The sequence below is a fragment of the Tasmannia lanceolata genome, unplaced genomic scaffold (assembly GCF_043159265.1).
Source record: "Tasmannia lanceolata isolate RefF3 unplaced genomic scaffold, GAP_Taslan_0.1 ptg000037l, whole genome shotgun sequence".
Lineage (NCBI taxonomy): Eukaryota > Viridiplantae > Streptophyta > Magnoliopsida > Canellales > Winteraceae > Tasmannia > Tasmannia lanceolata.
Window position 1 is genome coordinate 1,628,019 of NW_027518714.1, and position 71,717 is coordinate 1,699,735.

General features: G+C 38.9%; 4 protein-coding genes across 6 annotated transcripts in view; all 4 read left to right on the top strand.

Annotated features, from left to right (window-relative positions):
• Window positions 1-115, top strand: part of LOC143860712 (Eukaryotic aspartyl protease family protein) — a 1,768-nt gene extending 1,653 nt beyond the window's left edge. Inside the window, exon 1 of the mRNA XM_077371506.1 lies at window positions 1-115. This exon is cut by the window's left edge and continues 1,653 nt beyond it. The gene's annotated coding sequence lies outside the window, so the exon portion shown is untranslated.
• Window positions 116-7,002: 6,887 nt separating this feature from the next.
• LOC143860250 (uncharacterized) lies at window positions 7,003-29,549 on the top strand. Its single transcript, XM_077370818.1, has 18 exons — window positions 7,003-7,263; window positions 13,258-15,056; window positions 16,352-16,409; window positions 16,520-17,275; window positions 18,115-18,176; window positions 18,362-18,462; window positions 18,818-18,901; window positions 19,126-19,172; window positions 19,577-19,651; window positions 19,741-19,818; window positions 24,370-24,426; window positions 25,681-25,751; window positions 25,846-25,945; window positions 26,070-26,174; window positions 26,394-26,456; window positions 26,604-26,726; window positions 27,361-27,519; window positions 29,159-29,549. Exons 1-18 carry the CDS (start codon window positions 7,081-7,083, stop codon window positions 29,228-29,230), a joined length of 3,993 nt encoding a protein of 1,330 aa, XP_077226933.1. The 5' UTR covers window positions 7,003-7,080; the 3' UTR covers window positions 29,231-29,549.
• Window positions 29,550-30,901: 1,352 nt separating this feature from the next.
• Window positions 30,902-42,925, top strand: LOC143860600 (E3 ubiquitin-protein ligase SINAT5-like). 2 transcript variants are annotated; one of them, XM_077371323.1, is made up of 4 exons: window positions 30,902-31,010; window positions 31,140-31,398; window positions 37,929-38,315; window positions 42,308-42,925. In XM_077371323.1, the coding sequence occupies exons 2-4, from the start codon at window positions 31,210-31,212 to the stop codon at window positions 42,668-42,670; spliced, it is 939 nt and encodes a 312-aa protein (XP_077227438.1). In that variant the 5' UTR covers window positions 30,902-31,010; window positions 31,140-31,209; the 3' UTR covers window positions 42,671-42,925. The 2 variants fall into 2 exon arrangements, with proteins under 2 accessions (XP_077227438.1, XP_077227437.1); XM_077371322.1 differs by having other exon boundaries at window positions 30,920-31,398.
• Window positions 42,926-43,751: 826 nt separating this feature from the next.
• On the top strand, window positions 43,752-50,202 carry EMB1703 (embryo defective 1703). 2 transcript variants are annotated; one of them, XR_013239814.1, is made up of 6 exons: window positions 43,752-46,418; window positions 46,657-47,303; window positions 47,438-47,647; window positions 48,103-48,320; window positions 48,575-48,667; window positions 49,910-50,202. XR_013239814.1 is itself a non-coding variant. In XM_077371623.1 (5 exons), the coding sequence occupies exons 1-5, from the start codon at window positions 43,925-43,927 to the stop codon at window positions 48,612-48,614; spliced, it is 3,609 nt and encodes a 1,202-aa protein (XP_077227738.1). In that variant the 5' UTR covers window positions 43,752-43,924; the 3' UTR covers window positions 48,615-48,805. The 2 variants fall into 2 exon arrangements, 1 of the variants encoding a protein (XP_077227738.1); XM_077371623.1 differs by lacking the exon at window positions 49,910-50,202 and having other exon boundaries at window positions 48,575-48,805.
• Window positions 50,203-71,717: the final 21,515 nt, after the last annotated feature.

The following is a 71,717-nucleotide window of genomic DNA, read 5'->3' on the forward strand; positions in this document are numbered from 1 at the left end:
AGAATTTGCACCTGTTTTTTCCCCTTCTACCGTGGTTTTAGTTGATGTGTTTTCTCTGTTTCATGTTGTTTGTTAATTAAATCATATGATACCGAGATCTGAATATGTTGTGCAAGAGGAATCGAACTGTGATCTTCTTTCTGTGCAAAAATCAACGGTTTAAAGACATCTTAAGGATGTTGATCAATGGTCTAGAATCATCGGATGAGTATAGGGTACTATTTGTAAGATATTTAATAGCTATAATGAAATTTAAGTTTGATCATAGGGTTGCCAATCGACCACTATGGTCTGAGAACATGTCCTTCGGATCCATCTTCAAAGGTCCGAAATTATATTACATTTTTATCTCTGTGTTCTATAGATCCATATCCTAAGCTTTGAAATTATTCCCTGAAAATCTGATAGAGGAATACAGGGTACCAAAATACCCTTCATATTTCTTTCATTGTGCACAATGTAAGTAGGACCTTTGGGTGTCAGCGGATCCACTTTGGATGTGATCCACCTAAGTCTTAGTCATGATCCATTCAATTTCTTTATCCGTCCGATTGGATTCAATTCGGATCCTACTTTCGTGTATAGGTCACAATCCATTTATATTTTACGAACTTAAGATTCGATTAGGAGGGCGAGCGTGAGCAGAAACGAGAGCAAGCAAGGGAGAGAGCCACAACAGTGACGATGCAGTGGGATTTTAACTTAGGGTTGATGATTAAAGAAGAAAGAGAAAAAGGTGGCTGAAGACATAAATAGAGAAAAAAGTGGGTCAAGAGTTCAGAGAGATGAACGACAAAATAGAGAAAAAAGTGGCTCAGGTGTTAAGAGAGATGAATGACAAAATAGTAAAAGTCGGACTAATTCGGAAAAAAATATATGACTAGTTTTACTAAAATACCCCTGAAATAATACTTAAAATTATAAAAACTTGGTGGGCATTTTCATCCTAGGGATTTGCTAGGGCAAAAGGCATTACGCGGATGGGATGGTTTGTTGCATGTGAGAGCAGCCACACGGCTCACTTTCCAGCAGATTTTGTCTTCATTCACGAGGTGGCTGCTCTCACGTGCAACAGACCATCCGCGAAATGTCTTTTGCGATGGATGCTAGTACAATAAAAATTGAATTTAGAAGTGTCCCACAAGTATCAGATTCAACGAGAGGGATCATGTCCATGGATCCTAGTAATTAGACCTGGCAAACGGGTGGGCCGGTCCGGGTCAAAATGGCATGGGAAAATTTACAGGTCACGAATCTTGGACCCACACCAGGCCCGTACAGGCAGGGTCAACCCGCAGGTCACCCGGTTTTTTGACATATTTTCTGTTATTTTTTCTCTGTTTTTATGCCCACGCAGCCACACTGTAATAGGATGATCCAAACCGTCCATGTGATGGGCAATAACATAAATAGGTTCAGCCCAAAAAATCATTTCCACCACAGAAACCCCCAACAAAAGAACCACAAAAACCTAGCCACCACAGAAACCAAACAAAAGAATCACAAAAATGCATCGTACAGAAATCACAGACACAAGAACAATAAAAAAATGTACTACAGAAACCCCAACAAACAAAAGAACCACAAAAACCCTATTTTGGGTTTTTAGAAACCCTATTTTCTGTGATTTAAGGAGATAAAAAAAGAAAAAAAACACCACTGAGAAGAAAGAAGAGAGAGAGATCCGTACCTACTAAGAAGCTTGGAGAGGGTGGAGATGACGAGGTTGCCTGGAGACGAAGCTTCCGGAGGTTGAAGACGAGCCCTCGATGAAGTCATGTCTTTTTTTTTTGTCACAACGAGAGTCCGGTAAAACTAACGACAAATTTCATCAGGTTATGGCCAAAAAAAAATCCCCGACTTCTGTATTTTTGTTAAGTTTTTACGGCACCCACGGGTCCACCGGGACCCGCCCAGTTTTGACCGGCCGGGTTGACCTGTGGGTCAACTTAGAGACGGGTCACAAAAGGTTGATCCGGACCCGGAAATTATGGGCGGGCCGGGTCGACCCGCGGGTCCAGGTCAATTCTTACCAGGTCTACTAGTAATGTGGCTAGATCCTATTTGTTTAGGTTCGGGTGTAGATGGTACATTGACACCCTTAGCAGGCCCTTTGACACTTTGACAGACTCATGAAAGGCAGTTCATAAAGGATCCGATTGACAAGTGATCTGAAAAGACGGATCCTGAGCAGTACATAGGTAGATCCTATCGGAATTGGATCCGTTAGACACTATTAGAATGCAGTTTTGGCCCTTGAAACATTTTGTCATGAAAAAGGGCTCACACAGTCACACATGAACTACAAACGAATTCTCCCATACTCCCACCAAATTACCTTTGCCAACTTATCTACCCCCATTTGTTCCTGTAGAAAGAAGAATTAGCCCTACGGTATTGGATCACAAAATTACCATTTAACCCTAAATTGCGCTCCCAACTTGGATGTTCTCTCCTCTGCATTATTTCACGTGCATAGCATTGTGAGCCACACCTTTGATCGATCCAAACCATTATAATCTGGCCCAAAAGTCAAGCCAATCATGCAATCGTAAGATCAAATAATGTGTATATTTTGTCATTGAATGTGAATCGTTGACTGTATTTAACTTCTAGTCATCTTCTGAAAAGAGGCATTATTAGATCCAAAACAAGGCCTATTAAGTGGGTAAGGTGAGACCTACTGTACATTGAGCCTTGGCTTTTTCACGTGGTTGAAAGACGTGTGTCATATTGGAGTTTTTATTTAAAATCAAGGTATGAATTTTTTAAGCCCCTACGTTGCTCCTTGTGTGACTTTCATTGCCGTCCGAGTCATATATTACAATGAGGCTCCACCTCGTCCCTACTTAAGCATTGCACTATATGCATAGATATCAAAGGAATGATCCCCAGAGGTACCACCTCTTTGCAATACAGTGAAGCTTACGTGTACCAAAATAGATTGACCATACCTCGATCGATCCAGACTGTTGGGACCCAAGTTGAACTCACCCTCAAAAGCTAGCGGTTAAGGGGAGGGTGCCCATTCCCTTATAAGCCCATCCACATCCCTCAATTTTTCCGAGTGGGATCTTGCTTTTGCGTGGAACCCCCAACAATCTATGATACGTATCTTATTTTTTAACTTATACTATCTTTTAACAAGATGGCTTATTTGGGATGTTGGTTAGTTTGAGTGAGTTAGGTGTCGTAGGAGATAAGTATTAGCAGGTTAGTCGAGGAGTCTAGGGATAAGTGTTAGTTGGTTAGATGGGTTTGAGTTAGAGTCCATGTTGGAAGTGAGTCTTATCTGTTAGGAATCCATGTTAGATGGGTTTCGTAAGAGTCTTGATCATATGTTATTTTCTTCTTCTTTTAAAAGCTTGTAACTAGACATTTTAGAGAATAATGAGAAAAAAGGTATTTGCGGTCGTCTTTCTTAGAAGATTAGGAGGCCGGTTCCCCCTCGAAGTGGACCATTAATCCATCTTTTGATTGTTAATGCTTGTTTTGAGTTTAGAACGTAACAATCTCCCCCTCTACATGCACAATCTCGCCTCTCCGCGCGGAGGCAACGTGGGAACTACAAGATCTTCTCCGAGGGGATTTCACCATCCTTAGAGGTACATCGGGTTACCAAGCCCCAACTTATATACCACTTGTTGGGACCCGGGTAGAACTCACCCTTAAAAGCTAGTCATTAGAGGGAGAGTGCCCATTCCCTTATAACCCATCCACATCCATTTCACTATTCCGATCTAGGATAAATGCTTTTGTGTGGAACCCCCAACAATCCCCCCCTCCATGTGGAAGCAAAGCGGACAATCTCTCCCCTCCACGTGGCGGCAACGTGGGAACCACGAGATACTAGACTTGGGTTTCTGAGATCTTCCCCGAGGGACATTTTTGCTCTCGGAGGCAAACTAGGATTACCACGCCCTGAGCTCTGGTACCATTTGTAGGGAATTTAACTGGGTAGAACTCACCCCTAAAGCTACCCTTTAAAGACAAGAGTGACCGGAAATCGTCACCTTTCTGATCTCATAAACTTTGTGTGAACAACTCTGAATAATCTTCTCTCAAGCAAGTAAAGTGAGCACATGCGATGCACGTGAAATAATGCAAAGGAGAAAGCATCCAAGTTGGGAGGGTAATTTAGGAGTAAATGGTAATTTTGAGATCCAAAATACCAAAATTCGTGAGTTTGTAGGTCAAACTCAAATTATCAAAATACTCATGCAAACTCAAATGATCCCAGGCTGAGGCACGCATCTTCTTTTGAACTGGGTTTTCTACCCTTTTGTTTAATTATTCTTTAGAGCTTCAATTGACCTGATCAGTCATTGTAAAACCATGAAACCCCACCAGATTTTGAACTTATGTAGTGCTGGAAAAATGTATGAAGTTTTGAAATCGAAATTTCTATGCTAGACTAATCCACCCATAACTTCAGTTCTAAAATGTATTAATCTTTCCTTTTTCTTTAGGGGGTGGACTAGTGAGGCTGCTCAACTTGAACGGACCTTTGTTGTTGGATAAAATATTAACAAAATTGGTGAACAACTACATGGTAATTTCAAGATAAATTTATCCAAGCAGGATAGCAAATCCAAGGAACAACTTATCCAAGGATTTTCTATCCCCGTGCCGAACAGCTGATCCCATAATTCCAGGTTGAGACTTTGCACTCACCATGTAAACACCATGAACTGCAGGAATCACTCAATAGCCAAAGAAACCCCAAAACAAGAAAGCCACGGTGGAAAGTAATCCTACAAACATATGCTCTCAAAGAAGGGCATCCTCCCTGATACACCTACATTGTTCATGATTCATGCCCCTGATTTTTATCCATATAAAACGATAATAGAAGAAAGTATAAGATAAAACTAAGATGTATAGATTGGCTGATCAAAAATCAATTAATACAGTTTGGCCTATATGGCATATATACGATACTAACTGTTAACCAAAACTGGCATCGCAAACACACAGTAGAAACTAGAAATATCCTATCAAAACATTTACCCTCTATACACAGTAAAAGAACAGGAGCCACCACGAACAGTTTTCACGAAGGACATGGTCCATATAGGTAGAAAGTCCCCACAACTTCTTCAGCCTCTAGACCAGCAAAGCTCACTGCAAAGAATTCAAGCTCAGCTAAGCAATGAAAAGATTAAACCACTACAAAAATATGTTAATGACGATTATTTCAGAAGTAATACCTAAAGTTATTTCGCAAAGAAAGAACATATTTGGCGATCAGGTGCCCCGTTAATGCGCCAAGCCTAAACATAAATCAACAGAGAAAAGTAGCAGACTACCAAATGAAAAACAATATCATGCTGGTTGTTAGATGTTTCATACAGCAGTGGCGTCATAATGTTTTTTTTTTTAATGGTAGTGGTGTCATAATGTTGATGAAGACATCAGGCACACCACACAGGCATGCACTGTGACACTGTGTGGTGAAATAAAACTACCAAATGAAAAAAAAAAAAAAACAATACGACGCTTTGCTTATTGACTAATTACTGAGAATATGAGCCTTATTTATTGGGAAAAAATGGATAAATATCCAGTGCACTAGTCATTCGGTTATTAAATGGTGAAATTGAAAATTGTTGATGAGCGTAATTTAGAACATGCTTAATTTTGGAAAATATGTGGAACAACTAATTCTCTAAAAAAAGGTTTGGTAAATAATAAAATATTAGAAATTCAGCAGTTAAAAAGACATGCACATAATCAGAAGCCAGAAAATTCTGAAAGAGTGGTGGCTAGTTTAGCACACATGTAGCTAAAAAAAGTTTCTTCCCCTAAGAATTTCAGGCGATTTAGAAGTAGTAATAGCAGAGAATTGTATCTGAAAGCCAAAGGGAACTTTAGAGCCATAGGAATAAATTAGGCTCTGTGAATCATGGTTTAAAATTTCGATTTCGGTACCGGTTTCGGACCCTGAAATTTTGAAATTTCGGTCGAAATCTGGTACAAAACCCAAATTCAATATTAAATTTCGGCTGAAATTACTGAAATTTCGGTCGAAATTTTGGTGAAATATTAAATTAATATTAAAAAAAAAACTGATTTTTTGGGTCAAATTTCGGAAAAACCGAAATTTCGGCCGAAATAAATGACCGTTTCCGTTTTGGGTGATTTCGGTGTCGGTATGTGAATAGAAGCATTGGGCAACCCACTTTAAAGTCCGGAGTGGACTGAACTGGTCAACCAACTTGTGATTTATGCATCAGTTTTTCTTTAACATGTATAGAATTTATGATATTTTTCAGTTGAGTTTTAAATAAGAAAATTCAATTGGATGTGATTATTTTTTTATTTTTTTTGGGATTGCTGGGGCAGACGGTCCTTACAGAAATTAATATATCGATGAAATGCACCAGATCATGAGTTTTAGATTTAATAAAAGAAGGGAAAGACACAATCGTTAGGCAGTGGCAAAGGTCTAATAAGTAGTAACACACACGATCATTGCAGATGTAATTTAATACATTTTACGAAATAAATGCCAAAAACAAAATTTTGTGGGCATTCAAACATGATTTCCATAAGTTGATCCTAGCCCTCTGATCTATATATAGAGGGTTAGGATCAATCCTCTAACATACAGATCGGAGGGTTAGGATCAACCCGTGGAAATGATTTTTGGGGCACAACGTACCTATTTAGGCTGTGGCCCATCTAATGGACGGTTTGGATCATCCTATGGTGCGAGCCATACCGTACTTTTAAGTTTGAATAAAGTAAGGAGTGCCCTCATCAAAAATCAAAACACAGTAGTGCTGATAACATTTCCCTTTATTTAATATCAAGGGATACGATGGTCCGATTAGTTTGAATTTTGCAGTTGGAGCTATCCACACCAGGGTTCTCTAGTGACCGCTTCCAATCTTGACTTGCATATAAATGGACGGTGTAGATATAGTTTCTCGGATGGACCCCCGGCTCGTCTCGTCACATCGCGTCTTAGTTCAGCTATTGTTTTTCTTCCTTTTAATTTTAGTTACAGAGAACAGTCAAACCATTCCAGAAAATTCGCCCCGGTTTCAGAATTTTGAAAGGGAAGAGAAAGGAAAGATGGAGAGAGATGGAGGAGGGGCGAAAGTTTGTTGGCTAATTGAAAAAGCCACAAATTCGACAGCACAGGAAGTGGACCCACGCCTTCTCAAAGCCATCAAATCCACCGTTCGATCGTCCGACGTTGAGATCCGTGTCGCCGTCCAAACCCTAATGGAGAAGATGAAAACAAACCACTCCCAGGTATTCATCTCATGTGAAGAATAGTTTTTTGTTTTTTGTTTTAGATTTCTCTTCTTTAATTGATGGCGGAATACCTTCCTGGTACTGTTTTTGAGGCTTAATTGTTTGTGGTGTTGTGAAACCTACAAAGGCCTGAGCCCATAATTTTCTGTTTCACACGTTGTTTTATTCTACCAAAACTTGATCCTTTATCCTATTTGGTTTAACATCCTCTTTTTCGTTGCCATCCCAACGATATAACAGTAACCTCTTGTGATTGCACTAGTCAAATCATGCCCAAATCTTGAAAAGCAATTGTTCGAGATTCGATACTACTCGCCTTTCAATTGTGTTGTGAGGACAATCCAAAGTCTTGGCAGATCTTCTTTTCAATTCAATAAGGTCATGTATAGATACCCACAAGATTTAGATTTGGATTTCTCGATTTGGAACTGGGATCCTTTGATTTCCAAATCAGCTACAACAGTGAAAAAAATAAAAATAAAAATAAATAAATCTGATTTTCAAATCTTTTCTGAGAGACATTATTTGGAAATCCATATTTGTGGCAGTTACCTTCACCCTCGCTGCTCCTCGACCTTGCTATAGCAACAGCAAGACGTCCCTCCCTCCCTCCCTCCCCCCATTTCTCGTACAACATGTGAGCATGAGGATGATTGATGTATTCTGTATGCAAAACTCAAATCCGAATACAAATACAAAAACATGAGGTATCCAAACGTGGCCTAATAGTAGTTCATATTTCTTAAAGGAACAATTACCAAGGGGGGACAAAAAATAGGCAGAATTGTCAACAAGGCCCATGCTTTTCAGAAATTATCAATGAGGGACAGAAGAGGTCTTGTCAGTAAAACTTGGACGAAAATGCCATTCGGCACTTACAACATGTTCTCATCTTGTTTTTTACTTCTTCCCTCCTTTTTTACTTTTCCATTTTTCCTTTTTGATTTTTGTACCCAACCAGTCATCTTCCTCCTTGCTCAGCCACCATTGTGGCTAGCAAGTCTTGAAAATTTGAATGTTGAGCTCTTACCATCTATCACTCTGTATCTAGGTTTTTTTTTCTTTTTTTAGGGTTTTGCACTATTTTTCATTCCTCTGTTTCTGATTTATCTTGTTTAGGGTTTTAGCGGTTTGTATTTTAGGGTGTGTTTTGGAGATAATGCATGGATGGCTTCACTCACTTTTTGGAAGACAAGTAGTTGTATAAGAAAATTTTGATGTAATACATGAATGGATGGCTACACATTTTTTGAAATACTTAATTTTTTTTTGTAGTACACAAATTGGGATGTAATACATGAAGCACATTTAATGAAAACGACATCAATTTCTTTTGTTATTTCTATTATGAGCAAAATTGTAATGCCATTAGAAGAGTTGCTATAGGCAAGGGGTTTTGTAGCAGAAGGGGTTTATCAACTCTCTGGAAGGGGGTTTATCAACTCTCAAAAGTAGGGTTACCAATTTCTGAATGGGCTTATCAAGTCCTTGAAAATTGGCCGAGGATAGCAGAGTTTTGAAAGGGGTTTTCAAGTCTCTGGGATTGGGGTTATTTAGTATAAAAAATGGGGTTACCAATTTCTGAATGGGGTTATCAAGTCCCTGAAAATTGGCCGAGGGTACTGGAGTTTTGGAAGGGGGTTTTCAAGTCTCTGGGATTAGGGTTATCTAGTATCAAAATGGGGTTACCAATTTTCGATTGGGCTTACCAAGTCCCTGAAAATTGGCGGAGGGTACTGGAGTTTTGGAAGGGGGTTTTCAAGTCTCTGGGATTGGGGTTATCTAGTATCAAAATGGGGTTACCAATTTCCGATTGGGCTTATCAAGTCCCTGAAAATTGGCCGAGGGCACTGGAGTTTTGGAAGGGGGTTTTCAAGTCTCTGGGATTGGGGTTATCTAGTATCAAAATGGGGTTACCAATTTCCGATTGGGCTTATCAAGTCCCTTAAAATTGGCCGAGGGTACTTGAGTTTTGGAAGGTTTTCAAATCTCTGGGATCGGGGTTATCTAGTATCAAAATGGGGTTACCAATATCCGAATGGGTTTATCAAGTCCCTGAAAATTGGCCGAGGGTATTGGAGTTTTGGAAGCGGGTTTTCAAGTCTTAGGGATTGGGGTTATCTAGTATCAAAATGGGGTTACCAATTTACGAATGGGCTTATCAAGTCCCTTAAATTGGCCGAGGGTACTGGAGTTTTGGAAGGGGGTTTTCAAGTCTCTGGGATTGGGGTTATCTAGTATCAAAATGGGGTTACCAATTTCCGAATGGGCTTATCAAGTCCCTTATGAACACGTTTTTACTTCCTGTTTTTTTCACTCGTTCATTTTCATCGTTTTTTTTTTCTACTCTACAATTCATCTTCCTCATCCGCCATTGAAAGGGAGGAGAAATGGAAAACCCTTAAACAAATGAAAAACAAAACCTAGATATAGAGAGATGGATGGGAATGAACTCACGTTTCAAGTTTTCGAGCTTTCTCGCCTCCAATGGTGGCTAAACGATGAAGAAGATGACTGGTAGAGTAAAACAAACAAAGTTGAAAATGAAAAAGTAAAAAAAAGAGGGAAAGAAGAGAGAAGATGGAAAAGTGGAAAAGCAAAACGTGTTGCTTAAGAAAAGGGCATATTCGTCCACCTTTTACTGACAAGACCTCTTTTGTCTCTCGTTGATAATTTCAGAAAAGCCTGAGTCCTGTCGATAATTTCGCCTAATTTTTGTCCCCCATTGGTAATTGTTCCTTTCTTAAACAACTTCTATTCCGTTCATGCCAAGATAGCCTTGCTCTCAGCAATTATTCGAATGAGGGGTATTTGGGGCTTGATCAGGTCAATTGGTCAAGTCATCCCATCTGATCTGGGAAAATTATGCTTGTTGTTCATAGTGATTTATGGTATTAGTTACCGAAAACATTCTAGTTGGGTGGGAAGCCAACTTTAGAAGCTAAATTCTTCTTGCTTCCCACATGCTCAATTAAGAGTACCTTCCTATTTGGGTGATTATTTTTTCTAAAAGGTTGTTTTCTCCTTTTGATAACTCTGAAGGGTCGGTCTTCTATTGCGCAGGGGTTAAGAAAATTTTTACATCGAGTTTAGTTCCCCTACCTTCTTTCTTACTTGCCCCCCCTGGCCTGGTTCCTTAACTAGCTCCTTCCTGTAACTAGATCGGCTTACCACAGGGAGATGAAGGATTGTGTTTAAACTTTCAAAACAATACATCTAAAACTTGAAAAATCATCTTAAGTTTCAAATAAAATTTATGTGGATCTTTTTTCCAAAAACATTACATTAAATCTACATGAATAAAACATGTAAAACTATAAATTCCTAAAACTTGTCTTTCTAATCACCTGCGAAGTCTTCTTTACTACTTGTAGCCTCTAATCTACATTAACTCCTCCCTAACCTATTATAACCCCCTTTTTCTCTAGATGCTTCATGTTTGCTTCTGGTGAGGCTTCTTACATGCTTCATGTTGACTTTCGATGATGCTTCAAATATGTTTCATCTGTACTTTCTTTGGAGGTTTTCACTTTGCGCATTTTCTCATTTCTAGACCCCTCACTTCCTGCTTGCATGTCCTGCTTCCCACTCTGGTAACTATGCTATGGAATCTTCTCGAATCTAAACCCTATAATAATAAGTTGTATTACTAATTAACTTGCATAGTTTGTCAACATTCCATTGCCACTCTAGTCAAAGTCAAAATTTAGTCTCTAACCTGGGGTCAATCATCATCACTAGATGCTTGCTCTACCACCATTGTTTTGTTGGCGAGTGTAGATGATCCTTCATGAGATACGAATATACAAGCACAATATGACAGTAAATGGGATTGTTTGAGCATGACTCCAAGGGGATTAAGTTGCTAACATAGTGTCAGAAGTAGATATTCAGGTAAGCATTTGGACACTTAGCAACTCCCAATCTCTCCCCCAAAAGTATCAGCATACCAAAAGTAGCAGCATATTCCGTTGTAGGGTGGCCAGATCGCAAAGAAAAAAGACTCATCGAGACAAGTAGAAGGTCGAAAAGCATGTATGTGAAGTTGCTTTAGCTTAAAGAAAACCCTGAAGGAGAACTGAGTACAAGGCATGTTGGAAGGAGTTATTTATCACCTTTAAAATGTGTTTGCATCTCAAACTGAATCATCTAAGTTCAGTTGCTAGGATTTTTCCATTATCTTTTTTTTTTTTAACCCACTCTCATAAGTGCAACAAACAAAATTGGGAAATGATATTTGCACCTTCAATATTGGACATGCCACCTGATTTTGTTTGTCTTTTATTTCTATGACTGGCTGAGCACCCGCAACCATTTCTTTCCCAAAAAGAAAAGGACAAAGTGTCCGATGCAAACCATTCCAAGGTCTGGGCAAGCGGAAGGGAAACCTAATCATCCTACACCATATATGTTGGCTCTCCTTTGGCGGCCAACCTATACACCATGACTATGACTGTGGTGGCCATTACTCGTACCAGTGGCTCTGCTTTGGCCCTCTTCCTCTCCAAGGTCTAAGCAAGCGTCTGGGAAGGAAAACCGATCTATCCTACACCATATAGGCTGGTTGGATCGTTAGACCGATCACCGAGTCTATCCATTGATAGTTCCAAGTCATCGATGCCGTCCACAACATCAAATAGCTTGAATATGGCATATCTGAGCGAATCCCGTGTAATGAAATGCCTAAGCAAGGCAATATTAAAGGAAAAACAATGTAGTAGCTGTTTCACCATGCAAGCCTCAGCCCAAACCCTCATCTAATCCGACCAAACCCCATCCTAATCTATAACATTTTCTAATGGTCATTATTGATTTCCACCCAGGTGTCTTATCCCATCAAATAAGATTAGCTGAAATACCAGAAAAGTAGAAAGAAGAGATTTTTGGAACCATAGATTGATGAAAGCAAAACCAGAAATGAAAGTGTCAGATGTTATAGTATGATGATTATCAAATATCACATATGGTTGTATTCAAACGTTTGAAGCTGAATGAGGCAACTTTTCTTATTTTGCTTTCCAACAGTGCTCACAGAATCTGTTTGGAGTTACAGAGGGAGTTGTTATAGCATCATGTTGGATGTGAATCTCCTGCCACCATCTGTGAAAGCTTGAGGACAAGCAAAGGATGGATTCGGTTGAGGGATGAACTGTTGGAGTTGCAGAGCTGCAGTATATTTTTTACTTTTTCGGGGAAATCTTTTGGACAAAAGGAGTTACTGGATGGCACACCTACTACGTGCTCTAGTCAATCCTTCAATGAAGAGGACAAAAAAAAAAAAATAGAAGGATGGGTGGCCAATGTAAGGGTGGAAATATCATGTTCTGAGTGATCTTAATATGTATTAGTCATCTCTAGGGGAATACAATTACATAAGATGTAGTTAATAACATTGCAGATTGATATTAGTTTTTTTCTGGGTTACAAAAATACTTTATTTTGTCTTTAGGACAGTTGCTTGTTTGGAATTTAGTTACTTATTTTAGGACTAAGTGTATAAAACAATGGTCTAGGGTAGAGCCGTTGGTTGTTGGAAGGGATGTCACAACAAAAAAATTAATGTAATATTTTTTAGCAGTACGCTTGAAGTGTAATGTATAGTACATGAAAAATTCTCAGCTCACGCATTAATGAATTTATTGTGCATGTTTCCAACAAGAACATGTCCTGTAAATATAATTTGCTATTCCATGCAACATACTATATTCTGCATGTGTAACAAAAAACATCACAATAAAAAAATACTCCATCCTATCAGGCCCTTAAGTCAGGAAAGATTTGTAATTTCTTTTGTTATTCAAGTTCCTATCAATTGATAATCATTTCTTCCATTTGTCTGAATTTTGTGTGCTGTTTCTTTTTCATTCTTTTTTTATAATTGAACCATACTCTTTTTGATAGACTTGATCCCCCTAATAGGTTAAATAACAGTTCTGGTTGTTAATTTGATGGGTTTTTTTAATATAAATCTTATCTTGGAATTCTTTGCAGGTACGGTACCTGACTCTTCTTATAATCGACGAATTATTCATGCGTTCCAAACTTTTTCGGTCCCTCCTTGTTGTTAATTTCGATCAATTTTTGAGTTTAAGCATTGGTTTCAGAAGAAATCTGCCTCTTCCCCCTCCTCCCACCATTGCATCTATTTTGCGTTCAAAAAGCATGGAGTTATTGGAGAAATGGAATGCTTCATTTGGCATTCATTACAAACAGCTTAGGTTAGGTTTTGATTACTTGAAGAATACCCTTAGATTCCAATTTCCTAATCTGTTAGAGAACACATCTCGACTACAACAAGAGAGAAGAGAGAGAGAAATGAGGTCAAATGAGATTTTACTGAGTAAGTTCGAAACTTTAAGGGAAGTTTTTTCTTCAATCAAAAGTGAAATACAGACGACGGTGGATGAAATAGGAGAATGCTTAGACATTGTTCGCGTTAAAGAAGACGGGTTAATGGAAACTGACACTATTGAAGATAAGGCTGAAGAATATAGTACTTCCGTCTTGCACCAGATCCGTCTTGCTTCACTGAAAGAGGGGGAAAATGTTTATGAAAACGGTGATAACAAAGCAGTTTTTGATGTATTAAGGGAATTGTATAAGCTTTTAGTATCAAAGCATTTGCCATCGGTACAAGAATGGGTATCGGTTCTGGTGAGGGTTGATCTGGCAGACAACACGTTTAGGGATTCTGTGTTAAAAGAGTTCATTGATATCCGCAATAATATTCTCTCAGTGAAGAAGGGTTGCGACCAATTGGGTTCTCTTCATACCACTGGAGAGGAGGATCTGTGGGAGGAGTGTAAGATAGAAGTGCGTGGCAATAACCACCATAGTGAAAACTTTGCCTCTACTTCAACCACTAACATGGACAAAGATGCAGCTCCTGACCACAGTAAAGAGTCAAAGGGCAAAGCATTGATTACTGAAGAAAACGGTTCAAATTCAATGTCTGAAAACAGTTCAAATTCAATGTCTCCAAGGAGACAGCTTTTGGCTGAAGCTCCAGTTATGACATGGGGCTCTTTCTTGGATAATTGGGGTTCAAGCCGCGATGTTTTGGCTAACCAAAGGGGATTGGAGCTTGAAGGTCATTGGGGTAGAGTGGACTATGATGCAGTTATTCCGGCAGAAAAAATTGCAGAGCTTAATGTTCAGGCAACTGTATATAAGGAACCACATATTGAGATCCAACCATGCCTTGCTCCTTTGAGCAAAGGTGGACTTTGTCAAAGAAGGGATATAAGAATATGCCCATTTCATGGCCCCATTGTACCTCGTGATGCGGGGGGAAATCCGATCAATCCAGTGTCATTACCAACTGATAAAGTTTCAGAAGAGTCATCATTTACTCAAAGAATGGATTTTGTTGATGGTGAGAAATCTCTTGATTTAGGGAATACAATAGCTGAGCACCTAGCAAAACAGGCAGTGAAGAATGTACAGGAGAGAGACAAAGAAGAAAAGAAGAAGAGACAAAATGAGAGGCAGATTTTGAAGCGTGCAAAGCTTGCGAAGGTTCGTGAGCACAATGAAGAAGTTCTGCGGGAAGCTGCACTCGCATCAACTTCGCAAACAGCCGCCATTGGAGAAGAAATAGCAATGAATGACCAAAACAGATCTGTAATTACAGGGAAGAAACAGACACTGGCGTCCATGCTGCGGAAGAAAGTGACAACAAAGGATAGGTTAGCACAAAGGCTTTTAAACACCCGTGTAACGGATGGTGCAACTAAACAGCTGAGACAAGGGGAGGAAGCGAATTACAGAGAAGCTTATCCTAATCAGTGGTAGATGATGGAGCTCGTAAAATTCAAATCGCTTGTGGAGGCTATCGTTGCATTAAGAAAGGAAGAGTTTGAAGTTCCAAACCTATTTAGAAGAAGGAAAGGCAGAAAACCGAATAATGTTATAGGCGGGTTTTCTTTCTTACAAAGCTGTACTGTACAATGTTGATTGAGCTACAATGTAGGCAATTTTGTTTTGCTGAACAGGATGAAGTTGGGATTTTCATCGTCTTGTCAGATTATATCTGAAGATCCATGATGCCTTGAGGAAGATTCATTCAACCTACATCACACTCTCTACCTCCTCTTGCCCAAGCACTTTCCTGAGTAAGATCTAAGGATCCATTTTTCTTGCAACTGTGTGCTTCATTTTAAACTTTAAAAATTCCTGAACAATTCAAGAATTCTCTTACTGTCTGAATTAAAACCCAAATTCGATGAACAACTCGTCAATTTCTCATATTTTATTTGTAAATCTCGTAAGAAATTCGATTTGTTTTTGACATTGTAGTGGAATCTGAGAATTCACATCCTAATCTATCAAACGCATTCACTTCAAGGTGTCGTATGAAGTCTTCAAAGTTCTAACCAGTAATAATCCAACGGCTGTAAAAAATGCCTGACTCCTAATCCATATGAAATGGCTGCATCATGGCTCTTCTCCCACCGTACATTGTCATTCGTGTTTGACAATTGAGATATTTGATCCGGTAGGCCACACAATGTGTACGACGTAGATAAGTTTAAGTTGTGGGCCCATTGAAACTCATCTGGGCAAGCATGGCCCACTGCCACCATTGATTTGGACACTGACTATGAGTCTAATAGCTCATCGAATGATCCTAACCCTTGATCCAAAGGCGTATGAACCCCTTGATAAGATCTCTATCTGTATTTTTTTTAAAAACAGTAGGGCCCACATTATTCGATGAACCCAAACAATTCATTTGTTGGACGTCATCTCCATTGGATGATCCTAACCCTCCGATATGTAAGTGGCCTATAATGTGCAATCCCTCTATAGAACGGAGGGTTAGGATCACCAAATGGAGATGAATTTTTGTGGTACATTGGAGCCCAATAATGTGGGCCATGTTGTATTTTTCCTTAAAATACATGCTTATATAAGAAGGTAAATGATATATTCGCCCCCATTTTCTTCATTGGACCACACCTCAGCGTAAAAGGCAGTCATAAATTAAATAAACTAGAGAGGGCTGGCCGAGGAAAGAAAAGGAGGCAAATCTAGCAAAAGTAAAAGAATCGTGTCTTGTTCTAATTTACCATTCTGCATACAGTGATACAGAAGACGTTTTCTCAACCCCCACATTCAGTCATTCACCCCTAATACCGCACGTAATGTGCAGACTCACAAGTTTATATTTTCGTAATTTCCGATAACATCTAGGGGATTATCGTCTTTTTCCGAATGTGTAAAAAATACGAAGCTCAATCCAAATCAGTAAAAACTTCTCTTATCTCTGTTTTTTCTCCTCTTCTCGTCTAATAACAATCCCCAATTCCACGCCTCTGATTCTTTAAAACCCACGATTTTTCTCAGTCAAATCGCCATACCCTTTTCATTTCACGGCTTCCATGCATCCAAATTAAGTGCTTTTTCTAAACTTTTTTCTCTCCTTTTCACGGCACAAAATAGAACCATGAGTGCTGCTCTGAGATCATCAAAATCAACTGCAAGAACACTTTATCAATCAGGGTATTGTGTCTTAAATCACATCCACGTAGGCAGAGTATCAGATATACATAGCAAATACAAAAGAAGATGGGATGATTTTTGTACCAGAACGCCTTATTATTCCACTCCCTACAAATTGATTTCTCTACAAGGGGATTTGGTGGATAAAAGTAGTGGGAATTCAGAGGATTTGAATAAGATTGAAAGGGTACCGAAAATTGATAAGGGGAGAGATAGGGTTTCTGGGTATTTTTTGGAGTATTTTAGGTCTTATGGAGATCCTCCTGAGGTATGGCAACAGCCAAGTGATGGAATTTCGATCCATTTGGCGACCGCGCCGAGCCCACCTTATCCTCCGGGCCTGAAATTGGTTCGCGGGGGCGGTGGGAGTTCGGGTTCTGGAGGTGGGTTTGGTTTGAAAGAGGGTTTTTGGGGAGGTTCTAATTTGGGTAGCAGTTTTCCTACCCCAAAGGAGATCTGCAAAGGGCTAGACAAGTTTGTAATTGGGCAGGAGCGCGCGAAGAAGGTAATATGGCGTTTTAAATTGCTATTGTTTTCTTGTTTTAATTGAATTCAGATTTAGTCATTTTGTTTGATTCATATCCAATCGTTTTGAACATAATTTCTTAGTTCTGCTTGTTATCTGTTATTGTTCTTTGATTAGAGGCCAATCATGTGGCCTATAATTGGTGAACCAAGGCTATGTAGGCACTTTACTTTCTTACCCAATTCCTTAATTTTTCCCTTATTATGAATTTTTGTTATTACTAAGATTTTTTTTTAAAAAGTAGATTTTTTATGTCACTTATTTGTTTTTGCTAGTTATTTCAACATGTAAGACTTATGGAAATGATCATATTTTTTCTTTGTCAATTGTTTGATGGTTATTGTTTAACTTGTCAATGTGATGATGTGTTGTAATTGTTTATTTGTCCTGTTCACTAACAAATATGCCCTACAATTCCAGCTTGTAGATGAAGTTAATTATGCCATTGTATGCTAAGAAGTTAGCCCTCACTTTCATCTCTGTTTACCTCGATTGAAATTTGGTTATATATCCTGGCAAAGTGGGAGTTGTTTGGATTAATGGTTTTTGTTTTCCTTTTTCTGGTAATCCGTAAGTGGCAAAATATAATAACCATACGAAGAATTGTTGCTGGTGACCAAGTTGTCCTCTTCTCTAGCTCCATAGTGGTTTACATGCATCAGCTGGTTTTCATGCCTTCTAGTTTCAGTTTCCATTTTTCTTTTAATATATGCTTCCTTAAACCAACTTATCGTATGTTCTTCTTGCTCAGGGTTCTTGACTTTATAATCCTATAAGTTGTTACTTAAAACTTATATAACCCCACTTCGTGCATCCAGGTGCTCTCTGTGGCAGTGTACAATCATTACAAAAGGATCTTTCACGAGTCTATACAAACAAGGTTCGGTTCATTGCTTCAGTTTTAATATTGTATTCTTTGGTTTAAGTCTGTTTTGCAGTTTCTTTTACCTGGGCCCCTTCAATTGTAGTGTTTGATGCTTTTTGTTTCCAACTAAAGGTCATAAAAGGCAACAATTATATTATGATATCTGTTCTTAACACTGGTATCCACAATGTGAATCCTAGGTCTGCAGAAGATTCTGGTGATGTTGAACCTGATACGACCGACAGTAATGAAGTGGAGCTTGAGAAAAGTAACGTTCTACTAATGGGCCCAACAGGCTCAGGTATTTGATTCCTCTGTTCTAATTTTGGAAGCTGATATCCCTAGCAAATCCCTATATCTATATCTATATATTTTATGGTTCTTGCTGTACAGGGCTGAACATGCACTCTATTTCCAGTCAGAGTGTGACCGTATTATGGAACTCATAATACGAAAAAAATTCACCTTGCTTGGAAAGATGATGTTTTCCAATTCTTGTTGTGCATAGAAGCACCTCCACATGTATTCTCATTAATAATAATATGCTTCATATGTCATTCTTAGACGTATAATGACATATATGCTTGTTGGTTTATGCTTGTGCTGTTTGGGTTACCGATCTCATTTATGCACTTGTAACATTGCTCCAAGGACAGGGAAGACATTACTTGCAAAAACCTTGGCACGGTTTGTGAATGTTCCATTTGTTATTGCAGATGCAACAACACTGACTCAGGCAAGTTCAGTTCTATTTAAATATTTTCGGAATTCTAAAGTTGAAGTTTAGAAGTTGTTCTCTTTGTATTTAAAATGATTTTTTCCGTTTAGGTTTCCCATACAAAGAAAAACTTTTTTTTTGTAATTTTAAGATATACCATACGCAAACATTACATTCCATTGCTTGTATTTGCTCCAAGTTCCTTGGCTTGCTGAACAATGAAAAAATATTGCCATGTGCAGGCAGGATATGTAGGGGAAGATGTGGAGTCCATATTATACAAGCTTCTTACGGTAATTTCAGGCCTATCTTTCATGGAATATATTATTTTCTGCCGCCTTCTTTCTTCTTTTGTTTACGGATACTTTTTCATTTACTATTTTGAGTATCCCCAATGAAAATAGTCAGAAGTTTCGCATAGAATTTTTTATTGCACATCCAAACTGGCCATTAGATTTATATATTTAGTTAATATTTGTGAGCCTGCTGTGGTTGGTGACATGCCAAACACCACTAGCAATGCCATGTAAAATGGCCAGTCTCCGTTTTACCTAGACTCAAGTTAATAGACCATCAAATATCATCTTGTGAGATGTATTTATACCTCTTGGTTTTACAAGCTAGAGTTCTGGACATGAAAACAATTTTGGAATTTAGATTAGCAGGGGCGTTGCTAATCCTGGTTTCTGCTTCTCAGGTTGCTGACTTTAACGTGGCTGCTGCCCAGCAGGGAATTGTATACATTGATGAAGTTGATAAGATTACTAAAAAGGTCTCTCAGAAACCTTCTGGTCAAGAAATAGTTGCTAATTTATGACGCTTCTTCTTTGTAATACTACATCCTTTTCTTTGTCTTTGCAGGCCGAGAGCCTTAACATCAGCAGAGATGTATCAGGGGAGGGTGTTCAACAGGCACTACTAAAAATGCTGGAAGGAACAGTGAGTGCATGCACACGGATTTCAGATTATTTATGTCATGCTTTCAAACTTTTGGCTCTATGCATTCTGATAGGTAGCTGTCGGGAAATAATATCCGCACTCCCTTGTTTTGATAATGGCAGTCTACATATTTTAACCACTTTTCTGATTGACTGTTCAGTGCATCTTGGATACTGTAATTTATAACAGCCTCTGAAAGCTAATAAGAAAAGTTTAAATTAAAGAGTGGAGTGTCATTATTGAGAGAAGGGACTGCTGATGCCAGTTCCTGTTGCTGTAACTCTTGTGTTTACCTGTCTACCTGAAGCCTTCTTTCTTACTGCTAGTGTTTATTGAATTACTAATGGATCTAGACCTCTAAAATGGAAATATTACAAATCACATGGCTATAGCTTCTTTTAAACAATTTTACAATGCTGTTGGAAATCTCGATTGGATTGGGTGATAACGAGGCTTTTGAATACTTGGTTGGATTGGGTAAAGTAGGAACATTGCAGTATGCAGTGATCTATATTGGCATTTCCTGCCTGGAAGAGACGGTATATGGTGATATTTGGTGCTTCTTGATCCAGTTTTGCGTAAGTTGGTGTTTTATGAGTTTTGTTCCTGATTCTAGATAGGCTAAACCTTTTAGACCAGCTCTTTTCATTGTGCATTTTGTAAATAAGAAAGTAATTATCATTTAAAATGAGTTTAACAGTTGGACCAGAAGAGGCATACCCTGGGTCACAGTGGCCATCCTGGATCAAAGTGAAACGTTTTCCCTTTATTGGAAGGGTGAAACAAAGACAAATACATAGGTCACTTTCTTTTCATAAGCCCAGCCAAATGCTGATGGTTGATCCTAACAAATTCTGAGATTTTCCAAATTCTTTTAGGGGCCGTTTGGATACGCAGATTTTAGAATCCATGCTTAAGTTTGAAAACAGTGTAAAATAGGGTTCACTATCAAGCTGTTGTATGCTGTCCTGAGTCCTGACAGAGTTTCTCATACCCAATAAATTGTAGAGATTCACTCTATCCTCAGGCCCAACTCAAGCAAAGAAAATGGAACTCTTAGATCTTGGATTTTAAGTAAGAAATCCAGGTTATAGAAATCTCTCCCCCTTCAGATTTCTAAAACCTGGAAACATGGAACGATCTCCTCCTCTCTTGCTGTCGGAAAGAAGGGCAAGAAATCAGAAAATGGCGGCTGGTCTCTTTCTTCTTTCATCTTCCATCTACAATTTTGAGGAAATCCAAGATTCTAAAACCAGTGTATCCAAACGGCCCTTTAGCGTTAGGAAATATCATCAGTAACAGAATTCAAAGTCCTAGTTGTCTTTGATTGCATGCCCATTCTGGTCATTATTTAGCAGTCTTATTTTCCTATATGCAAGTAAGAGATCCCATTTATTTTTTAGAGATAGCTTCTAATTCTTGGAAACACATTAGTGAGTATTCATTATCTGTTTGTGCACTCTGATAATGCAAACTGGACACTTAGCGGCATGGCCTGTGTTTATTTTCTTCAGCTTGCTCTTTCTATCAATTCTGAATCCCTCGAGCAGCTTTCGTCTTCTTATGGAAATTTCTCGTAATTTTTGTATATGCTTCTCGTATCCAAATTGGCCCCTTTTGATTTTAATTTCATTTATCCAAATAGCCATTACTTCCGTAAATAGAAAAAGTCCTCCCTGAATTTTTTTGGAAGCCTTTATTTCCATGGTGAGGGTCTATCTATCTGTCCATCATCAATCTTATGCTCAATAAAACTGTTTAATGGGTTTATCCTTCTGTATGTGGCCTTTCACAACCACAAGCACAATCCCCAAATATAGGCCAGAATTCCTTGCTACACAACTTCTCCAGTATGAACTCATTTTTTTATGTGAGTATTGTGATTTCTTATACAACCCCAAGCCATTTAGATTTAAGCTGAGTACCAGAGAACCATTTTTTGGAACACACAATTCTATTAGTTATATTTTCTCTATTGAGTCTCATTGTGATGTGAGGAATTTCAAGAACACAGTAGAAAATTGATACTCCATGCCAAAAACAGATCAAAGCAATAGAAGGGGCGAGGCGTACAAATAAGGCTGTATCGCATAACAAAGCCACGCTTTCAAAGACTCACAAAAAAAAATCATCAACATAATCATCGATAAAAAGAGGTCTTACACCTTTATATTAGAGCCTCTAACGCCTAAATTATCTTGTAAGCAACCTAAACTTCCTATTCTGATCTAGAGAAAACTTCCAGAGATGCCCTAAATTCACTTTCATAAGCCTTTTTGGCATTAAAATAGGAAGACACATCCCCAAATCCACTATTTACGTTTTCCTTGAGATGCCCCCCACCAAAACCAACTTTAAATCCTGTAAAGTCACCGAAATTCTCTTAAAATTATAATAATATACATTGCCAAGCCTAGACAAAAACCTAAAGGACCCCTAAAACTTAATTGAGAAAGAAGAACATGACCCAACTTTAGTTGTCAATTTTGTTTTGGTGACCTTTTCGTTTTCTATTGGCTTGGAACATTTCAGTGTTTCATTTTGGAAAAAGCACTACAAAATTTGGGGAAAAAAATAAAAAATATAGAAAAAATACAAGGTCATGCAATATTTGATGCTCTAGCGTGTTCCTCTTCACAAACTTTATGTGCTCGAATGTACTCTAATTCCTTTTGCATCCTGTCACATTACAAGTTTGACTAAGTATTCAAATTGCAAAGCTTCGCAGTTTTGGGACGTCATTATTAAATTGTAACAATTATGCAGCTGTAATTATAATGTTCTCTATCAGCAATACCCTACCAAAATTTCAAATCAAATGAACTTGAAGCCTTAACATTAACAACTTTACTTGGACTTAGCTTGCGTTGGATTCAGATTACCATAGCCATGCTAAAGTCACATGATATTTCATGATACTCCTCACTCCTCAGCCTGAGCACTGTTTTCTACTGACATACTGTATATTCGTGTCTAGTACCAAACTGCCAAAGACATCCACTAAGCCTTTGGTGACCTCTGTATGCCTGGAGAAGGTAGGACTAGAAAAGTAAGGCAGGTTATGGAAGTAAGTCATTGTATGAAGGAGACTTTGAAACTGCTCTTCCCATTTTTTATCAATAACTCTCAAGACGGCATTTATTCCAACTTTTAATTCTTCAAAATTTTCCTTACAGCTTCAGGTTTGTCTTGGTGATCTAACTAGCAAAGAACTCTGACAAAAGGCTCACTAATGCTCAAAATCAAGAGGCATTTGTTTGTCCCACTCCTTTTCTTGCTCCACTTATTATTTTTCCGAGCCTTTTGTTTCTTTAATGTTCCAAACGCTTCTCCATTTGCCACTAAATCACCAGGAAAACTTGCCCGAGGTTCTTAGGGCCAAATAGAAAATGTCTTTTTTGCTTTGTCCCCAAAATTTTCACACCATATCTCAAGAATGGGGGTGTTCCGACTGGAATTTCCGGCCAGAAAGTTTCGATCAGGACATTGTTCAAGATTCCATTCTGAGTCAGAATATTTCGACAATTCCATCCAGAACAGAATGGAATTGACAACTAAGGACCCAACTTAAAGCCCACCTAACTACTATTAAACATAATCTAAAGTTACAATAAATCACCTTAAATAAGAAAAATCAAACCACTGAAATTTTAGACCTAAGGAAACCCTATATACCACTATTATCTTCAGTTCATGTTTGCAGAAGCGTCTATTAACTCGTACTCAGAAAGAACTCTCTAAGGTAAAATTGAGTTGAATCGGTCATGACACTGATTGACGCGACAAGTTATTTATTGACTTGAGTGAGTCAATGTAGTTTTCATTAATTCGGTAGGGCCAAGACCAAGTCAACTGGGACGGGTTGATGATTGAATCAGGGAGTTTAAACATTTGGTTCAAGGACCTACGGTTTAGCACTACATCATATTGTCAACCTGCAATCCCTTCTATATTCTGTTCCCAGTGAAACTAGAAAATTCTTAACTGGATATTGAAACTAATAAACCGGGAAAATCATTCACATCACATAAAAACAGCTCCTAATTCACACAGTTCAAATGTCTCTGATTAACGCCCACTTTTTGTTGTGGGTCCAGCGAAAAACCCAACACTTTTACTATTTTGAAAAGTTTTAACATATTGATTGGGTTTAGGGATTTTTTTATTGGGATGTTTCGAGAGCTTTTAAGATTGTCTTATTTTCATTATTATTTCTTAGTGCAGGGTCCCTAACGTAGGACTATTATTTTCATTGCAGTGTTGTGCTTACTACAGTAGAAAGTTTTTCATGGTTTACCACATTGGACAGAATTATATATGCTCAAGATAGGAAACATAATGCTAGTACTGTTGGTTAATATGTACTGTTGTTTCCTGACTTATTATACCCATTAATTTATTTGCATGTCTATATACATCTATGGAATTGCTTTCATGGCATCATTGATGTTTCAAGTTTTCAATGGCATAGGAAATTTAGATGCAGAACATTTTCATATTCTTTATTTCCATTTTTTCACTATTTTGAAATTTGATCATGATTCGATCCAGGTCGTCAATGTCCCAGAGAAGGGAGCTCGTAAGCATCCACGAGGCGACAACATTCAGGTATTTTTACAATAACGAACAGGGGACAGGTCAACAGTGTCCACTTCTTAAGATTGATAAAAGGGCAATATAAATTGTTTTACAAACTATTTTAACTTGTAACTGCAGGTATCTTCATTCATAAACTTTTCCACTGCATGAATGTATCTGCATATGTAGTTTACCTAGGCGCGTAGTCTTACACATCTGATAGGATTGATCCTGAAACACCGGCTTCCAAATTCTAATTAAACACAAAAAATGCCAGTTCCTTAGGCCCTGTTCGTTTGAGATTATGACAACCGATGGTGAGCCCCCAAACTGATTATTGGACTCAAATTACATTAATTTTGTGTTCAGTATTTGGTTTGGGGAGTCACCATCGTTTATCATAATCTCAAACGAACAGGGCATTAATATTGTGCAAGGGGGTCTCACAGAGTATGCCTGATAATTTGCAACTTAGATTTGGGAAATGATAAATGCGCCCCTTTTCATCGCTTGGGACACCCAGCTACATTGTACGTGGCAATCAAGTCACTTCATTCCTTAAATGTGAAGTACATCGGCCCCTTTGCAGTCATAGATACACTGTAGCTGGGTGTCCAAGTAATGAAAAGGGACGCATTGATCATTTCCCTTAGATTTTTGTCAGAATGCTAGATTTTTCATGGCTATGCATTATTTTTGCTAAAAATTGTTTAAAACAATAGAGTTGCGTGCCTGTAGGATAATTGGTACTCTATATGTGTTGAGTTTGGGATCAGCAGGGCCACACCATATAGGTAGCTTTTCATTCTGTAGGCTGTTTTTTAATGGCTTCATTCTGTAGGCTGTGAAACTAACCTTAATGGCTTGTTCCAAACCACATTTAGTTTATTTATGGTCGGTTCTATAGGTTTTTCAGTTTACAACTTAATGGTTTTCCCACTGAAATTGACTGAGAACTGCCTAAATTAGCTTGTCCGTTCGCTAAGTCAGTTTGCAGTTCATGGGGGTTTCAGGAAAGTTGGTAAATATGTTCTAACAACTTGGTTTCAATATTAGGAACAAGAACCGGAAGGGAAAAAACGGCCATTCAAGCATGTGAAAAAAATTGAATACAGCGATTTTTAGAATGATAGTGAGGACATGTACTAATAGAATTTTCGCTAACATGTATGGTCTTCCAATGAGCCAAAGAAATGCATGTCTGGGATTAGACTATCAGGCTTTCGTGTTATTGACAATATATAAGATCAGATTCTTATCTTTATGATGTCTACACTTTTGCAGATTGATACAAAAGATATCCTCTTCATATGCGGAGGTGCCTTTATTGACCTAGAAAAAACGATCTCTGAAAGGTTGTATGGTTATATGAAAATGCCAATCATATGATTGTACGCAGTACATTGCTTCAGTGGAGCTTTTAGGGACTAAAATGTTTGTCTGTACCAGGCGCCAAGATTCTTCTATTGGGTTTGGAGCTCCAGTACGTGCCAACATGAGGACTGGTGGTCTGACAAATGCTGTTGTGACATCAAATTTACTAGAATCTGTAGGTGCAAAACATAATGTTCTGGCAGCTAGCAGCTTAAATCCTTATTGAAATGTCCTAGTTTCATTATTCCAGACAAAATGGCATTTATATTCATTCCATTTGAGAAATTATTGCTTTACAGGCCGAAAGTGGTGATCTTATTGCCTACGGTTTGATACCAGAATTTGTTGGACGATTCCCAGTAATTGTTAGTTTGTCTGCTCTCACTGAGGACCAACTTGTTGAGGTAGTTCCTTGGACAGGCTCTATATCAGAATGCCATTTTTTTTTTCAATTTCATATTATTTGGATTTTAGCTAGGTAACTGTTTTACCATTAAAAAAAAAGGGGCCAAGTAACTGTGTAAGTTTTCCCAGAGCCTAACGATGAAATTGACTGTTCTTTATGATTTGTTTTCCTCATGTCATGTCCATCTAAGAACTGTGTTTACAACATCGCTTTGTAGGTTCTTACGGAGCCCAGAAATGCCTTGGGAAAACAATACAAAAAGATGTTTCAAATGAATAATGTAAGTTTTCGTTCTCAAAAGTCAATACCTCTTCATATTGTGTTCAAATTCATGAGATCTGTGTTACAGGTTGCTTTGTACATTGCAGCCAGTAGCTTACCTGGATAGTATTTTAGTTGTACTTAATTTAATCCTTTTGTTTCCCAGGTAAAGCTGCATTTCACAGTTAATGCTTTGAGACTAATTGCAAGAAAAGCGATGGTTAAAAATACCGGAGCCCGAGGCTTACGATCCATGTTGGAGAATATTTTGATGGAAGCAATGTATGAGGTGTGTAGTCCCTCTGGTTTCCTAGGTTTACACCCACCCACCCACACCTATCCATGCAATGGATCTGCATTTGTTGGATTGGCTTACACATGGTTTAAAATCTGGAATAGGACAAGGCTGAATTGACAGGATCTACTCAGCAAGTTATTGACCTTGATTTTTGTTGTGATATTTATATTTTATATAGATATACATGCACACACGCTATCGTCCTGATGCAACCATGAACGGAATATTACGCTGTCATATATAGTATTTGGTATGCTATATGATTATAAAATGCTTATTGTCTTTGCTGAGTTTACTTGTTTACTGCTTGAATTAGTTGATATTGATCCAAGTTACAAACTCAATAAGGTCCTCTTTGCATGCATACCTATGATCTTACCCAAGTAGAATATTATATATTTTCTCCCAAAGATTATTGCATGAATTTTCATAGCCTCGTTGTCCCACATTAGTTGATATGCTAAAAAGGAGATGTGATATATAAGGTTTGTAAACTTTCCATTTCTATATCACCAATTTGTCCTGTAGGTCAGCTAATTGGGAATCTGGGGTTTGTTTTATCAGTTTTATTGGCACATGCATCTTTTCCAATACAGCAAAACTTCTTATCTCCCTTCCTTTGCAGATTCCAGACACTAGAACAGGAGACAATAGGATAGATGCTGTCGTGGTTGATGAGGAGGCTATCGGATCTGTAGAGGCACGTGGGTGTGGAGCTAAAATTCTACATGGTGATGGTGCATTGGAACAGTACCTTTCACAACACAGTTTGAAGGATCCAGTGGTACGTATTAGTAACTCACGTCTTACATTGCACTTATTTCTCTTCTTAGAGTTAACTGGAGCCTTATGATTTCTCTTTATTCCATGTTATAGTGCTATTTCTTCGTTCATAGCAACCAATATAATCAGTGGATTATTTCGCTGATTTGTAGTGTGAATCACCATGGTCCCCAAAACTTGCTTCTTTTAGGTCCAGTTCATGTAGTTCAGTCATTAAAATGACCTTATAATCCATGTGGTGGTAGTGGTAGTCGTAGTGGTGTTTATTTTTATGCTGCTAGCTCTTCTTCCATAGATTAGGGGAAATGCAAGTGCTAACTTGATCTTTGTTATTATTCATATGGATCGCATGGCATAGTTTTCATCAGTCGACTCCATTTTTCGTGCCACTTTCTGAACCCTTTCTGGAGGTCACACAAGTTGCTTTTCTCCGTGCATGCATTGTTGTTAAGTTACCGAGTCTCAGATTGAGTCCGAGCATTGGGCCTTTGCTTTAGTCACAAAGATTGCCAGTTTTTTCAGTTTAGTATCAAAGAATTGAAAATTGAAAAACTGAAACAACTTAAGTGATTTCCTTCTTATATTCTTGTAGTATTGCTTCAAAAGTGAAAATTGTGAGTTCACTATAAGTTCTAAGCATGGTTTAAAATTTCGGTTTCGGTAACCGTTTCGGACCCCACCGAAAACTGAAATTTTGGCGAAATTTCAATTTCGGTCCGAAATTTGGTAATTTGGTTCAAAATTTCGGACCGGACTAAAATTCCGAAATTTCGGCCGAAATTTTGTAACACTTTAAAAATAAATAAATAATGGCATTTAATCGAAATTTCATACCGAAATTCGGTAAATGGCGAAAAATGAAATTTCGGTAAATTTCGGTTTCGGTCCCCCCCGAAATCCGAAATTTCGGAGTTCGGTCGAAATTTAAAACCATGGTTCTAAGTTGAAAAGGGGGTCAACCACATTTCAGTGGCTAGAAACTAGGAAGAAAATGATTTAACCTCTGAGAGGTAGTTTTTTGGAGAAAGGCATAGGCAAAAATATTGTTTGAGTGAAGCATATGAGCTGCCAGCTGATATACACTACTTTTTCTATTATTTTTAGATTCTGAAACATTAAAGATAACAAATGAAATGCAACAATAAAAACTAAAATAGGGAATAATGCACAAAATGTCCAAGATGGATGTGATAATCAGAGGAGATGAAAAATTGGATGTTATCAAGGTTATTAATAGAAGTTGCACAAAATAATAATAAATGAAGGGAAATTTGGGATCATACAGCCAACATCTCTCCAAGAGCCTCTTCTTTTGCTAGGCAATTAGTGGTACTATATATTGTGTCATATTTGCCTAGAATTTCCTGCAGAGGATTTTGACTATGGGATGCTCGATAATGTTTCTCACCCCCTCTTTTTATAGTTTCCGAGCTAGGCAATGCATAAGCATAAGGTGAAGGGCATGTTTGGCAGCCTTGAAAAAAATATTCCATGTAATATTAGTTGGGTTGGTTGTGAATCATGTGATACATGATTGTGTTCAATCCTTTTTTATGAAATGATTGTGTTTAAGCCATTTACTCTAGACTTTTTGAAAAACTATGCAAGGTATTAAACCATGCTCTTGTCTTGTGTTGCAGACTACCCCTGAAGAGTCCGAGGGAGAACCAGAGGTGGAACCTGAGCTTCCTTCTATATTAGCCAGCATGTAACCTTCTGGCTGACCGTGAAACAAGTCATTGCCTTGTAAATAAGTTGGTTATATGTAATTTTATCTCTAATTCTTGCATGTTCTTTAGCCCAATTTTAAAACTTCCTTCATCATATTTGAATGGAACCCTGGTTTAAAATTATTAGCAAACTGTACGATGAAGAAGGCTTGTAGGACCTGGCTCCTTGGTTGAAATGGATGCTAAATGTATATAGTCATAACAAGAGCTAGGTCAAGCAAGATGTTTGGGCTGTTTAAGACTGAAAAGAATTCCCTTGTGATTTAGTTTTTGGGCTATTCTAATGCAGTTGGTTCCGGTAGTTTCATGTTATAAAGAACCAGGACTCCTGTTTATAATTCAGTCGTTGAAAAGGAAATTTACAATGAGGCTATTGGCCATCCAATCATCCCATGGCCCTACTTGCCAATAGCCCAAAATTCTTCAGATTCTCTATCTGCCCCATTCTTCAAATTCTTCAGATTCCAGTCCTCCTTACAAAATACGCATGCAAAGGCATTAGAATCATGGTTTTAAATTTCGACCGAAATCCGAAATTTCGGAGGAGACCGACACCGAAATCATTTGAATAAGGAAGACTCTTTTGGGAAATAACCGGCTGGCATGATCCTGATATTTGCAGGATTGATATATTTGGTAGTTGAAGGCTGGCACTTCGATAATAATTTTTTTCTTTATCGAAGGCATATTTGGCAATAATTTAACAAAAGTTGAAGGAATAGTTGGGCCCTCTTTACACGAGCCCCTCCCCCTCCCCCTTCTCAGCTACTCTTTTATAGTTGGGCCCACGAATATTTCATGGTTGCCAACACATGTGACTTGTATGATTAGCGTGATTTTTTAACCTCTGGAGATGAAAGCAAATGTTTTTTAAAAATGGAGTGTTCATATCAATGAAAGGTGGGGCACATCTTGTCCCAATTAACATGCTCCACTGAATGGACGATTCAGATTTCATGTACATATATACTATTCAATTAGTGTTAGGGGTACCTTCACTTTGCCCGTGGTACCGCGAACCATGCCTTCATGCTCCTTAAATATACCCTTCTTATAGGATTCAGGGGCCAATAAATTTCTGAAACACAAATGACGAAAATGGCCCCGACCCTTTTAAAAATTATCAAAATTCTCCTATTCTCAGCGTTATCGCAAGACAGACTTTTATCATGCTTGGTCTGGTCTCGGACTCTTTCCGTGGTGGACTTTGATCGGTCCACGTGGTGGTGTGTGCATGGTGATACTTTTGTTATGCTCGAACGATCCTAACCGTCCATTTGCAAGCATCCTTCCACGTAAGAGATTTTAATTGTGCACGAGCAATCAGCAATCCCCCACCGAGCCAAGTGCATGTTCTACGGATGTCCAACACGTATTTTATCATGAAAATTGGATTCCTTTTTAAATAGGCTACTGATGTTGGCACTACCATGTTTTGGTAACTGCACGAACTCGTATTGTCTTTTATAATTTAAACAGCCGACAAGCCTGAGAGGTTATTACATTTTCCAAAAAGCTCTCCGAAGCCGATTAAAAAAAAGAAAAGACAATGTAAGTCAGTCAAAATTATCAAAATATAGTAGTGCCAATATCAGCTGCCTAACAAAAAACCAATTTCTCGCAGTAGGAGAAACTGGTCTGAAAAAGGTTCCGTCATCATATATCCTGCATTCCAGCTAATATCTAGATTCTATCCTGGTCGGAAAGGGTTACGTGATCTCTCTCTCTCTCTCTCTCTCTCTCTCAAATCCGTTGGATTTTGGTCAGTTGTTTTTTCTCATTTTGATTTGTATTTTCCTCTTTATTTTTGAGGGTTTTGAAAGGTGACTCTGGCCATCACCTCTCGGTGGGTTTTTCTGTTTGTTGCTCTCTTTCTTTCATTCTCTTCGAGAGAGAAAGAGAGGCCAAATTCAAAGAGAATAGGGAAAGGAAACCAACAAGGATCGGGGGTACTTTTATGAATGGAATTTGATAGCATTGAATGCATCTCATCATCTGATGGGATCGAGCATGAAAACACCCATCATCATCACCGTCCATTCTCGAAGCCCCACATCAACATCCCATTGTCCATTTCTCCAGCTACCAGTGTCCATGAGCTGCTCGAATGCCCTGTTTGCACTAATTCCATGTACCCACCAATCCATCAGGTCCGTTTTTCTGTTTCTTCTAGATTTTTTATTTGCTCTCTTGTTTTTTCTTTTTGGGTTTTGCTATATGTTTCCATTCAATGAAAATGTTGCGTGGATGTGAATAATTTTTAATGTGAATTTGATTATCAGATGGGATTTTCCTATTTAGGAAGAATCTGTTGGTATGCTAGTTTTCTATTCATTTTAGTTTGGGTGACTAGATGTTTTGGTGTCTTTACTGGATTATAAAGGATTGCACCATATAAAACTCCTTTATTTATTATGGTGAGGGTAGTGGATTTTGATAGACTTTATTTAATTAAATTAATGTGGAACTGTCTAATTTTGCATATGCCACTGATAGCTATATCAATTTTATTCTGAGATGTGTCAAAGTGTTAATACCTTCTGAACGCAATCATGTTCATATTTTCTTTCAGGAGGTTTGGAAATATTTTGGTTGGCTAAATCTATGGCCTTGAGGATGCTCTCTCCCCATTGATGTGAAACTGTAATCTTTTTTTGCAATGAATATAGTTATCATTCGTCAAACAAAAGGAAGTTTGGAAATATGGGTTATATGTGTTATACATGGTTCAGTTTTAAACTAAACGTTTTTGGTTGCCAATAAATGGGAAAAAATTTATAAAATAAAGGTTGGGTAAACCCAGAACCGGACCGAACCGAACCTATCAAGTTCGGTTCTAGTTCGGTTCGGTTCCAAAGATAAGTGGTTTGGTTCTGGTTCCAAATTCTGGGAACCGATTGCAATTGGTTAGGTTCTGGGTATACCCCAGAACCGAACCAAACTGAACCATGTCCACCCCGATTAGGGAGGGAGGAAATCAAAGAGCTCTATGCTCTTCATGAAATGCCCTCTCTAGAACATTGTGTGAGCCTCTTAGCCATCTAATGACGTTGAGGGAGTCCCCTTCAACCACCACCTTGTTTGAGTCTTTACATTTTGGAGCATCTTAATGCCTTGGTGAATGGCACGAACTTCCGCCTCGTTTATCATACTAATTTTGTTACAGTATTTTTTTTCTTTCATCGACATTGGTTCATCATGCTGTACCTCGGGCCTGTAGCTCTTCTGATATGAAAGGCCACTCATCAAGGCCCAGGAATTGCTGGACATTTTAGCAGTGTGGGATTGATACTCGCATCCAATCAATGTTCCATCTGAGTCCCACACCCCCACCCAACATAAAGGATGAAGTTTCTATGGCTCGCTCCCTCGTTGTTGGATTTTTTGTGCTTCTGTTATGATTGCTTGTTTACTTTATGAATTTGATTTCCATTGCTCTGATCCAATAGGATTTTGTACTTGGGCTTGCCGATGATTTGGGAGATAGAGGAGATAGGAGAGTTCATCTGTAGTCCTATTTTGCTCGATTTTGGTAAATGGCTGGTTTCTTTCCGAGTTTCATTGATTGTGCCAAGTGGTTCTGCTGTTGCCTCTTTTATTCACTTTAGTGAGGATGCCTTGAGTTATCAATTCCAAATCTGACGTCTTGTTTTTCTAAATCTAAATGTAAGTTAAGAGAAACGGAGAAAAAAGAAGATGATCCCTTTCCTTTTTCTTTTTACTTTTTTCGGGGGGAGAATGATGAGAGGTCTTGACCATCAAACCACATACACAAGTAGGGCTCGATGAAAGAGAAAGTACCATGGTATACTTTGTCCTTCCTTAGCCGAGGGAGGGAGGGAGCTAACCTCAGCTAGATTCATTAACGTGTCCGAACGATTTGTCTATTTATGCATCAAACCAATCTCATGTGTCGACTATGAATTCGTTTCGACTCAATTAATCAAAAGAGTGATTAATCAAACTGATAATGAATGAAGCAGTAACTGATTAAGCAAACACCTAGCCTATTCCCCTGCTTTTAGGGTGCGAAATTATTGTTTGTGACTTACTGCCTGGCAACATTCAACATTTAAGTAGTTGTTTAGTTGAGTGGTTTTGTTTAGGCGAGCCTTGGCGCAATGGTAAGGTTGCTCCATTGTGACCTGGTGGTCACGGTTTCGAGTCATGCAAACAGCCTCTCTGCAAAGCCAGGGTAAGGCTGCATACATCTCGCCCTCCCCATACCCCGCAATGGTGGGAGCCTCGTGCACTGGGCCGCCCTTTAGTTGAGTAGTTTTCTAAACTCACTTTTTTTCAAGACTCGTCACAATTTAATGATATATCCAATACCAATGATCTCTTCAACCAACTTCTCAGCTTATTGATGAAAAATGTGATCTGCAATCTGAGCTAACCCTGTTATGGTTGATGTGGCAACAGGAGTTCTTATGGTGACCACTGACCATACAAGGAAGGGTGCATTAGGGGGTTCATATAGATGAGGGCCTGAGGTGACCATCCCAGAGGTGTTGCCATGGTTTTAAATTTTGAACGAAATCCCAAATTTCGGATTTCGGTTAAGACCGAAACCGAAATTGGCGCAAGTCAAAATGTTACAAAACCGAAATTTCTTCATCCCCGAAATTTAAGGATTATCCCTAAAAAATATGAATTTTATTTGTTATTTAATATTATCCCGAAATTTCGGCCAATTTCGCTGAAATTTCGTACGGGATAAAATATTACTTTTTCTCTATTTCGACGGATTTCGAACGAAATTTCTCCTGAAATTCGGTTTCGGTGAGGACCGAAACGCATTCCGAAACCAAAATTTAAAACCTTGGGTGTTGCTATGAGAAACCTTTAGCCGCCTTACTCTTTTATATGTATCCATCCGCATTCCACTTTGTTTTGAAGCCCATTAATCCACATTCGACTTTGTTTTGAATCCCATTAATCCACATCAGATAGAGACTCTTCAACTAAGACACTGCATTTATATTATCAGACTGTTCACGTTTCCCTGGCCAGGTTCGAGACTCTCTTCCCTTCGCCATAAAAGACAGATTGAGAAAGAAACAGAAAAGAGTAGTATAGGCCGGTGCTCAAACCTTCTCTGTAGAGAACTCGTTCTGATCCTGGTATGCACTTTCAAAAACTGATTTGACCAACTCCCCTGTGTTTTCCGACGGGCTTCTCTTCCTATTGATACGACTCTCCTGACAGACAAATCTCTCATCATCTTATTATGGAATCTTTGCCCGGGGAGGCTAAACTAAAGTGCAAATCTGCGGAGTCACTTGTTCGAAAAAATATATTAACGATGCCCTTGCCAAAGGAGGGACTAATAGCATGTATTAATTTTAGTGGGACAAGCTCTACCGATCTTGTAATTCTCTGTTTTTTTCTTTTAATAAATTGTTATCGCTTTCAAAAAAGTCATCACATAGACAACCCATTGCATAATCTTATTCAACCAACATTGTTATGGTATCATGACATTCTTCCCTATAGACGTTCCAATAAAACCTTGGAATTCTGATAGCTAGAAATGTTGGAGCATGACTCAAAAAAAAAAATCACTAGAGATGTTCCAATTCAAGGTCAAATGGCTCGAAATACTTGATCAATTGTATCCCCTTTTTCTTATTATGATCTTTCTCCCCTCCCCTTCTGTCCCGCTTCCTTGATGTTTGAACTCCAGACCTACCTAGCTTTCGAAGGTTTCTAGTTATTCAAAATTATAGCACACTGTAGCAGCTGGGCTACAGACCCGCCTTCTTTTATTTTATTTTCTTTTATGTATACATTTAGCTGCAGTATTCTTGGGATCTTACCTCATCAGAGGTTAAATAGCAATAAATAACCATGTGCAGCCATATGCTAGTAGAAATTTGAAATACTAAAGCCTTTTTTTTATGTTAGTCACTGTATCCACAGATGGGAGTTTTTGTGTGCATATGGCATACGCAATGTAGTGGAAATATGTTCTACTCTAGAACTTTAGCAAATAATTTCTGGAAAGTTGTCACGATGGACCATGTAGAAAACCATGATACCTTTTGTGCTTATAACTTGAGAGGAGCACCTTCCTAATGCATCAATAGATAGAGCTGACATTGCAATTGGATCAACAATCTCATTTGGCCTTGAATTTAGACAAGAAAACTTGAGTGATGCTATTTTCTTGAAGGTATGATTTCAAGTTTGCCGAGGCATCTCCAGAATATTCTTTTTCCAACGAACACGTGTTATTTGCCTTCAATCATTTTATATGACTGTTCAAAAAAAATAAAAAATCATTTTGTATGACTTTTGGAAGTTGAAATTCCTGTAAAATTATTTGGTTGTTTTTGTTGTTTCTTCATTATCTTTTGTTTGGATTGCTCTTTGCATTTCTTGTATGGACAAATCTCGGTCTCCTTGTAGACTCTTAATGTTAATGCATTTTGCCATTCCAAAAAAGTATTGGTTTGCATTTGAAAAAGTAAATTTATTATAATCATTCAAAACATACGTGCAAGACGTCTATGGGAGCCTGGACATGAGAATGCTGAAATGAAGTTGAAAATCATCTCCATTCAAGAAAAAAGATTTAGTTGAAAGTCATTTAATACGTTGAGATGAGTGCTTCCCTTTCTGACCTAGTGTACATTTGAAATCGTTAATCATGCTATATATTGACAACTGAGATAGATCTACTACTAAAAGAAACTGAGATAGACATAATTGATGATGCCACGTCAAATTGGCATATTATTAGGCCTCAAGATTTTTACTTTCCAAAAAAGAAAAAAGAAAAAAAGTACACCTCAGGATTTTACGTTCCAACTCATGTTCTGTATTATCGTCAATGACAACTAGCCTCCTACACTATTTTCTCCTAATAATCTCAATTTACAAGTGACAATGACCATTATTTTCAACATTGGGTGCAAGAAAAGCATTGGAGATTGAGATTGTACCCTTGAGTCGTTTTATTTTATTGAATGGTCAAGGATTTTTTTAAATAAGGACACCGAACTGCAGCCATGACTGAGATGGTCAGACCAAAAGAAAGAAGGAAAAAAAAAGAACAAATCCAAGAAAAACAGCCCCTCGGGCTCAAGGTGCAAGAAAGTCAACAACCTCCAAGCAGGGCCTACCAACTTCTGCTCGGGCAAGACCATCCGCCTCGTTGTCGGCTGCCATTCTGACATGCTAGAAGGAGACAAGAAAGGCCTCTACTCGGCTTGAATCTCATCCACCAGATGCGCAAACCTCCAAGGGTGAAGGTGATCCCAAGCATCCATCTGATTACATTAAGAGAGTCCACCTCCATCACCAAGGCTGACAGAACATTATCATCGGCAAGCCTGATACCTTGAAGGACCGCCCTTAGCTCCACTTAATTAGAATCAACCCTCCCAATTGTTTCAGAGAAAGCCCACTTAATGCCTCTCCTCTCGTCCCTAAGAAGGCCTTTGACTCCTGGAACCATCAATGGTTAACTTATGCTACCCATGAGTCTAAGTAACATAGGTGTACCAATATTTGGGATGGGTAAGCCCAGCAAAGTAGAACCTTCTTCAATAAGAACAATTCACTTCCTTCTATAAGGTGCTATTATCTTTAAATCTCTTGAATTGTCGTTAATAAATATTGCAATGATCTAGTGCCATGTGTAACTGTTCATGGGATAAATCATCTGTTGAATGTGTGATGGTTAAGGTTGATTGGTGATTGAGTTTAATTAATGGTAAAATTGAAGATCTATGTGACTAGGTGTGCAACATACTTGACAAATCCATCTTAGTTTTGATAACGAATGGTATCATCATTGTTGTTGCCGAGAGGCCTGAGAAGCTGTCAACACTTGTGTCTTGGCTAGAAAATCTGTGAATGCTCATTCTTGCTGATTTTGACAAGGTTTCTATCTGTATTGGTTGCATGTCTCTTCTAAATTTCCTTATGAGTCATTTGGCACATGAGAGCTCCATTTCTTATGATATGAAGATGTCATCCAAGATTCATTACTTTAGCATCCTACCCTTTGGCCAAAAATCATGTTTGTCCATTAAAATCATGTATCAGCCCGAGAGGTGTGATTCTGAAACATCTATATGACAAGTGAAAATTTAATGGAAGGAGTGTTGAACTCAGCCAAGTGACTAGCGGTTATTACCAATCCCTGGATCATTTGTCTGGCTTGAGATCAATGATTTCTTGGCTTGCTTTCCTATTTGGCAAGAAGGCATTTTCTCTTTTGTGTACCAAAGGCATAGTGAGATTGTGATGCAAATTCAGTGCACCCATAGCCCTGTAAAACTCCCTCGTGATCTATTCTTAACCCACAGCTGAGGGAACAAGAGAAGAGGCCAAAACAGGACTTATTTTTTTGGTAGGTAGGCTGGGATTGAACCTGCAACGTCAACGTTGAGATACAAAGCCTCAACCAATTGAGCTACAGGCCCAACCCCATGGATGGCTTAGTTTACTGGGTTTTCTCAATAAATTTGTTTTTTTATTCTTGATCTTTTCTGGTATTAGCTGCAGTTAAGGGCGAATTAGGAACAAGGCATGGATGTGTTAGTTTACTTGGTTTTCTCGATAAACTAGTATTGTCTTTTTATTTTCAAATATTTGTATTTTCTTCACTTTAATATAATCTTCTCCAGTTGTACAGATATATAATTCTAACGAATTAGTGTTCTTGCAGTGCCATAATGGGCATACACTATGCTCTACCTGCAAATCAAGGGTGCATAACAGGTGCCCCACTTGTAGACAGGAGCTTGGAGACATCAGGTGTCTAGCGTTGGAAAAGGTGGCTGAGTCACTCGAACTCCCTTGCAAGTACCAGACACATGGCTGCCCGGAGATTTTCCCATACTACAGTAAACTCAAACACGAAGCTCAGTGTAACTTCAGACCATATAACTGCCCATATGCAGGATCTGAATGCTCTGTTGTTGGAGATATTCCTTTTCTAGTTGCACATCTTAGGGATGACCACAAAGTAGACATGCACAGTGGGTGCACGTTCAACCATCGATATGTCAAGTCTAATCCTCGTGAGGTTGAGAACGCCACCTGGATGCTTACGGTATGTTCACATGCATATCTCAAAGATCATATTAATGGGCCCGCCTCTAGTCCAAATTTATCTTCTACTACTATAGATGTTGTGTATGATATTATAGTTTATCAAGTTAAATGAAGGGCAATGATTTTTTCAATTCCCCCCCCACCCCCCACCCCCACCCCCCCCCTGTAACATGATTTGACCTCAAAAACAATTCATGTTAAAGGGGGCGCATCCCTCCTGGGGGGGGGGGGGGGGGGGGAAATCATCTCCCTAAATGAATTCTTATTAAAATAAACAGAAAAAGCACAATTACAATGTCTGGCATGCAGTGCGAAATCTCTAAAATGATATAGGAGACTTGATTATGATTGATTCTATTAAAACAACAAGAATGTACGCAAAATCCATTTTTGTTACACTATATATTTCTTGGAAGGTCTAGAAATCTTGACCGCTGAACTGTTTGGGTTTGGAAGATATGTTTCAGCCTCTGATCTTCGAGAACGGCCTGAATGTTCTCTAGTTTATGCAGATGATGAAAACAAGCTAAGGGCCCATTTGGATACCCCAGATTTTGTATTTGGATTTGGAGTTGAGTTTTCAGTACATAATGAATAGATCTGCCAGCTCATATTGAGGGAGATAGAGAGGGAAGGGGGTAATTCCTGCTGAAGGGGAGAGGTTGAGGAGCCAAGAGGGTGAAGGAAACTGCCAGATCTGTGGATTTCTAATTTCTCATCTGCATAGCTTATTTGGAAATCTGATTTTTTTCACTGTCAGTTGCTGAATTGAAAATCCAAGAATTTGATCGGATCCAAATTACAATGCAAAAATGGCTGCAAATGTGAGAAATCCAAATCAAAATCTTTTCTGCATCCAAACGGGCCATAACATTATTGCAGTATCTTTAAACAAATAGCACTAGTATGGGATTTTTTTTACAAAGGTGGCCTTAATTATTTGGGTAATCTTTGTTAAATTTTGAAGAGAAGATTTTCTATTAATCTTGGATGCATTACAATCAAGCCCAATGAGTGTTTATATAGAGAACACTCAAGAAGATAAACATAGAAAGAGATATGACATGATTTGGGGAGATAATCCTAATCTAATCTTATTACTTAATCTAGCCTTCTTCCTTAATCTACCACCTAATCAAATCAATCTAAAATCCAACCCAATCAATCTAAAATCCACCCCAATCAATCTACAATTTGATTTTATTCTCTAATATGCCCCCTCAAACGTATATGGATTGAAAATCGATATACGTTTGATTACAATAGATATCCCAAAAAAGAAATGTAAAAAATTTGATGCACACTGTTACGATTGATGTCCGCCTGTTGTTGATATTGCTGAAGATGAATTGCCGCCTGTTGTTGAAGAATGTGTCGCATGAAAGATGACGCGCACAGAGCCTCAAAGAACTGAATTGGACTCAAGCAGGAATGGGCGAGTCTTTAGGCCGGTTTTGAATACCGAACCTTCTGGAAATGGGTCACAACGGACCAATGCCTCGATAGGCAAAAGGATGCCTCAATGGGCAAGAAATCATAGGTCGGCAAGTACCGATACTCATGGAAATTGACTCTCTCAGGCACGACCCTCAAGGAATTGAGGCCCCTCAACTGAGTAGAGTGACTATTTTAGGCACGCACCTCGAAGAAAGGCACCTCAACTGAAATAGAAAATCAAAGATTGAAATAGAAGTTGAAAGATAAAGAGAATGAAAATGAAGAGAAGATAAAGAGAAGCGACAACTAGCGGCTTTTGATAGCGAATAGCAATTGTAGAACAAAAATGACATTAACAATTGTTCCGATGGAAGGAAAATGATGAGGCGGATATCAAATATTGGGGGTGATTTCACTTTGAACAAGAGGAAAGGGTGTGCAAATATCATATTGGTGATACACCCCTTTTTTTTTTTTGCATAAGATGAGTTGGGCAGCATCAAAAGATAAACCTTCTTCAACTTTTAATCTTCTTGTTGTTTCAGCATGAGTGGAGGAAGCAAAAATAAAATGGCAGAGAATAGGGAAAGAGGGATACGTTGGATGAAGGCAAGATGAGGAAAAAAAAAGAGAGGACCAAGATCTAGGCTAAGGGGATCAATGTTGGTCCGGACGGACGGCCGATCGGCCGTCCACCTGAGAACGGAAGCACTTGTGAAGAGGTCAAGCCAAGGTCTTTGGCTCTGATACCATGTTAAGTTTTGAAGAGAAGATTTTCTATAATTCTTGGATGCATTACAATCAAGCCCAATGAGTGTTTATATAGAGAACACTCAAGAAGATAAACATAGAAAGAGATATGACATGATTTGGGGAGATAATCCTAATCTAATCTTATTACTTAATCTAGCCTTCTTCCTTAATCTACCATCTAATCAAATCAATCTAAAATCCAACCCAATCAATCTAAAATCCACCCCAATCAATCTACGATTTGATTTTATTCTCTAATATGTTAGAATATGTGGGATCCAACGGTTGGATTGGGTTAAGATCTCACTGTTGGATCATCTTGGAGGTAGATTGGGCAAGTGGCTAAATAAAGCAACTAGATAAATTAGCCAAGTGGATTAGAAGAGGCAAGCAAGATAGATTAGGAAAGTAGATTTGATTAGGTTAGATTAGAATATTCTAGTGTTTATCTCTTTCCATAGTTGTCTTGATTTATTTCTATGTTTATTATGTAAGTGCTCTATAAAAGCACCAATGGATTCTCTTTGTAAGCGTCCAAGATTAATATAATTTTCTATTATTTTACATGGTATCAAAGCAATTCGGTCCTAAGGTGCCTTGACCGCGAAGTTTGCTACACTGTTTTCCGGCGGACAGCCGATCTAGCCGTCCGTCGGGCCTCCTACAATCTCCTACGCCGGACCTCCATCTCTCACTAAACGGCCATATGCTCTCGGTGTTCTTTTCCTTGTTCCTCTTCATTCTAATCTTAGACAGGGTGATTCTCTTGGTTCCGCATAGGAAATGGTCATGCTCTCTCTGTCATAGCGGATGAGAATAGTTTCTCTTGAGTTTCATAATCCCAACTCCCATCTTGCAATTCCCATCTTTTATAAACCTTCTTACTATTGTCCTATGTTTTAAAAGTTACGTGTTGTCGCCTAATTTGTCATTAAAATCTTCCACTGTTTGTTGCCGCTTGTCATTCATTGCCGCCAATCTCTTTGTTTTTTTTTTATATCTTTTTTGCCTATTCCGGCATTGGTCCACAGTGACCCTTTTCATGCCCATTCCGGCATTGGTCCATAGTGACCCATCTCTTGCCCATTCCGGCATTGGTCCATAGTGACCCATTTCTACTCGTCTATTGAGGCTTGAGTATCATCTAGGCCCATGAGGCTGTGATTTATTGGCTTTTAAGCCCTCTTCGTGACACATCAACAAGCGGCATCTTCTTCGGCAACTATCATCAATGATCATTGGCAGCAACATTAGTCTTCATCAAAGGATCTTCATCATAAACTTTTGGAAGTGTGCATCAAATCGGTTGATTTTGATTACATTTGTAATTTGGGGAATTCTATTGTATTGGGGAATTTTTTTATTATTGTCAAACGTATATCGATTTTCAATCCATATACGTTTGAGGGGGCATGTTAGAATATGTGGGATCCAACGGTTGGATTGGGTTAAGATCTCACCGTTGGATCATCTTGGAGGTAGATTGGGCAAGTGGCTAAATGAAGCAACTAGATAAATTGGCCAAGTGGATTAGAAGAGGCAAGCAAGATAGATTGGGAAAGTAGATTTGATTAGGTTAGATTAGAATATTCTAATGTAATCTCTTTCCATAGTTGTCTTGATTTATTTCTATGTTTATTATGTAAGTGCTCTATAAAAGCACCAATGGATTATCTTTGTAAGCATCCAAGATCAATATAATTTTTCTTTGATTATTGAACAGTTTTATTAGATAATTTTGTCTGATTCTTGTGATTATGGTTTGCTGTATGTGTCTCTTTTCTTGCTTTCTATTTTCAGGTCTTCAACTGTTTTGGGCAGTACTTCTGCTTGCACTTTGAGGCTTTCCAGCTTGGCATGGTGCCCGTCTACATGGCATTTCTTCGCTTCATGGGCGATGAATCTGATTCAAGGAATTTCAGTTACAGTCTTGAGGTAGGAGCCAATGGTAGGAAGCTCATATGGGAAGGCATTCCTCGGAGCATCCGCGACAGCCACAAGAAAGTCCGTGACAGTCACGACGGACTCATAATCCAGAGAAACATGGCGCTCTTCTTCTCTGGTGGTGACAGGAAAGAGCTAAAGCTGCGAGTTACTGGGCGGATTTGGAAGGACCAACAGAACCCTGATAATGGAATGTGTATACCCAACCATTGTAGCTGAAAAGTGCGCAAATGCGCCCCCCCCAGGCGCACATGTATTGATCATGTTGGTTTGTTGTATGTGTAACAATTAATTGGTTTTGTTTCACTATCAGCTGGAAGTGTACTCTTTTGGTTTGAATTATGGATAGAGATGTTGGGATTCTTGAAAGATATGGATGCTGAGGTTGTGAGCTTCTATTAATTGACTAATAAGCTATTTTTTAAAGTGCACTGAGCTCAATAATGAAGGATTTTCTTGATTTATTGCTTTTCATTCTTGCTCTTGTCTCTACAATTTTAAAGACATCAGCCTTGAGGTACCAAATTAGGTTTACCCCAAATAGTATTCTTTTTTAATGTTCCATTTATTTTTTTTGTAATGAAGAATCAAAGAATCGCTCCAGAGAATGGCAATTTGCACGAGTTCTCTTTCACTGCGGATTGAACAGGTGGGAAACGGGAGAATCAGAATCTCCAAAAGCGACTCTGATTCTCCTGTTTCTTTCAATTTTTTGCCATTCTCCTCAGCAGGAAAACGTCAGAATCCCTTTCCGTGATTCGTGAAGGATTTGCAGTCAACGTAATTTTCCATTCTCTAGAGTTCCAGAATCACTCCAGAGAATGGTTATCCAACGGCCTAAGATCTACATGCCATGTGTACTGGATTAGATTTGGTTATTGAGAGTTACTGCAAAAATAGTTGAACTTAGCGAATTTGTAATGGGAAATGATATCACCACTACCATATTTTGATGATCTCACTCACTTTATTAAAAAGTAAGGTATGGCCCTCACCATAGGATGATCCAAACCGTCCATTAGATGAGCCACAGCCTAAATAAGTGTTGCCCCAAAAAATCATTTCCATAGGTTGATCCTAACCATCCCATCTATAGATGGACTGAATATTAGAGGGTTGATCCTAACCCTAAATAGATCGGAGGGTTAGGATCAACCTATGGAAATTATTAACCTATCTAGACCGTGGCCCATCCAATGGACGGTTTGGATCATCCTATGGTGCGGGCCATACCGTACCTTTTTAATAAAGCGAGGAGTGCGATCATCAAAATAAAAATATAGTAGTGGTGATATTATTTTCCTTTGTAATTTGCACCATCTTCAGTAGAGTCAGTGACAAGTTAGCAGAGGCGTTATCAAAAGGGTTTTAGCGCTCTCCCCTCCAACAAAAAGAACTCGTATTCATGGCAATCAGAAATTCCCAACCTACTTCTTTAACTTAACCTCTCATATTTTAACTGGGTTTTGTGACATGGAGGTTTTTAAGGCCTCCGTACTTGAAAACAACGTTGTTTTCTGTGGAGTTTCAGCTTTCAGACCGAATCTTTCTTATTCTGCAAATCCCTACAGGAAAAACCAAACATGTATTAAAAGAAATCGTTTGAGTTTCCTTAGAAATACCCCAATTTGGAGTTCTTCTTCTCCCTCTAATGTCTCCAAGCTACGAATTTCAGCTCACTTTGGACGGTCTACAAAGCGGCGAAACTCGTTGAGGAAGAAACTAGTCGAGGAAGAACAGGTACGTACTAATCCGGATGTTTCTAATTCAGAGTTTATTTTGAATAACCCTAATTACATTTCTGAACAAAACAACAACTTCGAATTGAATTCGAATTACGAAAATCCAATAGAGACTAGTTTTAGGGCTAGTGGGAGCGATATAGTTGAGGGTGATAGTGTGGAAAAATCAAAAGTTTTGGGGGAATCTGTTTTGTGGAGTAAATTGGAGAATTGGGTTGATCAGTATAAGAATGATAGTGCGTATTGGGGAGTTGGGTCTAGTCCGATTTTTACAGTTTATCAAGATTTGGGTGGGAATGTGGATAAGGTTTTGGTAAATGAGGATGAAATCATTAGAAGAAGTCATGTTGATCCGTGGGCTTTTAAGCGGCAAGAACTCAGGGAAGAATTTGATGATGTTTATTCGAAGATTTCTCGCGCGAAGCTTATTGCGCGAGAAATTGAGACTAAGGAATATAAATTTCCAAGGAATAGTACAATTGCAAAGTTTGTAGCTAAGGGCAAGCAATCATTTTCGCTTGAAGGTCTCCGCTCCGGTGTTCTTCGTGGCCGTTCGTTTTCAAAGCTCCCGCAAGTTGGGTTTGTGATGCTGTGTGCTTGTTTTGTTTTCTTGGCAATAAAGAAAATATTTGTGATTGGAAATGATGAGGTGGAATTGACGAGGGTGGAGAAGGAAATGCTAAGGAGAAAGATCAGATCGAGAATGGAACGAGAAAAGATGGAGAGTGGTAATGTTGAAGTTATTCCGAATAATTTGGAAATTTCGATGGAATCCAATGGGAGACCTCAGTTGGATAAGAGTGAACTTATAAAGAACATTTCGAAATCAGAAACATTTGAGGAGAATGTAAAGATATCAGATTCCTCAAGTGATGTGTCTGCTTGTGTTACCGATTTTGATGTTAAAATTCGAGAGATTCGAGAAATGGCAAGGCGGGCTAGGGAACTTGAGCGACAGGATACTTCCCAAGTTGAGAAGGATGGAGAAGAAAATGATCTATCTTCAATGTTGCAGGATATTAAAGATGACAGTGGTTATCTTGATTCTAACTTTGACACAAAGTCTGATGTAGTAAGAAGGTCAGATTTTGATACTATCTCTGAAATTAAATCACAGTTTGATGACAAGACGAACGGCGAGTTGTCCGTGGAGATGATGGACGATAAGATGCACAAAGATAAGACTGTGGAGGTTCTGAAAGACCTTTCAGATGGAGAGTTGGAAAAATCCCTAGGAACTAATGGGACTATTAAACATGTTTCTGCAGGCAATCCTAAGACAGACGGTGTGCGATGCTTGAGTGAAGTATCGGGCAATAGCGACTCTCAAAGTGACACTAGGACTGAAAGTATGAAAGGTTTGGAAGATAAGGAGAATCTTGTACAATATTCAAATGAGAGGGAGAGTAGTACCTTAAGTACATTGGACACCAGAGAAGAGGTAAAATTACGTAATAGTTCATCTTCTTCAAGTGAAATTTCAGTCAAAATGAAGCCTAAGATCATACGATCAGTCAAAGAAGCTAGGGAGTATCTGTCTCAAAGACAAGGTATTCCAACAGATAAAGGGATGCATGAACAGGAAGTGCAAGATAAAAGCCCATTACTTGAGCCTGATGTTCAGGCTATGGGAAATGCTGTAGAGCCTAATGGAAAGGCAAACCAATCATTCAATGAGAGAAGCAAAATTCTTGAATTTCCTAAGCTTGAAAAGACTGATCCTTCATTTTTCACGAGTGCTTCTGAAAATTTTCATTCGAACATAGAGCGATCTGATGATGATGCCTTGTCGTCTCAGGTTTCTGCTGATGCGGATAGTGTTTTGGATGCAGAACGTCTTAAAACCAGGCAAAGTTGGATGGAGAAAAATTTTCATGAATTTGAGCCAATCGTTAAGAAAATCGGCGTTGGTTTTCAAGACAATTACTTGATGGCAAAAGAAAAGGTACAAGAACAGTCGAGTTTAAATGCTGGTATTAGTCAACTGGGGCTTAAGGAAGACGATGAGGGGCTTGGATGGATGAAAGATGATGGTCTTAGGGAAATTGTCTTTAAAGTCAGAGAAAACGAGTTGGCAGGACGGGACCCATTTCACTTGATGGCTGATGAAGATAAACAAGCATTTTTCAAGGGTCTTGAGAAGAAAGTTGATAAAGTGAATGCGAAAATGTCGGATTTGCATGAGTTGATCCATTCAAGGGTTGAAAATCTGGACTACGGAGCAGGTATTGAGTTCTTTGAGTCACAATTAAAATTCAATGTTGAATATTTTAATTTGGGTACTATGATTATTTAACTTGTTGTCCCATTGCTTTGAATTTTTCTCAGCATTGTTTGTTTTATTAAATAGTCCCAGTAAATCAATCATTCTAATTTGAGTCGTGAAAATAAACTATAGGTTCAAGAAAATGCAGCATGACATTTTCCAAAGTAATAATATTAGTACTGTTGATTTTTTCTTAGATGGTATTAGTTTGGATGATCCGTTGGAGAAAATTGTACCTCGCTGGAAAGGTCCACCATTAGATGAAGACCCCGAATTTCTTAATAACTTTGTAGAACATCGGAAGAAATTCGTCTCCGAAAACCTTGGAAAATCACAACCTGTAAATGGGAACGCACAGAACATCCTTAAGAAATCAGGAGAACTACCTTCTTCTGATGCTATCACCCCTTCATCGGCAGTCGATAAAGTTAGGCAGGTATCTCAGAATGGAGTTTCTACAAATCCCAAGACAGTTATAGAGTCGAGTGATGGTTCTATTAGAGCTGGCAAAAAATCAGGGAAGGAGCATTGGGAACACACAAAGAAATGGTCACGGGAGTTCCTGGAAATGTATAATGCAGAGACAGATCCAGAGGTTAAATCTATTATGAAGGATATGGGAAAGGATTTGGACAAATGGATTACTGATAAGGAGATACAGGATGCAGCTGATCTGATGACTCGGATACCCAAAAGGAAGAGAAGATATTTGAAGAAGAGATTGGAAAAGCTTAAAAGAGAGATGGAAATGTTCGGGCCGCAAGCAGTAGTCAGCAAATACAGGGAATATTCTGAAGAGAAAGAAGAAGATTATCTGTGGTGGTTAGATCTTCAATATGTACTGGTAAATACAAAATTTCATTTTTTTAAACTACCCTATGTTGTCTTTCTAATTTTTTAAGCAATTTTCTAACAATTGGATTTCCAAAAACTTGCAAATTTACTATTGTTTTATCATTTTCCCTTTGTTATTTGCAGTGCATCGAACTTTACAGAATTGAAGATGGTGTCCAAAAAGTAGGGTTTTATTCTTTAGAGATGGCTACAGATCTTGAGTTGGACCCAAAGCAATACCATGTCATTTCTTTTGAGGACCCCGGAGATTCTAAAAACTTCTGCTATATCATACAAGCTCATTTGGAAATGCTTGGAAATGGTCATGCTTTTGTTGTTTCACGACCTCCAAAGGTAAACTGTTGGCTGTTATCCGACATGGGTTAAAATATGTGGATGTTCCTTCTGTTCTATGCTTGTGGTCTCTGTTGGTATACATGAATTGTTCATGAGCTACATTATGATCTAATAAGGACCATGGATACGTATTTCTTTGAGTATAGACCAGTCCGTTAAACTTTGAAAGAATGTTTTAGCCTGCAACGTACTTCCTTGTCACTTCTTTGGTAATTTTAAGTGTACACGCTTGCCATAGGATCTAAGCCCTAGCGACAACTGGTTAATCATGCGTTTTGTGTGCACTAATATAGTTTTTTTTTCCTAGTGGATGTTTTGTTCTGCCTAAAGTAGAGTGCTGAAAATATATTCAATAATATTCTTTCTTATTTCAATAGCATTCAATTTGATGCTATTCTCTGGAATTCATGGCTGAACCTTTTGAACTCTTCTGTGTGTTATTAATTGTGTAGGATGCCTTTCGGGAAGCGAAGGCCAATGGTTTCAATGTCACTGTGATCAGGAAAGGAGAGCTGCAACTCAACGTGGACCAAACATTGGAAGAAGTGGAAGATGAAATAACCGAAATTGGAAGTAAAATGTACCACGATAAGATTATGCGTGAACGCTCAGTGGATATGGGTGCCATAGTGAAAGGTGTATTTGGTGCTGGCAAATCCACCAAGAGAAGGTAGCTGTTTTGTCCACTTGGAACTAACCTTTGGTGAACCAACTCTGCTTTTAATTTGTGGGTTGGGCTTCTCTTTTCTCCAATGGAGTCTCATGGGATTTGGCAGTGATAAGTGTCACTTTATCTTGCAAAATAAACATGCATAATTAGCTTCAGTGATAACTATGCTATAAGATCCCAAATCCTTGCTATTCTGTCATGTTCTTGCCATTGAATTGTAAACTAAATATTTATTTGGGTCCTTTCCTGTATAGGAGGTCGAAATTGATGCTATCAAAGCGTACCGACAACTGAATTATACAATATCAAAACGGTTCAAGAACTCAATGGATCAATTTCCATCTAAGGTAATGTATCTTCTCCGTGATGTGGGATTTTTGTCCAGTCCTGTTCTTTTGGCTTCTGGGACTGAATATTTTACTTAGCAAGTAGATAGCATGGATTGTGAGTTGAATAATAAAGTTCAGTCTCCTAATTTTCTGTTCTCGGAATCTGTTAGCAATGCTTTTCAAAGATGCAATGGCTTATACTGTGTGATTAATTTTACCTGCTATCTATTTTTAATAGATTCAAATGGGGGTTATTCCCTTATTTGCATGTAAATCTTAAGTACTTAAATTACTTTACATGTAAATACTAAGAAGAGGAAGAGAAGAGGACTAGCAAGAGACAAGGAGGGTAGATAGGAAACGCACTTCCCATAGAGTGAGAATCGTGTTTCCCACGTTTCCGAAATGGGATTCCCAAAAATCGAGAATCGAGAAGATTTTTGTTTCGTAATCGGTTTTCGGGGAATCGAGATTCCCCATTCTGAGTAGAGGTTCCTGCTTCCTTGTTCAAAACTCCCCCACATCATAGTGGACTCCCCGGAGTCAACTCCTTTTTACCTTGGCCGTGTTCTTGTCTGAGTCCGCATTTTGCACTTAAAGTCAATTAAAACTCCTTTGACTTTCCCCAGTTATGACTGTGTCAACTGACTACGTAACCGCATCAACTGGGTACTCGACCGCATCGGGCCAGGTCAACTAGGATTTGCTTTGGCCATGTTTTGACCCGCATCAACGTTTTGAAACAGTGGCATATATAAGCTTTTTATACACGTTTTTTTCCAATGGTAAGCTAAAAATACATGTTTTGATCATATTTATGTTAGCACATGTAAAACTTTATATATGTGTCTCATGTATTCAATAATTTACAGTTCCTGAGAAACAAAAAACACAAAAAATGTCTGCAGAAACGATCAATGTATTTCCTTTTATTTCATTTTTTTTGGGATTGGGTATTGGCAGAGTTCACTCTAGTTTTACTTGATCCCTATGCCTCAAGTTTACAGGGTTATGGTTCTTTTTGGTTCAATTGAATTAGTGGCGTTCAATTGAAGTTTGTGCATAACATCTCAAAATAGTGTTGTTGAATTATCTTTTTGTTTCACACTTTCACTTATATGTCATTGATGATATTGTACATGTATTATATGATGAATATAAGCTTTTATCCTCTTTCTTTCCTTATCTACTGGCTAATCACAGCTAAACCAGTCATGTTGAGAATTGCTTCTAATTTCCTCGTTCATCTCTCCATGCCAGGGAATTTCCCTTTGGCTGATGCAAGTGATTGACTGAACTTTATACATATAACCCCTCAAAACCATCAAAACCAAAACTTTTGTTGAATTATCTTTGTGATTCACCTATTCCATCATGGGGAGTTTTTATATGCTGTCCACGTGTTTCTGAACATAAGACTGCCGACCTTTTAAGAGGCTATCCTTGGATCAAATATCAAGGGTGACTTGGTGCTGGAACTTTAAGTATCTACTCTTTTTTCCATGTCGCAAGATATTTTTGTCTACCATATAAATGCTCTTATTATTCATGGCTGTCCATGCGTATAGTATAAGATACCTACTACTACTACTACTACTATTCAGTGACTCATACATAGATGTCTTGTTCAGTTCTAGGAGTACTGTATAGTGTATACAGCAAATGTGTAGTATGATACCTTTGCTACCAACTATGCATTCTTTTTCTTTTGAGAAAATTAGTATGAAGATTTATTTTGAAGGATAATGGGTAGAAAATTATGAGATGGCCCATAGAAGAAAACATAAAAGAGTAGAAACAAGGAATAAAGGAAAAATCCACGCCCGAAAACAATACTAAAGGTGCTGCTTGTTTGAAAAACGCCCGAGTCAATCATTGACTTGCCTGAGTAAGCAAAAAAACTTGCCACATTAATCTTTGATCGGCCCTAGTCGACTCGCTTTTTCATCGGGCAAGTTCTTGTCCCGGAACGAGGTTTTAAGCAATAGTCTAAACCTCCCTACACATCCTTTCTCAAGCTAAGGAGTCTCCCACTTTGTTAGCACTTCAAGGGATATGATTTAAACACAGATCAATGGCCCTTTCTTAGTTATGCAATATGTTTATTATATTAAAACTTTACTAGACAAGAATTGAATGTAAGTATTTGGTAATTCTTGGTTTATCTGTTAACTTACAAAACAATATTTTCAGTCAGAATTGCGTTTTTCTCTCTCTTTCAGTTGCTGTTAATACCTCATTAGATTATAGGGCACTTTACTTTGTTATGTTAAGAGACTAATCAAAAGTTTGTACGTATAACATCTGAATGATATCTTTGGGATATTTTATGCTAACTGTGAGTATATGTTCAAACCCACCAGCAAATGCTGCATGGTCTGAGCCCTTTTTCAAATGGCATTACACCTTTTTTAATGGGATTTGCTAGCGTCCATCGTAAAAGGCATTTCACGCATTTCACGGAATGTGTGTTGCATGTGAGAACGGCCACATGGGCTCACTTTCCAACAGATTTTGTCGTTATTCATGAGGTGGCTGCTCTCACATGCAACAGACGTTCCACGAAATGCCTTTGCAGACGCTAGCAAATCCCTTTTCTAATTAGCTTTTAATGGTTCTTACAATCCCCAAAATGTTCTCAAAAACCAATCTAAGAAGTGTGAGTGAGTGGTAATTTCATTTCCCTAGCTATTAATGGCTTAAACAGAAAAAAAATATAGTGTTCTAAATTAACGGAATCATATCCATATTTAAACAAGAGATGAGCAAAGATTAGGTTAGGGTTTGATTTAGAGTTTAGGTTTTAGATTGTTTAGAATTTGGCTTCAGGCGACTTGTATATAGTCCAATAGGGTTAGTTTTTGGCCATGTTTGGCACTTCTCCATGATTTGTTTTACGAGATGTTTTTAAAATTTTCTATAAAAAAAAGTTCATGGGAGCCCGTGCACGTTACTGAAGAGAAAAGGATGCAAGGTCTAATTGACCCATCGTAAACATGCGGAAATTTCTTTTACAGTTCTCATCTTTTCAGGGATGAACAGCATTTCAAATACAATATTCCTTTCTTTTCTTTTTTTGAACTTGTGTGAGAATGTATTAGAAAGAGGGTTAGCCTCGACGGGGAGGTCCAAGCATGGCTCATGGGGTATTGATAATGAAAAATTTCCAATGACGTACAATTCATCACATCTCTCATCCCATCTCTGGCTAAACGGTCTGCCTCGCTATTAGCCAAGCGACATACGTGCTTAAAACGAACAATGTGGCCTTCTAACCGGTCTCTAATCTCATCAAACAACTCCACAAATCTCCATGGGTGAGGCCTATTACTGTGGGACATCTAATAGTATTGAGAGAATCTTCGTCAACTATTTGCCTATCCAAATCAGTAATCCTAATACAATATTCTTTTATTGCAGGAATTTTCTGGAAAAGTTTGGAAAGTAAAATATTTCTAAATTTTCTTACCTTTTAATGGAATTTTCTTACTTTTTTTACACAAAAGTAGATGACTAGAACCAACCCTATTCAATTTTTACTTATAGGAACCTTCAATTTATAATGAGAAAACGGTTTCTCATTGTTTGGGTGAGAAGTTATAATGAGAACCATATGTGTAGAGAAGTTATCTACACACTAGCTTAAAATACATTGGAGGGCATATTGTTTGGGTGATCCAAACCATTCATTGATTGGCCCTCACACATAGATAGGGTGTCTATAAAAAAATCAGCTACATAGGATCATCCCAACCCTACGATTTGTGGAGGTTAAATGGACTTGTATAAACCTTCACAAATCTGTCCATTTTTTGCCTCCATGGTTCGAAGGGTTAGGATGATCCTATGGAGCTGATTTTTTGTGGACACCCTATCTATATGAGGGCCAATCAAATGAATGGTTTGGATCACCCAAACAATGTGGGCCTCCACTATATTTTAAGCTAGTGTGTAGATAACTTATTTACAAGTGTGTAGAAACCGTTTTCTCATTTATAATATCCCTCTAAATTAAACATAATCATATCATTTTCCTTCTAAATTGTAGAATGAAAAAAAAATCCTTCAAAAAACGAAAGATGTTTTTTTTGCAATCTAAACAGGGCATAAAAGTGTCTGCGTGGTTGATGTAGGTCTGCAGCTAGGGTTACTCCAGTGGAGAAGTTGGGCCATTAATATGAACGAATGATGATGGGACGAATGAAGATCCTAACCATTACTGTAGTTTATCAAGTGACAATGTTAATGTTGCAGATGTAAAAGTGTGTTAAATAAAAATAATAATAGAAGTGATTTCTAAAAGATGTCCTGTTTTGGTTTTTCTCCTTACAAGAGTCATTAAGGCCATGGCCCATGGGTAGGGTAGTCGGATAAGGAGAGAGAATTGAGAGGGCAAGATTGAGATGAGCGTGTGAAGTGGCTAAAAATCAGTAAAAAGTCAATCAGATTTTGAGAAGAGTTTTTTGTTTCCTGATTTGTTTTTTGCCAATTCTCATCAGTTGGAGATAATAGTTTCCTGTTTTTTGGTAAAAACTTTTTCTTGAACAAAGAATGTGATCTTCCTAGAACTCTACGTCAAACATAGGCTAGAGATGTTTTTGAAGTACACATCACACTGAAGCAAACGATAATCAGTAGAGTGGGAGGATAATTTTTTGGAGAATAAGTAGGTTAAGATATTTATTCATGCATGTATCTGTAATTGGGTGACAAATCCTTTGTAAAGTTGGTAGAGAAATGACATTTTTTTGTTTTTTGAGAAAAGAGAATGGCCTGTCTTAATCAGATTAAGATTATTAAGACATATCAGGGAGGCCCATATTTGGGATGGATAAGCCCACCTTATTCATTCGAATCGGCCTTATTTGCAAATTAGGTTATTTTAAGCTAAGCTTATGTACAAATGACACATTAAGACCACTTTCAAAGGCATGAAGTAAGTTACATATAAAAATTATTATAAGCTTTATTGGCATATAAGACGATACCCAAATAATTTTCAACGGTATTCAGAGAGGCCCATTGAATTTGAGCTAACATGATATAAAAGCTGCCTCATCCAGTAGTGGGCCCAGCTTTCGTAACAGAAAAAAACAAGGGGCCCGCAATGATATTGTCACTCCCCCCTGCAGTACGCATCCGCTCCCCCTTTTAACGTGATATGACAATATGGGGCCAAACAATAATCTAGGACTAGGAGCTTTTCAATGGTGCAAGTGTGTAAAATGCCCGTAGAGTCCCAAAATTATTGTGGGCCCATGTGAATGGATGATCTGAACCATTCATTTTTTTTCTTAGCATTGTTAGAGTAATTAGGTCAAGCAAGAGGTTGCTTGAAGCATTACACCCAAGGTATCTAATTTAGAATACCAAGTTTGTTGCCTCCAGCCCCTATATATAAAGATACACTAGGGTTATAAGAGGTTAATGGGCTCCAGCCTAAATGGACCACTACACCTGATCCATTACCTATTGGGCTTATATTAGAACATACATGGGTTATATTATATACCCAACAATCTCCTCCTATGTTGTCCATATAGCACAATCCAATAGATAGTTAATGTGATGTCCAAACAAAATTATTGAATCATCCATATCACCATATCAATAAAGATCTGTAATCCAACTGAAAACAAAATACTTTAAAGAATAACCAAGAGTTTTAGAAATAATCTAAACTCAAACATAAGCAGTTTCACATGTGGGTGAACTATTTAATCAACTGAAAAGAAAATAATAGTTCTCACTGCTCTATAAGGATTCACTCATCAAGTAAGTCATTATCATCAAGATCCAAATTGAGGCAATCTCCTCCATTTTCGCCAATTCCTGTAAATTACCAAATATGAATTTCATTAAAATGAATCCAATCATTTGTGTATTTTACTAAAGTATCTAGTTCTACAGAAAGAACTTAGTACAATTTCATAATGGCTGAAAAATAAATATCAATATCAATAAGCATCAATGTCAAGTTTCAATCAAGAACAAGACCTAAACAGTTTCTTTACAAAGAACCATTCCATGTTTCCATTTGGAATGTTACAGGCATCATATCCAAATTGAGTTAAGCTGTATCATCAAGTTTGGAATGAAACAACCTTTCCCAAGAAGGACATGTCATCAAATGTGGAATGACATAAAAATAATTGTAAACATCATTGAAACATATCAAGTGCTTATCTTGGCCAAGATAGGGAGATTCGAAAAATTCAAAATAATATGAATGTAAGTTAAGACACGTTGTGGACCCCGATCCGAGAGGGGCAGGGGGACGTGCCCCCACGCGCGAGTCTCAGGATCATCCACGTGAAGGAGAGCTCCACCAAGGAACTCTCGAAAGAGTGCCCCTTACAGCATGAGCGGCGATGTCAAGTGAGATACCTCTCGATTCGGGGACCAGCCCGGATTCGAGACGCACCTTAAACAAAGAAAGAGTCGCCATCCAAGGAAGTAGGCCCTGGATCCCATGCTGTGCTCTATCGCAACAGATAACCAGAGATATAAAAGGTCCGTGCCTGATGACGAATGGGGAAGGGGTTAGGCGCCCCCAATTCGCCCAAGTGCGAGCACCTGGTCTCTTATGCCATTTATTATTAACTTTGAAGAATTTTGGGCGAAAATCATGTGAAATGGGAACGAAGATCCCCGAGATAACGTCTAGCTAATCATGCATGTCTCGGAGATGAATAAGAAGCACCCACAAAAAAAGATGAATGACATGCCACCTAAGAATAGCTAGGTTATGAGTGTCATGCCTAATTGGTGTCTATGTTCTGATGGGCAAACGCATGCATGCTACAGCTAAAGGTATAGGATCTGTACAGGAAAGTAAGAAAACACAGCAAAAACATACAATATGACAAACCCTAGACTCTAATGCGATAATTGACTCGGACCAAGATGGCCATCCATCTTAGCTGCACTACGTATCCCGGCCTCGGGAAGAATCAGAGCCAACGTAGTTCGGCGACCTATGCTAAACTACAATGCCTAACCCTCTAGGACCGCTATCCTAGACTCGACCAACTAGACCTGACTAGTTTTTAAAGCTTCTTGCGCCATTGCTTAAGTTCAAGTGAGTGGTAATTTTTAGGACTCCCTATATGCCCTAACTAATGCAGGTGGACCTACACCCTAAGTGTGACTAGGCTGCGTGTCCTAAGGAAAACCATGGGCTATCTAAGCGCATTCTAGTCTAGTCATCGGCTCGACTAAGTGTCTAACCGACCACGACTTGAGGCCTCCTAACTCTAGGGACACTCACACGACCAGACATGACAAATCCACAAGATTAGGACAGACTCCTAACTCTAAGACACCCCAAACGCCTAGGACAGCCTCCTAACTCTATGGGAAGATCTTTTGAAAATTGTTTGCAAGGTTATTTTGAAGGATTTTTGTATTTTGAGAAGACTTGAAAGGTCTTGAAGCTTATGAAAGTTTTCGAAGTTGTGAAGGATATTTGCAAAAATGGTGTGTGAAAATAGTGTAAAAAGAAAGGGTGACTGGACTCAGGATGCCAGCAGCACGCCTGAGCTGCCTACGTACCCCTCAGCTAGGGATCAAGCCATCCGTAGTTCGGACTAGATTACTCCTAATGACTCGAGATTTTGAGGTTTTTGATTTTTAGATGTTTTTGAGTTTTTGAGTGTTTTTGAAATGCTTTTTTTTTGGAATTTTTGACACGAGAAGACAGGACCCTATCATCATAAGGGTACGACAGACTCCCGATATCCCGCAAAGGTTGGACAGCATCCTATGCTTTGCGGGGGGGAATGAACAGAATTACAGCTCCGCAAGGGTTGGACAGCATCCTATACCTTGCAGGAGCGGATAAAATCACATGACTTGATGAGGGGTTCGGCAGAATCCTAACCCCTATGATGATAGGACAGACTCCTAAAAGACTGAAGGACTGAATCCTATGCTGAAGACTGACTTTGAAAGACGGAAGGACAGACTCCTAAACCCTCTAGGACTGACTCTAAAGAGGAAGAAATCCCTTAACCTGCGAAAACTCTAAGGCAGGAAGGGAAGGGGTTGGCTCAAGATACATTCCGTCATAGCCCAGACCCGACAGAAAAATTCTGAAATCGATGGACAATATGGGAACCCTGAGATCTAGGGAAAAATTCTAAAACTAAGAGAAGCCTCGAAAGAGAAGGAAAGCGAAAGATAATGGCGCTCAATAGCAGACGAATCCGGCATATGGGACAACTCTTGAAGTGGAAGGGGATGTCATTGACCTCATTTTTGGTGAGAAAAAGGGGAGATAAAAGTACAAGCACAGGGCACTTTGACACAATATCCGCTTCGGACGACCTTGAGCAAGATAGGATTCAATACAGGTTCTACATTTCTGGGCCCGAGACTAATGAAAATGACCAACATATTCATATATATTTCTTAAAGAATATATACCATAAATCAATGCGACCGAACCCGCGCTCCCCAGAACTAAAATTATAAGATCAGCATAAACAGAAATGAACAGGGGCTGAGTCACAAACGGCACGGGCTGAGCCTGTGCTGAAACAGGGGGCAGCAACGGACTAGTATAGTGCTGAAACAGGGGCAGCAACGAGGCCGAATCTGTGCCGAAACATGGGGCTGAAATAACTAAATGAACTTACACCACCAGCCCTCTATACCTTTTCCACAACATCAGATGCCCCATTATTCGGAAATTAACATGCATGTACTTAGATCAGATACCGCTCAAACAATGACCAAAACAAAAATCCAAATGTAGAAGGATCGGTTATCGTTACCTAAAGCATGTGACATACTAAACAAATGTAAATATAAAATATATATGAAGGAAAACTGAGGCTAACTCTAGCAAAGCTTAAATTAGCAACTATCTCTTGAAGGCACTATTTTCTTTGAAATAGGATCTTAAAATAGAGAAAGGGATGTACCTGAAGATCGCAACAAACTCAGTTCTGATGGCGGGATGCCAGAATGGGATGATCGGTGGAAATGGGTGTGATTGGTGGATGGGCAGAGGCCGACTGGAGGAGACGGAGTTGGGGGTCGAGCTCCCTCTCTTTCTCTCTCTTCTCTCTCTCTCTCTCTCTCTCTCTCTCTCTCTCTGCTCGAACTTATTAAACGAAAATGGTTTTTTTTTTTTTTTTAAAAAAAGAGATGGGTTGGAGCAGAGATGGGGTGGGAGTGGAGAGGCTTGATGGGTTGTGGAGAGGCTTGCCGGATTCCGGCAAGCTCACCGGAGATGGTCGGTGAAGTTGATGGGCGAACGGCAGATGTGGGTTTTCAAGATGGTTTTTTCTCTTTTTTTTTGGAAAAAGGGGGGTAGAGGTGGTGGTGGTTTAATGGAGGTTGGGTGGAAGAGAGGGCAAGGTGGAGGTGGTGGAAGATGGGGGTTGCCGGAAAAGGATGGATAGCCGGCGGCTGTGGGGGAGGTTAAAAAAATGATTTGGGTTTTTGAAATAGGTTCGGAAAAATGGCAGAGGGTGACCGGTGGTGGCGGTGGTCGATGGAGATGAGGGAGGAGAGGATGGCCGGTGGGTTGGATTCCGGCAAAGTCGCCGGAATCGATGGGGATGGGGTTCGGAGCTCAAAAAAGGTGCTTCGAGGGTGGTGGTGGTTGGAGGTGGAAGAAGGTGGATGGAGTGGAGAAAATGGGTTTGGGTTTTGGGGATTGAGGATGGCGGCTGGTGCGGTGGAGATGGAGGTGGTGGACAATGGTGGTGGTGGTGGTGGTTCGGTGGAGGTTGGTTTTAATGGTGGATGGGTTTCGGATTTTTATTTATTTTTTGATGATGGTGGCTGCAATGGTGGAGGTCGCGGCCGATGGAGGTGGTGGCTCGGTGGAGTGGGTTGGAGGTGGAAGAAGGTGGGTTGGTGGAGGCAAAGGGGGAGGCTTGCCGGATTTGCAGAGGTGGTGGTGGTAGAAAGAAGGTGGGTTGCGGTGGAGGTTGGAGGAGATGGAGGAGATGGAGGGTGGCCGGAGTTGGGAGAGGTGGTGGTGGTAGAAAGGAGGAGGAAAATGGAGGGGTTGTAGGCTTGCCGGATTCCGGCAAGCTTGCCGGAGAAGAAGGTGGTTTCGGTTTTTATTCTTTTTTTTTTCTTCTTCTCTGCTCTTCTCCCTCTCTGTATATTTTCCAATGAGAATGGGCTCCCTCTTCTCCTCTGTTTTCCTCTCCTCTGTTGATTGATTTTTTTTTTGTGTTTTTTTTTCTTGAAAATGGATGAGCTCCCCTCCTCCCTCATGCAAGAACTCCCCTTTGTTTTATACTTAGGGTTAAAACCCTAAGTCTAATCCTAGCCATCTATGTGTCATCCTTTTTTTTTTTGGGTGATCTCCACCCTTGATCTCCTCCATTGCCCTTACAAACCCTAGAAAATCTCTTTCTCCCCTCATCCTACCCACACATTTTCTTTGTTGATCCTATGGCTTAGAATTATTGCTTCTCAAGCAAGCAATGCGAATATCCAAAAATACCCTTAAGGATGGGTTGATTTCCTCTTTGCCCAAACCCCTATTTTGAAGAATGATATACCTGCCCCCCCCCCCCTTTTTGCTCTAGACAGCCCTATCCAGTGTATTTTAACTACTCTTATCCTTACAGGGGGGGGGCTCGGGTAGAAAATGGGGCGGAATAAAATAAAAATTTTTTTTTTTTGATTTGCCTATGGTAAGCTAGTATTGACACACCCCATGCCCTGCTAATTCACCCTCCCTTTTATATTTCTTTAAGCTACGCCCGGCTCGAGCTCGAGACACGGGTTGGGATGCGACCTGAGTTGATTCATGAAATTCGGGTTGAGATTTTCAACTGCCAATCGGGTTAGGCTCAGATTAATTCCATTCTTTGTCCGCCTGACCTCGGGATTTCATTCAAATACACGGGTTTAGGGCCCTGTCAAAATGGGGTGTCTACACACGTCTACACATTCTTTAACCACATCTCCCCCGCAGTTTTGAATATTCGATCTTTGTTCAGTCCCTTCGTAAGAGCATCGGCCATATTATCCTTTGATCTCACATCAACCAAAGTGATAATACCCTGTTCTAGAAGATAATTCAGCGTGGCATGTTTCAGCCTGACATGTCTCCTCTTACCATTAAAGAGTGAGTTTTTCACAATCGTAATTGTAGCTTGATTATCACAGAACAAACTTAAAGAGTTAATCTTTAAATGGGTCAACGGAATGTCCAGGATCAGATCTCTTATCCACTCTGCTTCATCTCCTGTAGAAGCTAAAGCATAAAGTTTCGATTCCATAGATGGCAGAGCAATATAAGTCTGTCTCTTTGACTTCCATGCAACAGCGGCTCCACCCAGTGTAAAAACATAACCACTGGTAGATTTACTGTCTCCTAATTCTGAGCCCCATGATGCATCAGAATACCCTTCCAGGATAGGAGGATGGCCATTATAACATAGAGCATATCCTTGAATGCCCTTCAGGTATCTCATCAGCCTCATAAGGACATCCCAGTGCTCATGGCCAGGATTACTAGTGAAACGACTCAGCATGCTAACTGTAAAGGCTATGTCTGGCCTAGTACAACTCATAGCATACATGAGACTACCAATCAGTTTAGAATAATCTAATTGATTCACACTGTCTCCTTCATTAGAGATCAGCTTCTTGGTATAATCAAATGGTGTCTCAATCGGTTTACACTCACTGTATCCCCATGTAAAAAGTAGTTTTTCAATATAATGGGCTTGGCTAAGAGTAATCCCTTGCCTTTCAAAACTTACTTTCATACCAAGAATGGTGTCAACCACACCAAGATCTTTCATGTCGAATTCTTGAGACAAAGTGGTTTTCACGTCACTCACTACAGAGAGATCGGAACCAAGAATCAATATATCGTCTACATACAAGCAAATAATTGCAACATTATTCGACACAGAACGAAAGTAAAGGCATTTATCTGAGTAACTGGTCTGAAAACCAAAGCTCTTTACTACCTTGTCAAATTTTTGATGCCACAATTTAGGTGCTTGTTTAAGACCATACAAAGATTTGTGTAACTTACAAACTTTGTTCTTGAAACCCTCCATGACAAACCCTTCAGGTTGGTTCATGTAGTTTTTCTCTGTGAGGTCTCCATTAAGGAAAGCCGTTTTTACATCCATTTGATGCACAACATACTTCTCAATAAAAGCCAAAGCAAAAAGAATTCTTATCGTTGCCAAATGACAGACCGGTGAGTAAACATCAAAGTAGTCGATCCCACTGACTTGAGTATAGCCCTTAGCTACTAAACGTGCTTTATACCGAGCTATGGATCCGTCAGGATTAAGTTTCTTCTTCAAAATCCACTTACAGCCCACAGTCTTAGCCCCTTTTGGCAAATCGACTAGCTGCTAAGTTTGATTTTGTAACAGAAAGCTCATTTCATCATCAATGGCTTCTGCCCACAACAAAGAGTCCCTAGATCTCATCGCTTCCTTATAGGTTGATGGATCATTCTCTACATGGTAGGTCACAAAGTCCTCACCAAAGTTCTTGGGTACTCTATCTCTTGTAGAAACTCTTAAAGGTTCTGATGTAGAAATCAGTGTAGGACAGGTGTCAGAAGTATTCTGTTCAAACTTTACATGCGATTCTGTAACCATCTCAGTATCGCCAGGTAGGTTTAAACCATGATCTCTGAGAAATTTATTCTCAAAGAATACTGCATCTCTAGATTCTGTAACCAAATTGGTAGATAGATCCAAAAACCGATCAGCAGCACTATCTTTTGCACCACCTAGATAAACACAAGTGTTTGTTCGAGGTCCTACCTTAGGTCTTCGAGGGTCTTGTATCCTCACATAAGCAATACAGCCCCAAGTCTTAAGAGTGGCATATCTACAAGGATGTTTATGCCATAACTCATAAGGAGTAGAGGCAACTTAGAGTATGGTACTCTATTCAGGATGTGATTTGCAGTTAAAGCTGCTTCTCCCCAATAGCTAGTAGGCATGCCAGCTGTCAATAACATAGAGTTTAACATTTCAGTTAACGTCCGGTTCTTATGTTCAGCTATGCCATTAGATTGAGGTGAGTAAGGAGCAGTAGTTTCAAGTATTATGCCCTGAGAGGCACAGAATTCCTTGAACTCTGTCAAAGTGTATTCTCCTCCTCTATCACTCCTAAATCGCTTAATTTTCAAGTTCAATTGATCTTCAACACGATTCTTGAAAATTATAAATTTATCAAAGGCTTCATCTTTCAATTTTAGGAGATAAATATGACAATATCTAGAAAAATCGTCTATAAAAGTGATTAAATTCTTCCGACCACCTCGAGTAGTGAAACTTTTAAAGTCACAGAGGTCAGAATGTATTAACTCAAGAAGTTGTGTGCTCCTAGAAACCGAACGAAAATATTTTCTAGTGATCTTGGTTTGTGCACACACTTCACATTTGTCAAATCTAATCGATGTATCTAGAGGTATAGTATGAGTTTTAGCAAGTGTGACCATTTTCCTATAGTTCACATGTCTCAATCTAGTGTGTAACAACTTAGGATCAATCAAAGTGGAACTAACCTGACTGACGGTTTCATTTGCTAAACTCAATCTATACATACCATCGATTAAGAAAGCACAACCAAAATAATAAGAGTTAACAGTTAAAGTTACTCTACCACCCAAAAAAGATGAACACATGCCAGCATTGTCTAAAAGACTAATAGAAATTAAATTCTTTTGAATAGCAGGAACTACTTTAACATTTTTTAAAGTTATATTTTACCTGAAGAAGGGACCAGGTTCGCAGTTCCAGTGTGAGTCACCGTTGCCTCAGTTCCACTAGCCACTATAACGGTCTCTTTCACGCCAACAACATCCGTAAGTAGTTTCTTCGAGTTGCAAACATGGCAGGTGGCTCATGTATCTAACCACCAGTCTGAAGAAGTACTGGCCTTACCATTGCCTAACATGGCAATAAAATTCTTAAGCGCAGCACTGCCCACCATCATATGAGCTTTCTTTTGGGGTGTGTCAGATTTAGCCTTCTTAGGTTGTTTACACTCTGCAGCAAAGTGACCCCATTTCCCACAATTGTGGCACTTGCCATTCTTTTTCTGAAAGATAGTCTTTTTGGCCTCCAACTTGGAATGTTCACTTTTAGGTGACTTGGATTTCCGAGGAAATTTCTTGGGATATGTTACCGCGTTAGCAGCAGATTGTTGCTGTCTAACCATCTCCAAGTTATTCCTAGCTCGATTCTCATCTTCGATTCGAATGAATCGTTTGAGATCATCCAGTCCCACTTGCACCTTTTTCCGATACATCTCGGTTTTAAAAGAGTGTCATACAGATGGTAACTTGTATATAATTGCACCCACAAGAAACGAATCACAAACAACTATTTTCTCATTATGCAACTTAGATCTCAAATTCTCTAGATCAGTGACTTGAGGAGTGATTTCCTTGTCTTCTTGAAACTTGAAATCCATGAATTTGCACCAGATGGGTCTTGGACAATTCCTCCTCCTTCTTGAATTGAGCATCTAAGTTGTCCCATATTGCTTTAGCAGTGTTATATTTACTATAGGTTTCTGCAAGACGATCTGAAAGACAATTCAACAAGTAGTCTTTGCAGAAATCCTCATCTCTAAGCCATTGAGATTCATCAACTTCTTCATCCGTCTCAGCAAAGGTACTCAAAACAGTGTAAAAATAATTCATATATTTTAAACCGAATTGAGTCTTTCGCTTCCATGAGTTAAACTCAGACCCACCAAAGGATTGAAGTTTGACCATCTCAAAAGGCATAGAATTCTTTTCCATTGTATTATTTAGATGAAATAAAAGTTGGAAAGAGTGCACTTGATAGGCGAATCGCAGCACCAGATCTAAGAACTGAATCTAAGAATCTAAAGCAAGGACCGAATCCAAGAAATAAGTTTCAGCTTCGGTTGCACCAAAGCGAATCCAAGAATCAAGTGTCAACTCTGGTTTCACCAAGAATTGCAGCCACAACAAGATGGGAGTTTCAAATCCTCCGCAGCAATACCCACTCGAAAACACGTAACAGGAGATTTGGCCCCAAGAAATTAACTCAAAAATTCTCCAATTTGTGTCACCGAAATTTTGGCCTCCACTGAGCTCAAAAAAATCCCCAAATATGTGTTCCAAGAGGGAAAAACTTCACTCGGGTTTGAGAACAAAACGAAAGCTTTTGTCTTCTTGTATGAATCAACTCAAATTTTGTTTCCTTGTGTAGCACGGCTCCAAATTGGAAAAAAAAAAAACTACCAAGAAAATGTTCTACTGCCGCGAGAACCACCAATCAGTTGAGAGGGCGAGAGAGAGAATAGCCTCTATCAAAATCAGATGAGAAAATCCAAACGTTAAATTTGCTTGAGTGTTGAATCTGCTTTGATTCAATAACCCTTCTCAAACGTTAAATCCAAACGTGGGTTTGATCCACTTGCGTCTCTGGTGATTATTCAATCCACCAAATATTGAGCCCCAAGAAAATTGGTCAGAGCGAGAGCGAGAGAGAGAGAGAGAGAGAGGGGGGCTATCAACTGATGGGATTAAACCCAAGAGTGTGAGAGGGGCAGACGACTCTTCCGTGGGAGCAAATCCCACGTCCAAAACGCCCAAACTGATAGAAAAAACCCACGAAATTTTTGTCCGTTCAACTCAGATTAATGCCGTGAGATTTCTCCACAAAAATCGAGATTTGTCTGCCCAGCAAAAGAGCGATCTAGCGTTTTCTTTAGGGAACAAAAATCGAAGAACAAAATCAGCCACCAAGATGGGATGATCCAAAAAAAAATAAGGGCTAGAGAGAAAAACGGCTAGGGTTTTTCAATACTGCTTCAAGATTGTTAGAGTAATTAGGTCAAGCAAGAGGTTGCTTGAAGCATTACACCCAAGGTATCTAATTTGAAATACCAAGTTTGTTGCCTCCAGCCCCTATATATAGAGATACACTAGGGTTATAAGAGGTTAATGGGCTCCAGCCCAAATGGGCCCACTACACCTGATCCATTACCTATTGGGCTTATATTAGAACATACATGGGTTATATTATATACCCAACAGGCATTTGAATAATTTAGACTATCCCAAAAGTGAGGACCCTCCTGTGATCAATACTCTTTTTTGATTTGAGGATACCCTAAATTTCGTACGTTAATGTAAATTTGTAATAAGAGGAATGGACTGAAAGGAGGCCTTGCAAAAATCAAGTGAAAGGACTCCCCGATTGTCATGAAAACTCCTCAAATTGAAGGGTTTAGTATCATCCAATTATCCTCACTTTTGGGTACTGCCCATAAAAAACGAAAGGTTTTTTTAGATCATCCGTTAATGTGGGCCAGCCTTCCTTTTTTGGGATGCGTGAGTGCTACACATGTTCATGGACCATATGAAAACTCACAATTGAAACTTGAAAGACGCCACATTTGTCACAATCAGTTTGGTAGAAAAAACAAAACAGTGGGTCTGTACGAGGACCGGAGGGGATCCTCACTGTCTGCCGCTGTGGGGCAAATCTTTGCTTCGCTCGCAGCCGAAAAACATGATCATGTCCAAATACATTTCATTCATTGTTAGGACCCACTTGGTACTTTTGGTCTTCTGATCTTCTGGTCTTCTGAGTTCTGATCCTTGATCTAATGCTACAGTTTCCTTGAATACTTGCAACTAGTGTCTTGTTGGATCGGGTTGAGGCCAACCCTAACCCAATCCAAGGTAGCATTACCTCAACCCTAATCTAACCCTCGGTTGAGGATGGTCAACCGCAACCCAACCTGCCTCTGAATCTCTCAAATCTAACACAACCAATTTAACCCGATTTTTCAGGTAGGCCCAGGGGAAAAATAGAAAATCATACAAAAAATGGATATTGGGTTTTGGTTGCAATAAAATTACAATAAAATTAAGAAGAGGTCAGGTCTGGGTTGGGCCAGATTGCCCAAGGTCTCAACCCTAAGCTAACGTGAAATTAAATTTTGTTGGCTTTTTCCAACCCTGACCCAATTCAATTCAAGGAAATACCAACCCAGCCCAAGCCAGAATCGGGCTCAACCCGACTCAAGTTGCACCCTAGCTACATTCCATGAGGAATGCTTGACTAGGGCACGACCTCATTGGATGCAACATAGTGGGTCTCACCTTTAATTGATCAGAACCATTCATCTTATAGCCCTTGCTTTGGATCTCTTATGACCCAAATATCTTGATGATTACGCTATCATAACATCCAATAAGATTTGAATGTATATTGATTACTTGTATGTAATTTCTGATCGTCCAAGTCGAACAACAAAAATCACATATTATTGGATGTTAGAAATTGGATTATTAGGCTGATTTTTTAGCCATAAAAGATCCAAAGCAAAGGCCCATGTGGACGGTCCAGATCAATAAAAGGTGGGACCTGCTATGCCATAGTGGGGGCGCCACGGGCCACACTGATAAAAGTGACTAAGCCCACATAAGCAGTGGATAGGTGACAATTGCTACGATGTAGTCCATGAATTCCCATCAATTGAAAGGATGGGTCTATGATATGGTTTTTGGCGTTGAGGCATATCGCGTGATGGGAAATTACATTTCTACACATTGTTATGTCCAAGAAGATCGCCTCTGGCATTTATTAAACAATTGTCTGCTTTTCATAGCAAGATTGCGCGAGGACTATATGCAATGCCCCACTTGATATCTGGTGCCGTGAGAAAATACATTTTTCTAGCTACCACGGTGTGAACTTAGAAACTCACATGTTTTCCATCTTCTTTACCTGCTCGAAAGAGATGTGTCTGAGAGTGTAGTCATCTAAATATTGAGGAATGATAAACTGAAGGGCGCATTCTGCAAAAACCAGCTACAAGGGCATCCTCATTAGTCCATCTAAACAAAGTGCATTTATAAGGGCACAAAACAAATATGAGCAACAAAAATGAAATTATGGCCATGTTTGGCAGCCATAGAAGTTTTTTCTATGGAATGTTGGTTTATTGAACAGAGGGAGAGGGGCAAGGAGGGTGGGAGAAGAATGTGGAATCAAGAGGGCAGGACTGAGGAGAGGGTGAGAAGCTGCTGAAATTAGGAAAAGAAAAACTCTATTCAAAATAGTGATTTATTTTTCCTTACTTTTATGCCACTCGGCATCATCTCCTCACTCATGCTCTCTCAATTTTCTCCTCTCGCACTCCCCTTACCCCTTTCTAAACACCTTGGTAAGCTAATATTCCATGGAAAACAATTGAAGCTAATATTCCTTCAATTTATCTTTCCTCATAAATTTTTAATGGGATAAAAATAAGAGGAATTCTAAACTAACAGGAGCCCTTGTAGAAACCGGCTGGAATTACAGCACCATCAGATCCATGTCATTGTAAGTAGGGGTGGCAACGGGGCTGGGGCGGATGTTGCATTCCCCATCCCCGTCCCCGCTTCGGGGTGGAGGGGAATCCCCCGTCCCCGTCCCGCAGGGAAAATCTAATCCCCATTCCCGCTTTTCTATAATAAAAATTTCTACTTTTTTTAAATTAGACACTTACTATACAAGAATCCAAATTTCTAAACAAAAATATAACAATTTATGGAAAGACAACCACTTATAGGGATATTTATGTAATTTTATAGATGAAGATTACTGGGCGGGGCGGGTTCAGAGGCATCCCCATCCCCGCCATGTCCCCGCTTCAGCAAATTTTTTGTAATCCCTTCCCCCGGCCTGTTTAAATTGGGGAATCCCCGATTTAAACGGGTTTAATTACCAGCCCTAGTTGTAAGTGCATTTATAATGTCACTGAAAGCATTAGCAGCTACAATTTCAAAATGTCAAGGTATTTAATTTCTGAGATATTATATGGTGTGTGGGGCATAGAGTCCAGTATTTTTTTTAAAAGTACAATGGGCCCACTTCATAGGATGATCCGAACTGCTCATTTGTTGGGCCCCAACATAAATAGGTTGTACCACAGATCATGGCCATCCGATCTATAGAGGTTTGAGTCTCTCACTTAAAATCCATACGCCATATAAAATCATCTCCATTGGAGGGTAAGGATCATCCTGGGCCTGGGGAGATGAAATATGAAATAGATTTTTAATATAGTAAAAAATGAAGAAGAAGAAGTATTCTATCTATCTCAATCGAATAATTTCTAATCAAAGAGGGATGTATTCACAGAGATAGAGATTTTATTTGTAATCTCATGTCCTTAAATATAGCATTTAAATAGTAGAGTAAGGACACCGGATATATAGGATTTTGACTATTGGGTCACAACCAGGTGACTTAACAGGATTCGAAAGAAAAATAATAATACCCAGAACCAGTTTCAGGTGGGTCCAACTACTAAAAGCTCTATTTCTTGTTAACAAGCATGTTGGAAAGTTTTATTAAAAAAAAAGGGGAAGTAAACGTGTAATGCTTGTTTTGTTAGGACCCTTCTATTTAATTGTGATGGTGATTAATAAAGTGATTAAGAAAAGGAGTAAAAAAATGGGCCGACATATTTTCGTTGACAAAAGAGAACGGAAAAATATCTACAATTTCACTATTATCTTTTTTATATTCCATCTCGTTTTTCTCTGAAATCATGGAAGACAAAAGTTGGATTTTGACAACCGACTGTGAGTCCAAAACTGATTATTGGACCCAAAATTACATTTAATTTTGGGAAATGATATTGCCCCCTGCACACACACACACACCCAACCACTCTGAGAACGGTTCACTGCTTGAGGATAAATTCATCCCCTGTAACGTTTTTCTCTGCCTATAAAACTCAACGAATATTTTTATTGGGGGTTGAGGGAGGGGGATATCATTTCCCTTAATTTTGAGTCTACGAATCAGTTTTGGACTTAGAATCAGTTCACGAGATCCCAGAACAAACAAGGCCTAATTTAAATAAATTTGATGTTCCACTTTACATAAGCTAATGGGTTTGATAGTAAATTATATGCTCTAAGTATTGAGTTTTAGGGATGATACGAATCACAGATTCACACTGACCTTGGGTGCCACAATTTTAATTATGCGAGTAGAAGCTCGAATTGAAGCCATCGGGTTTTAGAGCTTTAGTGGCTCCATGAAGTTTAGAACCTCAATAATTTCCTCATTGGTGACAAATTTGGTTAGGTTTTAGTTGTCCTTTTGCCTAAGGTCCTGTTTGCTTAACTTTGAGTCTAATAATGAGTATGGACTCTATTGAGTTTGGGATTTGCTAGGGACCATCGTAGAACATTTCTCAGACTGGTTGTTGCATGAGAGAGCGGCCACATAGGATCACTTTTTGTCGGATTCATTTAGTTCAACTTATGTGGCTGCTCTCTCCTGCAACAGCCGGTCCAAGAAATGGCTTTTGTGATGGTCCTTAGCAAATCCCATTGGGTTTTGTCTTGTTTCCCACTCTATGTGGGCACTATGGGGGGTACTGGGTAGAGCACGTGCGGCCCCTCTTTTTTTAGGTTAGCAGCTCACACGGATTTTTAATATCAACGAGTTCATGAGTTTTGAACCCAGGACCTTCCTTGAAACAACCAATTACTCCAAAATCTTAAGCTGTTAGAGTTGGTGTTATTTAATCACTTATACTTCTACAGGTCTGGTCTTCTACCCATCTCTACATATATATGGAGAGAAAAATATATGACCATGTGGGTGAGTGGTGAGGTAAAGGAAAGGGTTTTCTTCTTGGGTATTTTTCTTGTGGTGAGAAATTGAGTCGTCGTCTTTTCTTTCCTTTCTTTTGTAAAAGGGTTGCGGTTTGTCGGCTGCAAATTAATCCTGCTGTGATCCTTTTCTATATTTCTCACAGTGAAAGATTGTCTCTTCCGTGGAGGTAGAATCTAAGCCAAACAACATAAATTCTCGATGTGTGCATCCTTTAGTTTTTCCCTTTTTATTACTCTGGTATAGTAAGATCCGTTTATGCCCGTTGGATTTTTTTTTAACGGACAGAATAAATTCTAAAAAAAAAACGAAAAAGGGCCAAAAAGTGGGAGGGTGTTCAACTCTGTGGTGGTTTGTGGTTGAGATGGGAGCTGAATAACAAGATTGAAAATTGAATCTTCTTATCACCTTGATTAAGATTGCTCTGAGATTTTCGGATCTAGTGAATTTGACTGCTAGGGGTGTTAGTGCGGTTAATTGCACCATACTTTATAGCTTTATTCCTTCAAACATGGACGTTACTCGCTCCATGCCATGCAGTGAGAGACTATCTCATGAAATGCGATGATGATTCCAAGGACAACTACTATTGGAGACATATGAACATACACCAGACACGTTGAGCTACTATCAGGAATAGATGAGTATAAACCAAACATGTTGAAGGAAGCAGGTGGGAAGAAAAAGAGAATGAAAGGGATATGTTTGCAGAATTTGCGGATGGGCCCGGCAGACGGCTAGATGATGACATGCTCACAGAGGTCGTGATCAAGGCGGGAGGATCAATAAGCTTTGATACCATAACAAATTTAGAGTAGATTTTACTAAACTTGATTTCTTGGATGCATTACAATAATCTCAAGGTGTGCTCATAAAGAACACTTACATGATAGACATAGAAGGTAAATCAAGATAATTGTGGAAGGAAATAATCCTAATCAAATCTATAAAATCAAATGAACTTTCTAATCTCTCTTGCTTGCCTCTTCTAATCTACTTGCCTAATTTATCTAGTTGCTTCATTTAGCCAACTTACACAATCTACCTCCAAGATGATCCAACGGTGAGATCTTAACCTAATCTAACCGTTGGATCCCACATATTCTAACATATATTCGCATATTCTGATGATGTAAGTAGCCTCTTATTCGAGATCCATCCGGAATCATAAAAAAGTTAGGCGAAAGAAAGAAGTTATAAGATAAGCAACAACAAGAGTAGGGTGCCCTTATCACTTTACCTTTATTTGTGAAGTTCCAAGTCCACATATAAAATATAAAAATACCACTTGTATATGGTTGACGCCAGGGCATATCACGTCATTAACAATTAAAATATGTATACGGTCACCCCCAACACACTGGCATTTGTTAAACATAGAAATGCTTTAAATTAGCAAGACTGTAAAGAGAAGAATGGAATGCCCCCTTGATTTCCCAGGGCCATTTGGATGCATGGATTTTATAATCCGGGATTGTAAAATTCAAGTTTTTGCTTATGAAATCTAGGTTTTAGCTTGTAAAAACCAGGATTTTACAATATTGGATTATTAAAATCTTGCCTTTGGATGGAAACTCTTTTTCTTTCTCTCCACCAAAGGAGTGCTGATGTCATCTCCCATTTTATATTCCTTAGTTTGAGTTTCTTCTCTCCTCCACTTAGGCTCTGTTCACTTGTTTTCTAGCAGCAGGAAAAAAAAAGAAAGGAAAAGAATCTGACGTGGAAAACTGGAAAAGAAATTGTGAGAAAATTCATTTTGTGAGAAAATTCCGTTGTTCACTTGGCCGAGAAAGGAAAAGGAAGTATGCAGGCAAAGTGGTTTTCTCAGGAAAGTGATTTTCTCACCCTTTTGGTGAGAAAATTTAGAGGGAAAGTGCAAGAAAGTTCGTTTTCCACGTCATTATTTATATTTTCCACCTGTGTAATTATGCTTTCCCGCGAAAACAAGCGAACGGCTGAAAATGTCAAATCATGTCTAATCACGGGAAAATTTGGCTTACTTTCTTCTCCTTTTTTTGTTCTTTATTTGCATGGACCATCTAAACTAATAATAATGAAGATATTACATTTCTCAAAAGGCTCTCACAAGCCTTTAAAAACTAAATGACAAAATGCTTCGCCCATCTTTATCATTTCCCTAAAAAAATGGCCGCTGATTTTGGGATAAACATGATATAATAATGAGACGAAATCACCTTGTCTTACATGCTTTTAGCCTCTGTAAAAGGCTGCCGAGAGCTTTTTGAGAATTGTAATCAACCTTTAGTTAAGGCCCTGTTCATTTCAGATTGTTGTAACTGATTGTGGACCCCTAACTGATTATTGGACTCCAAATTACGTTTACTCTGGAGTCCAATAATCGGTCTTGGTCCACAATCGACTGCAGCAATTTGAAACGAACAGGGCCTAAAGTATAAAAGATTAAAATGCGCACGTCCAAATTC

Bases quoted from the DNA above. Each gene is read 5' to 3' on its own strand.
- LOC143860250 (XM_077370818.1), top strand. From the start codon at position 7,081: ATGGAGAGAGATGGAGGAGGGGCGAAAGTTTGTTGGCTAATTGAAAAA. The intron at 18,463-18,817 runs GTATTTGATTCC...CTCCAAGGACAG, and splicing joins AATGGGCCCAACAGGCTCAG to GGAAGACATTACTTGCAAAA. The intron at 19,173-19,576 runs GTAATTTCAGGC...TCTGCTTCTCAG, and splicing joins TATTATACAAGCTTCTTACG to GTTGCTGACTTTAACGTGGC.
- LOC143860600 (XM_077371323.1), top strand. From the start codon at position 31,210: ATGGAATTTGATAGCATTGAATGCATCTCATCATCTGATGGGATCGAG. The intron at 31,399-37,928 runs GTCCGTTTTTCT...GTGTTCTTGCAG, and splicing joins TGTACCCACCAATCCATCAG to TGCCATAATGGGCATACACT. The intron at 38,316-42,307 runs GTATGTTCACAT...TTCTATTTTCAG, and splicing joins ACGCCACCTGGATGCTTACG to GTCTTCAACTGTTTTGGGCA.
- EMB1703 (XM_077371623.1), top strand. From the start codon at position 43,925: ATGGAGGTTTTTAAGGCCTCCGTACTTGAAAACAACGTTGTTTTCTGT. The intron at 46,419-46,656 runs GTATTGAGTTCT...ATTTTTTCTTAG, and splicing joins AAATCTGGACTACGGAGCAG to ATGGTATTAGTTTGGATGAT. The intron at 47,648-48,102 runs GTAAACTGTTGG...TTAATTGTGTAG, and splicing joins TTGTTTCACGACCTCCAAAG to GATGCCTTTCGGGAAGCGAA.